Source organism: Cherax quadricarinatus, unplaced genomic scaffold, assembly GCF_038502225.1.
Source record: "Cherax quadricarinatus isolate ZL_2023a unplaced genomic scaffold, ASM3850222v1 Contig2345, whole genome shotgun sequence".
Classification (NCBI taxonomy): Eukaryota; Metazoa; Arthropoda; class Malacostraca; order Decapoda; family Parastacidae; genus Cherax; species Cherax quadricarinatus.
Genome location: NW_027197371.1, coordinates 1 through 62,962, shown reverse-complemented (window position 1 = coordinate 62,962; position 62,962 = coordinate 1). Strand labels below are relative to the sequence as shown.

Here is a 62,962-nt window from a genome sequence, read left to right as displayed (position 1 = left end):
ATTTTTTTAACATGGAGGGTTAACCACCTAAGATAACCCAAGAAAGTCAATGTGTCATGAAGGACTGTCCATCTTAATTCTATTGGGGTCCTTCAGTCTTGTCCCCCAGGATACGACCCACGCCAGTCAACTAACACTGGTACGTACATGTACATATTTACTTTGCCTGGGTTAACTATACAGTACCTAAAATCATTTATCAACTTCATTATGAAAGGCAGCTTCAATATTTTTAAAAAATATTAGTCTTCAACCTTGTACAGGAGAGCCTCACTTTATGGCAGTAGCCTGGAACCTAACCTGCCATATAAGTAGGATCCTCCTGTATTTATTATTATTTAATATTTCATCATTATCATTTATTAATATCTATACTGTTGTTTTTATCATCATTATTATTTTATATGTCTGTATTTGCTGTACATAATACAGTATAGTATGGAATTTTTGGGTATGACCATTAACCAAATTACAATTCTTCCAAAATGCAATAATATACATACTGTCAGGAAATAAATATTCACATATACTACAGTGGTAACCTAGGGATATGAACAGCTCAAAACGTGAACAATTATGTAAGTGTATTTATGTAAGTGCTCAGCGACTTTGCAGTGTATTTTCGTATGGTATTTATGTTGTATTCTAGTTTTCTTGGTCTCATTTTATAGAATGGAAGACATATTACAGAAATTGAGATGATTTTGACTGGTTTTACAATGAAAAGTGCCTTGAAATTGAGCTCAAAATAGCAGAAATGTTCGATTTTTACCAAAGTTCAAAAGTAAACAAATCGTGCTACATGCGTCCAATACACGTCAACTGGTGATTCTAATATTCCTTCACAAGTGCACTGATATTATTTATACCATTATTACACTAATGCAGTAGTCTGCATAACAGTAAATCTTCTAATTTTTGTGAGAATAAAAATTCAAGTGGAAAGCAAAAGAATGTAAGAGGGGCCTGGAGACGTGACTAATGAACAGAGGAGATGTTATTTTAGTGCCAGGAATGTCTTTCTTGTTTATTCTGGACCTTATTTGGAAATTGGCATCTTTTGAAATTTGTGTGAAATTGGCAAAATTGCTAAATTCTGACCACTTTATTGGATAGTTAAAATCAGTAAATGGGCTTTTTCTTTAACTTATTCGATAGAAAAAATGGAATTCTAGCGAAATAGTTACGATTTTTGTCAACTAGTACACTGGAATTGGCCGAAAATAGGCCTCTTCAAGGGGGGCTCCTTGGCGTGGTGAAGAGGCTCTTGGTCTGAGGAATTAGACCTGTCGGTCTTCTTCCTCAGACCGAACCTAATTACCCCCCCATCTCCCCTCCCCTATCCCATCCTCCCCATCCTTTTTTCCTTTCCTCCTCCTCCTCCCCACCCCTCCCTTTTGCCCTTCCTCTTTTTGGCCTTTGGGATTTCTCCCACAGGCGCGCTAGTTCCTAGGTAGGGGAAAGGATACCGGGGTCCATCCCATTCCGTTGAGGTTCTTGGCGGTGGCGTAGTTTGCCGTGGAATCTGGATCGCCTGGGGATGTCCCGATCCCTCTCCGGTATCCCGGAGTAGCTTTGGGTGTCTTTCGGGCGACGGGTGTATCTCTGGAAGCCACCTTTCGGATTCCGGGGGTGGTGGCCGAAGGAGGTATGCTTTGTGGCGGATATCCGGCCGCCCTCTCTTTTGTCCACCGAGGTAGCTCGGCAGATGTGAGGTTGCTATCCCGGATTGTTAGTTTACTAGCATGATGGGTAGGGTATGGCACGGGTTCCATGCTGCATCTGCGCTACTTGCGGTGCTGAGGTCCTCTTGGGCGCGGAGGGAGATTTCTGGCCCTTTCATTCCTCCTAGGAACTATCCCTCCCCGGTCCCCCCTTTTTTTATTCTTTTTTTTATTTTTATTTTCTTTTCTTCTTTCTTTTTTTTTCTTAAAAACAAAAAGAAAGAAGTAACCTAACCATGGCAGCCCTAGTCCATGAACCTGGTACCCCCGGGCCCCTTCTTGATACCGCACCCCGTTCTGACCCCGCCTCGTCTTTGGACCACTCTTCAGACACTCCTCATGCCTCTGTACCTATTGCCGGTGCTGTTTCCTCACCCGCTTCAGGTACTGAGGCCTCGACTGACTCCTTCGATTTATCGGACCTTCGCTCTCCTCTGACTATGCTTCCGGCCTCTCCCTCTACGGTGCGGCAATTTTCAAATCGCCGACCCGTTCCACGTCGGACCAACTCTGGTCCCACGCCTAAACGCCAACGACAATTACCTGCTGATGATACTTCTCCACCTTCTCGTTCTTCTCAGAAACGATCGACACGTCCTTCACTACCTTTCCACGCTCAGTTTCAGACTGAACAATGGACTAAATTCTTCACTTTACGACCGACTTCCTCTACTGCCTATCTTTCTGACCACAGTATTGGCAAGGCACTCCTACGCCATGTTGGTAAAGATATTTCTTTTCATGCTCTTAAGAGCGGTACGCGCATCATTACCGTACAGAATGCTACCCAGGCTCATGAGCTCTCTCGTCTTTCCCATATCGATACTGTTCCTGTCACTCTTGAAAAACATCATTCCCTCAATTCTTGTAGTGGTACCGTCATTCTGCCCCATACCATAGTTCAACAAAATTTCCAGACATGTGGCACTGACATTCTTGAACAGCTGGAACTCCAAGATCTCCCAATCCTCAAGGTAGACACTTACGTTCTTCCTGCCCGCGGGCGGAGACGATACCCTAGCAATGTGGCTCGTTTAACTTTTGACAGCCGAGAACTCCCATCCTCAGTTTATATAGCAGGACATCGGTTACAAGTTCGAAAGGTGATCCCTACACCACAACAGTGTAGAAATTGCTGGCGATTTGGCCATCCAGCGAAATATTGCAGATCTATCGCCGAATGCCCAGTCTGTGGTGCCGATGACCATTCTAATACGTCTTGCAATCGATCTCCCTCTTGCCTTAACTGTCATGAGGCTCACCCTTCGTACTCTCGCCGTTGTCAAGTCTATTTAAACGAGCGGGAAATCCGTTACCTCAAAGAGACAGAAGGTCTCCCTTATGCCATGGCAGTTTCTCATCTCCGCCTCCAAGGGAGACTCCCACGTGTTTCTTATTCCCGTGTTTCAAAACGTCCCCCCACTTCTGGTATCCCATCTTCTACACCCACCTCTGTGGTTACCTCTCCCATAGTCACTCCTGTATCTAATCCTTTTGCTGTCCTCGGCTCAGACGTCCCTACTTCAACGCCTCAGTCTGATCTCGCTTCTTCGAGTTCTCTCTCACAAGCCTCAGTATCGACGAGACCTCGTACGACACCTCCTCCCAATCGTCCCTCTACTTCTCAAAAGTCAAAAAAAGGTCCGTTAACACCTCCTACCCATCTTCCACCTCCTCATTTTACCCTCCCTGTCTCTGTCCCTGGTTCTTCCCCTCTCACTGGCTCAGTTACAAGTGTAGAGGTTCACCCTCCTCCTCGTACTGTACCTTCCTCCCCTGTTCCCTCCCAAGTTTCTTCCTCTTCTGCCACCTCCCAGGTTCCTGCCTCTTCTGTCCCCTGCCACGCTTCTCCAGTTCCCTCCACCCTTTCGCCCCCCCCCCTACCTTGGTACAGTCCAATACAGTTCCAATCTTTACTCATCCTCCCCCTACCATTTCCAATATTGTCTCCCATACGACGTCTCTGAATTCCGAAACACTTGAAGCAATCTCTGAATATATTGCAGAGACCAAACCATCAATGGACACTGATCCACCTTCCGCTCTTTCTCTCTCCTCTGCTCCATCTGCGCAACTCCTTTCTTCACAGCGCACCGTTCCTTCGCTGCTTGAACGTTTTCCACTGCCTCCGCATGTGGACTTTTCTAACCCCTCTAGTCCGTAGGAACCCTTACCTGCGGATTTCAAGTATCTTTATCATTGCCAATCATGGCCTATTTACAGTGGAATATACGCGGCCTCAGGGGTAATCGGGGTGAGCTTCAGATGTTACTCTCCCAGTTTGCCCCTGTTGGTGTTTGCTTACAGGAACCAAAATTACACTCTGCTGTTATTTCTCCCATCTCAGGCTATAATTTATTGTATTCTTCAGATCCTTTTCCTGATGGGACCTTTAATGAAAGTGCCCTTCTTCTACGCACTGATATTCCGTACCATCAGCTATTTGTTCATACTTCGCTGCATTACACAGCAGCCCGTATCCACTTACATAGGTGGTATACGCTCTGTTCTTTATATCTCTCTCCTTCTCGGGCATTATCTATTCCGGATATTGCCTTCCTTGTTTCGTCATTACCGCCACCGATTCTGTTACTTGGTGATTTTAATGCCCACCATTTCCTCTGGGGGGGGGGGGTCTCACTGTGATTCCCGTGGAATTCAGTTAGAGGCTTTTCTTGCCACCCACCCCCTCCATGTTTTAAATACAGGTACTCACACCCATTTTGATCCTCGGACTCATACTCTCTCTTGCATCGATCTCTCAGTCTGCTCTTCCTCCGCCGCATTAGACTTCACTTGGTCTGTTCTCCCGGACTTACATGACAGTGATCATTTCCCAATCATTCTTACTTCCCCTTCATATTCGCCACCTCTTCGCACCCCACGCTGGCAATTTAATCGGGCAAATTGGAACCTTTACTCACACCTAACTGTTTTTAAAGAGGTTCCTTCTTCGTCCTCCATCGATGAGCTTTTACACCTCTTCTCGTCCTCCGTTTTCACCGCAGCTTCTCATTCTATACCCCAAACTTCGGGCAGGCATTCTCAGAAATGCGTGCCTTGGTGGTCTCCTGCTTGTGCTCGTGCAGTACGTTTGAAACGCGCTGCATGGGGCAGGTACCGGTACAATAGAACCACAGAGAGACTCCTTGATTTTAAACAGAAGCGTGCGATCGCTCGCCGTGTCATCCGTGACGCTAAACGCACTTGCTGGCGAGATTATGTCTCCACCATCACCTCTGCTTCCTCTATGAGTGCAGTCTGGAAAAAAGTACGAAAACTGAGTGGTAAATATTCTCCTGACCCGGCTCCTGTTCTGCGGGTTGCCGGTGTTGATATAGCAAACCCACTAGATGTTGCCAATGAAATTGGCAATCATCTGGTCCGTATTTCTCAGGGACTCCATCTATGCCCCTCATTTCTTTCCTCAAAGTCTGCCAGAGAGTTAGCACCCTTGGACTTTTCTTCTCTCAGAGAAGAACAGTATAATGTGCCTTTTACACTTCAAGAACTGGAGGCAACACTCTCAGCTTGTCGATCATCGGCAGCTGGGCCCGACGACATTCATATTCGTATGCTACAACATTTACATCAGTCAGCCCTTGCAGTCCTATTACGCCTTTACAATCTTATTTGGTCACAAGGAGTTCTTCCACAGCTGTGGAAATCCGCCATTGTTCTCCCTTTCCGCAAACCAGGCACTACGGGACATGAAACCTCCCACTATCGTCCCATTGCTCTTACCAGTGCAGTTTGCAAAGTAATGGAACGCCTAGTAAATAGACGTTTAGTGTGGTATTTAGAGACACACAACAGTCTCTCCACTCGTCAATATGGCTTTCGTAAGGGACGTTCTACCATAGACCCCTTACTACGCTTGGATACGTATGTTCGTAATGCCTTTGCGAATAACCACTCAGTTATTGCCATATTTTTTGACCTTGAGAAGGCATATGACACAACTTGGAGGTATAATATTTTAGCCCAAGCCCACTCCTTAGGCCTTCGAGGCAATCTACCATCCTTCCTTAAGAACTTTTTAACTGACAGGCATTTCCGTGTTCGGGTTAATAATGTGCTCTCCCCGGACTTTATCCAAGCTGAAGGTGTCCCCCAGGGATGTGTTCTGAGCACAACACTTTTTCTCCTTGCTATTAATGATTTGGCCTCTAGTCTTCCATCAAATATTTGGTCATCACTCTATGTTGATGACTTCGCTATTGCCTGTGCAGGCGCTGACTGTCACCTCATTACAGTTTCTCTCCAACATGCAGTCGACCGTGTTTCCAATTGGGCCACCACACGTGGGTTTAAATTTTCCAGCACTAAAACCCACCAAATTACTTTCACTAGACGCTCTGTCATCTCCGATCATCCTTTGTACCTCTATGGCTCCCGTATCCCTGAACGTGATACAGTCAAGTTTCTGGGCCTCCTCTTTGATCGTAGGTTATCCTGGAAACCTCACATTACCTCTCTGAAGGCAACTTGTCACAGCCGGCTGAACCTTCTTAAAACCCTTGCTCATCTTTCATGGGGAGCTGATCGTCGAACCCTCCTTCGCCTACATTCCACCCTTATTTTATCGAAACTTGATTATGGTGACCAGATCTATTCAGCGGCATCTCCTGCTACTCTCTCTAGCCTTAACCCCATTCATCACCAAGGATTACGTTTATGCCTTGGTGCTTTTCGCTCTTCCCCTGTCGAGAGCCTCTATGCAGAAGCGAACGTTCCATCCTTATCCGATCGCCGTGATGCCCATTGCCTGCGCTACTATGTACGCTCTCATGATCTCCGCAATCCTTCCATTTATAGAATGGTCACTGATATTAGTAGACATTCTTTATTTGTTCGCCGCCCCTGTTTACTCCGTCCCTTCTCTCTTCGCCTTCATTCGCTCTTGTCTTCTCTTCAACTACCACCTTTCTATGTACATGTAGCATCTCACTTTTCCCTACCCCCCTGGGAAGTTCCAGCTGTTCGAGTCTGTTCTTTCTCCCTCCCTTGCTCGAAAGCCCAACTGTCTACGGTCGCTTCCCGCTCTCTTTTTCTTGACCACTTTCACTCTCATTCTCATGCCATTGCTGTGTACACAGATGGCTCTAAGTCTTCTGACGGCGTAGGATTCGCAGCAGTGTTTCCGGACAGCGTCGTACAAGGGCATTTACTATCTTCGGCTAGTATTTTTACTGCTGAATTATATGCCATCCTTACAGCACTTATCCGTATTGCATCTATGCCTGTGTCATCATTTGTGGTTGTCTCAGACTCCCTTAGTGCTTTACAGGCTATACAAAAATTTGATACACCTCACCCCTTAGTCCTCCGTATCCAACTTTGGCTACGCCGCATCTTTACCAAGCATAAAGATATTGTTTTTTGTTGGGTCCCTGGTCATGTTGACGTACAGGGCAATGAACAGGCAGACACTGCTGCGCGGTCAGCAGTACATGACCTACCAGTTTCTTATAGAGGTATTCCATTTACGGACTATTTTGCTGCAATATCTTCCCACCTTCACACCCGTTGGCAACAACGTTGGTCTACTATGCTCGGCAACAAACTTCAATCTATTAAACCGAGTATAGGTTACTGGCCGTCTTCTTATCACCAGTGTCGAGGTTGGGAGACTACTCTCTCCCGTCTTCGCATTGGCCATACTCGTCTTACTCATGGATATCTCATGGAGAGGCGTCTTGCTCCTCTCTGTGAGAATTGCCAAGCTCCATTATCAGTCAGCCACATTCTGTTGGACTGCCCACTTTATCAACGAGCACGCAGAATTTACCTCTGTCGTCGTCTTCGCTCCGCTGCTCTCTCTTTACCTTCCCTTCTCGCTGATGGACCCACCTTTCATCCGGACTCTCTCATTGACTTTTTGACAACAACTGACTTACTTCACAAATTCTGATACCTTCAGCCCTTTCTACTTCAATCTCTTGCTACCCTCTACCCCCGTACTATCCCCTGCCCCGCTGTTTTCTGTAACCTGCTGATCATCCCCCCTCCCTTCTGCCATCCAATACCCTCGCTTCCTTCCCTACCCTGCAGCGCTGTATAGCCCTTGTGGCTTAGCGCTTCTTTTTGATTATAATAATAATAATGATATTATTAATATTAAATAAATATTGTAAGATTATCATTGAACGGTAATGTTAATTAGATATTTGTGAGGGATGCTTGAACGTGAAGTAAGACGAAATTTATGTATGCCAAAGCCACTTATACAAAATGCTGAATAGTGCACTAAGGCATTACGGGCATAATTTAAAATTAACTTTTATTAACTAAGCAATGCTGCTCTTTTTTATTTATTTATTTATTTATTTTTTTATAATTTGAGCACACATACAGAGGTACAAAAAAAATACAGATAAGAGCAGCATGCCAAAGCCACTTATACTATGCATAGCATTACGGGCTGGCTTAAAATTAACTTAAGATTAACTAAGCAATGATGAAATCAGTGATAAAACATTAATGTAAACAGATAACTATAAAGCACAAATGAGTATTACAAAGACAGGTCATATGGTTGCATGCATTGCTGTACATTCAGTAGAATGGAGTATTCTGTTAGGTAGTGTATTTAAAAAATAACAAAGTTAGATTGGGTCCTAGGTTTAACATTTATGTGATATAATTGTGAGAAACATTTAAGATATACAATTTATAAGGTTCAGTTATTCAGTATTTATTTGGTTTTGGGTGAGTAAGTGATCTTTGAGAAGAGACTTGAATTTATAAACAGGTAGTGTTTCTTTTATATTTACAGGTAATGAATTCCAGATTTTAGGGCCTTTTATGTGCATTGAGTTTTTGCATAGCGTGAGATGGACACGAGGAACATCAAAGAGTGATCTGTGCCTTGTGTTATGGTCATGTGTTCTGTTGAGGTTGGCAAGGAGATGTTTGAGGGGAGGGTTAATATCAGAGTTAAGTGTTCTATGTATGTAATAGGTGCAGTAATAAGTATGGATGTTTTGTATGGTGAGTAGGTTTAGTGTTTTGAATATTGGTGGAGTGTGCTGCCTGTAGTGAGAATTTGTTATCATTCTAACTGCAGCCTTTTGTTGGGTAATTAGTGGTCTGAGATGGTTAATTGTTGTTGAGCCCCATGCACAAATTCCATAGGTGAGATAGGGGTAAATAAGAGAGTGATATAGGGCCAGGAGGGCTGACTGTGGAACATAGTACCGTATCTTCGATAGTATGCCTACAGTCTTGGAAATTTTCTTAGAAATTTGTTGTATATGTGTATGAAATTTGAGTCTATTATCAAGGTGGATTCCTAAGAATTTTCCCTCTGTTAGCTTTGTGATAGGTGATCCGTTTATCATTATGTTAAGAGGGACATCTGTAGCTCTGTTACCAAACTGAATGAAGTAGGTTTTGTCAATGTTTAGTGTAAGTTTGTTAGTCCTCATCCAGGTAGATATTTTCTGTTTTTTTTTATTATCACACTGGCCGATTCCCACCAAGGCAGGGTGGCCCGAAAAAGAAAAACTTTCACCATCATTCACTCCATCACTGTCTTGCCAGAAGGGTGCTTTACACTACAGTTTTTAAACTGCAACATTAACACCCCTCCTTCAGAGTGCAGGCACTGTACTTCCCATCTCCAGGACTCAAGTCCGGCCTGCCGGTTTCCCTGAACCCCTTCATAAATGTTACTTTGCTCACACTCCAACAGCACGTCAAGTATTAAAAACCATTTGTCTCCATTCACTCCTATCAAACACGCTCACGCATGCCTGCTGGAAGTCCAAGCCCCTCGCACACAAAACCTCCTTTACCCCCTCCCTCCAACCTTTCCTAGGCCGACCCCTACCCCGCCTTCCTTCCACTACAGACTGATACACTCTTGAAGTCATTCTGTTTCGCTCCATTCTCTCTACATGTCCGAACCACCTCAACAACCCTTCCTCAGCCCTCTGGACAACAGTTTTGGTAATCCCGCACCTCCTCCTAACTTCCAAACTACGAATTCTCTGCATTATATTCACACCACACATTGCCCTCAGACATGACATCTCCACTGCCTCCAGCCTTCTCCTCGCTGCAACATTCATCACCCATGCTTCACACCCATATAAGAGCGTTGGTAAAACTATACTCTCATACATTCCCCTCTTTGCCTCCAAGGACAAAGTTCTTTGTCTCCACAGACTCCTAAGTGCACCACTCACCCTTTTCCCCTCATCAATTCTATGATTCACCTCATCTTTCATAGACCCATCCGCTGACACGTCCACTCCCAAATATCTGAATACATTCACCTCCTCCATACTCTCTCCCTCCAATCTGATATCCAATCTTTCATCACCTAATCTTTTTGTTATCCTCATAACCTTACTCTTTCCTGTATTCACTTTTAATTTTCTTCTTTTGCACACCCTACCAAATTCATCCACCAATCTCTGCAACTTCTCTTCAGAATCTCCCAAGAGCACAGTGTCATCAGCAAAGAGCAACTGTGACAACTCCCACTTTATGTGTGATTCTTTATCTTTTAACTCCACGCCTCTTGCCAAGACCCTCGCATTTACTTCTCTTACAACCCCATCTATAAATATATTAAACAACCACGGTGACATCACACATCCTTGTCTAAGGCCTACTTTTACTGGGAAATAATTTCCCTCTTTCCTACATACTCTAACTTGAGCCTCACTATCCTCGTAAAAACTCTTCACTGCTTTCAGTAACCTACCTCCTACACCATACACCTGCAACATCTGCCACATTGCCCCCCTATCCACCCTGTCATATGCCTTTTCCAAATCCATAAATGCCACAAAGACCTCTTTAGCCTTATCTAAATACTGTTCACTTATATGTTTCACTGTAAACACCTGGTCCACACACCCCCTACCTTTCCTAAAGCCTCCTTGTTCATCTGCTATCCTATTCTCCGTCTTACTCTTAATTCTTTCAATAATAACTCTACCATACACTTTACCAGGTATACTCAACAGACTTATCCCCCTATAATTTTTGCACTCTCTTTTGTCCCCTTTGCCTTTATACAAAGGAACTATGCATGCTCTCTGCCAATCCCTAGGTACCTTACCCTCTTCCATACATTTATTAAATAATTGCACCAACCACTCCAAAACTATATCCCCACCTGCTTTTAACATTTCTATCTTTATCCCATCAATCCCGGCTGCCTTACCCCCTTTCATTTTACCTACTGCCTCACGAACTTCCCCCACACTCACAACTGGCTCTTCCTCACTCCTACAAGATGTTATTCCTCCTTGCCCTATACACGAAATCACAGCTTCCCTATCTTCATCAACATTTAACAATTCCTCAAAATATTCCCTCCATCTTCCCAATACCTCTAACTCTCCATTTAATAACTCTCCTCTCCTATTTTTAACTGACAAATCCATTTGTTCTCTAGGCTTCCTTAACTTGTTAATCTCACTCCAAAACTTTTTCTTATTTTCAACAAAATTTGTTGATAACATCTCACCCACTCTCTCATTTGCTCTCTTTTTACATTGCTTCACCACTCTCTTAACCTCTCTCTTTTTCTCCATATACTCTTCCCTCCTTGCATCACTTCTACTTTGTAAAAACTTCTCATATGCTAACTTTTTCTCCCTTACTACTCTCTTTACATCATCATTCCACCAATCGCTCCTCTTCCCTCCCGCACCCACTTTCCTGTAACCACAAACTTCTGCTGAACACTCTAACACTACATTTTTAAACCTACCCCATACCTCTTCGACCCCATTGCCTATGCTCTCATTAGCCCATCTATCCTCCAATAGCTGTTTATATCTTACCCTAACTGCCTCCTCTTTTAGTTTATAAACCTTCACCTCTCTCTTCCCTGATGCTTCTATTCTCCTTGTATCCCATCTACCTTTTACTCTCAGTGTAGCTACAACTAGAAAGTGATCTGATATATCTGTGGCCCCTCTATAAACATGTACATCCTGAAGTCTACTCAACAGTCTTTTATCTACCAATACATAATCCAACAAACTACTGTCATTTCGCCCTACATCATATCTTGTATACTTATTTATCCTCTTTTTCTTAAAATATGTATTACCTATAACTAAACCCCTTTCTATACAAAGTTCAATCAAAGGGCTCCCATTATCATTTACACCTGGCACCCCAAACTTACCTACCACACCCTCTCTAAAAGTTTCTCCTACTTTAGCATTCAGGTCCCCTACCACAATTACTCTCTCACTTGGTTCAAAGGCTCCTATACATTCACTTAACATCTCCCAAAATCTCTCTCTCTCCTCTGCATTCCTCTCTTCTCCAGGTGCATACACGCTTATTATGACCCACTTTTCGCATCCAACCTTTACTTTAATCCACATAATTCTTGAATTTACACATTCATATTCTCTTTTCTCCTTCCATAACTGATCCTTCAACATTACTGCTACCCCTTCCTTTGCTCTAACTCTCTCAGATACTCCAGATTTAATCCCATTTATTTCCCCCCACCGAAACTCCCCTACCCCCTATCAGCAATCATCTGTTTCTTGTCATCCGCACTACATCCACGCACATTCAAGCATCCCAGTTTTATAAAGTTTTTCTTCTTCTCTTTTTTAGTAAATGTCTACAGGAGAAGGGGTTACTAGCCCATTGCTCCCGGCATTTTAGTCGCCTCATACGACACGCATGGCTTACGGAGGAAAGATTCTTTTCCACTTCCCCATGGAAAACATAGGCAAAAACCAGGGAACAAACTCATTCTTATTTTATAACCTGCAAACACTATGGGTAAATGATATTCATATCTTATTTATAAACACTACAGTATTCATTATAAATGCTCTTTAGGTAACCAAGCATAATCAAGGTATAAAAATGCAAATTACTATACTGTACTAGTCTAATGAGTGTTTGAGGAAAAAAAAAAAAAAGAGGACTTTAAATGTTTTTACCACAATTTAATAGAAATGCTTATATTGTGCCCCTCTTCAAGGGGGGCTCCTTGGCGTGGTGAAGAGGCTCTTGGTCTGAGGAATTAGCCCTGTCGGTCTTCTTCCTCAGACCGAACCTAATTACCCCCCATTCTCCCCTCCCCTATCCCATCCTCCCCATCCTCCCCTTTTTCCATTCCTCCTCCTCCTCCTCACCCCTCCCTTTTGCCCTTCCTCTTTTTAGCCTTCGTGATTTCTCCCACAGGCGCGCTAGTTCCTAGGTAGGGGAAAGGACACCGGGGTCCATCCCATTCCGTTGAGGTTTCTTGGCGGTGGCGTAGTTTGCCGTGGAATCTGGATTGCCTAGGGATGTCCCGATCCCTCTCCGGTATCCCGGAGTGGCTTTGGGTGTCTTTTGGGTGACGGGTGTATCTCTGGAAGCCACCTTTCGGATTCCGGGGGTGGTGGCTGAAGGAGGTATGCTTTGTGGCGGATATCCGGCCGCCCTCTCTTTTGTCCACCGAGGTAGCTCGGCAGATGTGAGGTTGCTATCCCAGATTGCTGGTTTACTGGCATGAAGGGTAGGGTATGGCACGGGTTCCATGCTGCATCTGCGCTACTAGCGGTGTCGAGTCCTCTTGGGCGCGGAGGGGGATTTCCGGCCCTTTCATTCCTCCTGGGAACTATTCCTCCCCGCTCCCCCCTTTTTTTTATTCTTTTTTTTATTTTTATTTTCTTTTCTTCTTTCTTTTTTTTTCTTAAAAACAAAAAGCAAAGGAGTAACCTAACCATGGCAGCCCTAGTCCATGAAACCACTACCCCCGGGCCCCTTCTTGATACCGCACCCCATTCTGACCCTGCCTTGTGTTTAGACCACTCTTCGGACACTCCTGATGCCCCTGTACCTCTTGCTGGTGCTGTTTCCTCACCCGCTTCAGGTACCGGGGCTTCGACTGACTCCTTCGATTTGTCTGAACTCCGCTCTCCTTTGACTATGCTTCCGGCTTCTCCCTCTACGGTACGGCAATTTTCGAATCGCCCACCCATTTCACTGCCGGACCAACTCCGGTCCTTTTATTTATTTATGATAAATTTGTGCACACATACAGAGGTACAAAAAAATACAGATAAGAGCAGTATGCCAAAGCCACTTATACTATGCATAGCATTACGGGCTGGCTTAAAATTAACTTAAGATTAACTAAGCAATGATGAAATCAGTGATAAAACATTAATGTAAACAGATAACTATAAAGCACAAGTGAGTATTACAAAGACAGGTCATATGGTTGCATTCAGTCATATGGAGTATTCTGTTAGGTAGTGTATTTAAAAAATAATAAAGTTAGATTGGGTTTTAGGTTTAACATTTATGTGATATAATTGTGAGAAACATTTAAGATATACAATTTATAAGGTTCAGTTATTCAGTATTTATTTGGTTTTGGGTGAGTAAGTGATCTTTGAGAAGAGACTTGAATTTATAAACAGGTAGTGTTTCTTTTATATTTACAGGTAATGAATTCCAGATTTTAGGGCCTTTTATGTGCATTGAGTTTTTGCATAGTGTGAGATGGACACGAGGAACATCAAAGAGTGATCTGTGCCTTGTGTTATGGTCATGTGTTCTGTTGAGGTTGGCAAGGAGATGTTTGAGGGGAGGGTTAATATCAGAGTTAAGTGTTCTATGTATGTAATAGGTGCAGTAATAAGTATGGATGTTTTGTATGGTGAGTAGGTTTAGTGTATTGAATATTGGTGGAGTGTGCTGCCTGTAGTGAGAATTTGTTATCATTCTAACTGCAGCCTTTTGTTGGGTAATTAGTGGTCTGAGATGGTTAATTGTTGTTGAGCCCCATGCACAAATTCCATAGGTGAGATAGGGGTAAATAAGAGAGTGATATAGGGCCAGGAGGGCTGACTGTGGAACATAGTACCGTATCTTCGATAGTATGCCTACAGTCTTGGAAATTTTCTTAGAAATTTGTTGTATATGTGTATGAAATTTGAGTCTATTATCAAGGTGGATTCCTAAGAATTTTCCCTCTGTTAGCTTTGTGATAGGTGATCCGTTTATCATTATGTTAAGAGGGACATCTGTAGCTCTGTTACCAAACTGAATGAAGTAGGTTTTGTCAATGTTTAGTGTAAGTTTGTTAGTCCTCATCCAGGTAGATATTTTCTGTAATTCGGTATTTACAGTATTGGCTAGCGTGACTGGGCTCGGGTGAGAGAAGACGTATGTAGTGTCATCTGCAAATAGTGTGGGTTTGAGTAATTGCGAAGCATTTGGAAGGTCATTTATGTATAGGAGAAAGAGAAGAGGGCCAAGGACACTTCCCTGTGGGACACCAACTGTAATTGGTTGCGCAGAAGAGTTTGCCCCATTTGCGTACACATATTGGCTTCTGTTGCTGAGGTATGACTTGAGGTAGTTGAGGGAGTGCCCTCTTATACCATAGTGTGACAATTTTACGTGGAGCAAGTCATGGTCAACTGTATCAAAAGCTTTACGTAAGTCAATGAAGATCCCCAGTGGGACTTCTTTTTTCTCTATTGCAGTGTATATATGTTCTAGCATGTGTATAATAGCATCATTAGTATTTTTATTAGGCCTGAATCCAAATTGGCAGGGGTTGAGTATGTTTTGGGAGATAAGGTAGGAGTAGATTCGTTTATGAATTAATTTTTCGAAGATTTTTGAGAGAGGGTGTAAGTTGGATATTGGCCTATAGTTATTCAACTCTGTTTGGTCTCCTCCTTTGTGGATCGGGGTGACCCTTGCTATTTTGAGTACTGTAGGGAAGGTGGAGGATTCAATGGATTTGTTAAAGAGTGTTGCAATGATTGGTGATAGCACTTGTGACACTTTTTTGTATATAAAGGGTGGTAAGGTATTTAAATCTCCTGCCTTGTTTTTTAGTGCGTTGATAATAAGGGAGACTTCGTATGGGTTAGTCGGAGCTAGGAACAGTGTGTTCGGGTAGTTGCCGGTGAGGTAGTCATTTGGTGGGGTATCTGAGCTTGGGATTTTATTGGCAAGGTTTTGTCCTATAGTGGAGAAGAAATCATTGAGTCTGTTTGCTGTTTCTGTTGGTGGGAGTTGGGGTTCATCTGATTTTGCTAATTTTATTTCGCTATTTCGTGATATCTTTTTTGTTCCCAGAATTTCTGATAGGGTTTTCCAGGTCTTTTTTATATCACCTCGTAAGTTGGATAATCTGTTCTCATAATACAATTTTTTTGCCCTTCTTATCAGGCTGGTTAGGATTGACGAGTAACGTTTTGTTTGGTCTCTGGTTATGTGACCCATTCTGTACTGTTTTTCATATTGGTGTTTTGTATTTATGGATTTGAGAATGCTGGGTGTTAGCCAGGGACTGTTCAGTCTCTTTGCTGTCATCTGTTTAGTTTTTTTAGGGCAGTGCTTGTTATAGAGGTATTGGGTCTTTTTTAGAAAATTATTAATACATTCGTCAATATCTGTATAGATTTCTAGCTCAGTGTGCCAATCAATGTTTGCTACTGCTGTTGTGAAGTTATTAATGGCTGCCTCATTGTGAAGTCTGAAGGTGACTTTAGTAGTGTCTTGGGGTAGTTTACCAAGAGTTGTTATGAGGAAAGTAGGGTAGTGGTCTGTGGTATTATCTGTAATTATGCCTGATTTTAAAGGGGATATGGTGTTGGTCCAGATGTGGTCAAGTAGGGAAACACTAGTCTCTGTAACTCTTGTAGGTTTTGTTACTGTTGGTAGTAACATACAGTTACTCATTGTGTTTGTGAATTCAGTAACGTGTGGGTCCTGGTCTTGCAGGAGATTTATATTGAAGTCACCTGAGAGTAGTAAGTGATCTTTGTTCATGCGTGCATCAGTTATCATACTTCCTAGATTTTGACTAAATTGGCTAATGTTTGACTGTGGAACTCTGTAGATGTTTATCAATGTGAGAGGTTTTTGTAGGTATTTGGATTTGAATTTAGCTATTATATATTCCCCATGTTCATCCCTTGTGCAAGTATTAGTGATACATTCTAGTTGGTCTGAGTAGTATATGGCTGTGCCACCCCCTTGTTGGTCTGGCCTACAGTTGTGTATGGCTGTGTAACCAGGAATGGCATAGACATCTGTACTATCAGGCTTTAGCCAGGTTTCAGTTAGTGTAATGATGGACATATTGGCATGTAAGGAATTTAGTAATGCTATGAGGTCATCGTAATGCTTGCTTAAAGATCTGATATTGTAGTTAAAGATAGTTATGTTGTTGTTGGCACTGAGAAGTGCCTTTGATTGTTCTGCAGTGTAGTAATTACAGTAACTGTTTGATTCATTTAAGTCATTAAATAAGAGGTTGGTATCAGGATCAATGCTTGTAATCATAAGATTTGTAGTGAATCTATAGTTAGAATTAAGTATAAAACAAAGTAAATAGTCTTAAGCTAAAAAATAGCACCTGAATTATTTAACAAATGTAAAATAATGAGCTAAGGGACTAATACAAATAAAGTGATGATCATATAATAGAGCTTGGGAATATGATAGTAGGTAGTACTATAAAGGTAATTTTTTAAAGTTATAATTATAGTATAAAATTATAATATAAAAGGGACTAATATAGGTTGTGAATAAAGTGGTAATCAAATAAATGAGCTTTGGAATATAATGGCAAAATTGTGAGCTTATTCTACTTTAGCACCTGAGAATAGCACCTTGATTATTTTAACAATTGTGGATATATAAACTAGGATAGTTATATAAAGCTAAAATAAAGGAGAAAATATATAAGGGACTAAAATTAAGTAATGGTAAGCAAAGTTAAATGGACAGATGGTAGAATGGTAATGTCTTGGTTATAATATGATAGTAAGATGGTAGACAGGTACAGGTACAGGTATAATATAAAGGTTGGAGGGGTTGAATATACAAACTTGAAAATTTGGCAACAAAATGTTATGGGAAGTATAAAATAATGTTTAATGTACAAAAGTAAAATTGACTGGTAGTAAATATGGTGTTTAATAAAATTTTAGTAAGTAATAATGATTACAAAAAAAGTGAAAAAGTAATGTTTATTTCATTCAATATTGCACTGGTAGTTATACTTGAGGTTATATGGCAGTACAAGGTAATTAAGAGTACTCTAAGATAGTAAATGTGGTATTAAAACAGGTAAAGGTAATTAGACAAGTAATGGTTATTAAATGTCAAAAATGTTAAGAGTAAATTGAAATTATAGTAAGAATGATAATTATTAATTTTAGTAGGTAATATCAAGTGATAGTATTTAAAAAAATATGAGGTAGTAATATGGACAGAGAAAGTATCAATTCAGCTAATGTTTAAGCAAACAATAGTAAATAAGAAAATTACATAAGGTGACTTATGCTTACTAGAGGTAGTTGATTATTTAAATACTAAGAGATTGTACAATGAAATTTGAACAATAATGGAGCAAAACATACACTACACTTCGTAGGCTTTTAAGTTGGACATTGTTTAGTTATTCTCTGTAAGATTAGTATCCCTGAGAAATCGTGATAGATCATTCTCGTTCGTGATTGTGTACAGTTGACCTACATTTGTTTTCCTAACAAGAATTTTCCCATCCCGTGTGAAGCATTGGTGTATTGTGTGGTTATTCTCCCGTTTAAGTTTTCTGACTCTATACAGGAGGTTCTGACGTTTTTTGGTAAGACACTCGTTTATGTATACCTCTTTCTTTACTTTAATAGATGCAATAATTAAGTCTTTTTTCCTGTCATGTGAGTGGAATCTAAGCATAACACTTTTTCTACCATGGGATCCTAGTAACCTGGCTTCTTTTATTTCAGACTCTGGTACAATAACACTTGTTTGGTCCTTTATGATCTGCAGAGTAATTTCTTTACTGTTTGTTTGGTTCATATCACTGGGAAAAAGTGGACTGTTAACTATTACTGCGTCCGATAGTTTATCTTGTTCAGTTTTATCTTCTTGGAGAGCAAAGTAGTCACTGAACTGGTTATCTAAGTTGTTCTTCCATTCTTTTACTGCTTCTTCAACCTTTGTATTAAGAGATATTATTTGTTGGGTATGGCTATCTATGACTGTCTGGATGGTCTTGTCACAGTTAGTCATTCCTGGTGTTGATAACTTTTGTTCAAGACTGAGGATTTTGTTCTCGAGTTGTGTCATCCTGGTGTCTTGTTTTGTTAGTGTCTCTCGAAGATTCATATTTTCAATAGCTAAGTTGGAGATGCATGACTTTAGGGTATCTGGATCATTGGTCATACCTGAGAGACTACTTGGTAGGTTGAATCCGGGGAAGAGAGGGGAGGATGGGCTGGTGGCAGCCATGTTTGTTGTTATTGTTGTGGTGTCACCTTGAGTGGTGGTGAGTGGGGTGGTTGCTGGGCCGGCGTCCTCCTGACTACACTTGTTGAATAGTTGATTTTTTCGGCGTTTTCTTGCTGGCCTTGGTGCTGTTTCCTCTTAGATTGCGCCTCATAATACTACAGGAATTGATGTAGTTAAGAAGAAGTTGTAGTTATACAAAGTTTAGGGTTACGTTGTTCGGCTGGCAGCGGGGTGTTGCTTTCGGTTTGTGGGCAGTCTTCCTTTGATCTCTATTATGTTCGATTTGTAGGTTTCACTGTTGGTAATCTTTGGTCATTCTGGGTGCTACGTTGGGTAGTGCAGTTTTGCAAGTAACTAGGTCATCATAGGAGCATTGGTAGCTCTGATAGTTGGAGAAAAGTACGGAGCTTGGAGGTCGCTGCTGCTGCTGCCGCTTTAGGCAGAAAAGATCGACACGTCATGCACTCCCTTTCCACGCTCAGTTTCAGAATGCACAATGGACTAAATTCTTCACTTTATGACTGACTTCCTCTGTTGCCTATCTCTCCAACCATAGTATTGGCAAGGCACTCCTACGCCATGTTGGTAAAGATATTTCTTTTCATGCTCTTAAGAGCGGTACGCGCATCATCACTGTCCAGAATGCTATCCAAGCTCATGATCATTCTCTTCTTTCCCATATCGATACTGTTCCTGTCACTACTGAAAAACATCATTCCCTCAATTCTTGTAGTGGTACCATCATTCTGCCCCATACCATGGTTCAACAAAATTTCCAGACATGTGGCGATGACATTCTTGAACAGCTGGAACTCCAAGATCTCCCAATCCTCAAGGTAGACACTTATGTTCTTCCTGCCCGCGGGTGGAGATGATACCCTAGCAATGTGGCTCATTTAACTTTTGACAGCTGTGAACTCCCTTCCTCAGTTTATGTAGCTGGACATCGGTTACAAGTTTGAAAGGTGATCCCTACACCACAACAGTGTAGAAATTGCTGGCGATTTGGCCATCCAGATCTATAGCCAAATGCCCAGTCTGTGGTGCCAATGACCATTCTAATACATCTTGCAATCGACCTCCCTCTTGCCTTAATTGTCATGAGGCTCACCCTTCGTACTCTCGCCATTACCAAGTCTACTTAAATGAGTGGGAAATCCGTTACCTCAAAGAGGAAGAAGGTCTCCCTTATGCCATGGCAGTTTCTCATCTTCACCTCCAAGGGAGACTACCCCGTGTTTCTTATTCCTGTGTTTCAAAACATCCCCACACTTCTGGGGTCCCATCTTCTGCAGCCTCCTCTGTGGTTACCCCTCCCATAGTCACTCCTGTATCTAATTCTTTTGCTGTCCTGGGCTCAGACATCCCTACTTCAATGCCTCAGTCTGTTATCGCTTCTTCGTATTCGCCCTCACAAGCCTCGGTATCGATGAGATCTCGTATGACACCACCTCCCAATTGTCCCTCTACTTCTCAGAAGTCTATAAAAGGTCCTTTAACCCCTCCTTCCCTTCTTTCACCTCCTCATTTTACCTTCCCTGTCTCTGTACCTGGTTCTTCCCCTCTCACTGGCTCTGTTACAAGTGTAGAGGTTCACCCTCCTCCTCGTACTGTACCTTCCTCCCCTGTTCCCTCCCAAGTTTCTTCCTCTTCTGCCACATCCCAGGTTTCTGCCTCTTCTGTCCCCTTCCACGCTTCTTCTCCAGTCCCCTCCACCCTTTTGCCCCCCCTACCTTGGTACAGTCCATTTCAGTTCCAATCTTTACTCATCCTCCCCCTTCCATCTCCAATATTGTCTCCCATACGACGTCTTTGAATTCCGAAACACTGGAAGCAATCTCTGAATATTTTGCATAGACCAAACCATTAATGGACACTGATCCACCCTCTGTTCCATCTCTCTCCTCTCCTCTCCTCCATCTGCGCAACTCCTTTCTTCGCAGTGCACCATTCCTTCGCTGCTTGAAGGTTTTCCACTGCCACTGCATGTGGACTTTTCTAACCCCTCTAGTCTGTAGGAACCCTTACCTGCAGATTTCAGGTATCTTTATCTTTGCCAATCATGGCCTATTTACAGTGGAATATACGCAGCCTCAGCGGTAATCGGTGTGAGCTTCAGATGTTACTTTCCCAGTTTTCCCCTGTTGGTGTTTGCTTACAGGAACCAAAATTACACTCTGCTGTTATCTATCCCATCTCAGGCTATAATTTATTGTATTCTTCAGATCCTTTTCCTGATGGGACCTTTAATGAAAGTGCCCTTCTTCTATGCACTGATATTCCGTACCATCAGCTATTTGTTCGTACTTCGCTGCATTACACAGCAGCCCGTATCCACTTGCATAGGTGGCATGCGCTCTGTTCTTTATATCTCTCTCCTTCTCGGGCATTATCTATCCCGGATATTGCCTTTCTTGTTTCGTCATTACCGCCCCTCTGGGGGTCTCACTGTGATTCCCGTGGCATTCAGTTAGAGGCTTTTCTTGCTACCCACCCCCTCCATATTTTAAATGCAGGTACTCACACCTATTTTGATCCTCTTACTCACACTCTCTCTTGCATCGATCTCTCAGTCTGCTCTTCCTCCACCGCATTAGACTTCACCTGGTCTGTTCTCTCGGATTTACATGACAGCGATCATTTCCCAATCATTCTTACTTCCCCTTCATATTTACCACCTCTTCGTATCCGATGCTGGCAATTTGATCAGGCAAATTGGAACCTTTACTCACAACTAAGTGTTTTTAGCGAGGTTCCTTCTTCGTCCTCCATTGATGAGCTTTTACACCTCTTCTCATCCTCTGTTTTAACCGCAGCTTCTCATTCTATACCTCAAACTTCGGGCAAGCATTCTCAGAAATGCGTGCCTTGATGGTCTCCTGCTTGTGCTCGTGTAGTACGTTTGAAATGCGCTGCGTGGGGCAGGTACCGGTACAGTAGAACTACAAAGAGACTTCTTGATTTTAAGCAGAAGCGTGCGATTGCTCGCCATGTCATCCGTGATGCTAAATGCACTTGCTGGCGAGATTATGTCTACACTATCGCCTCTGTTTCCTCTAAGACTGCAGTCTGGAAAAAAGTACGAAAACTGAGTAGTAAATATTCTCCTGACCCGGCTCCTGTTCTGCGGGTTGCCGGTGTTGATATGGCAAACCCACTAGATGTTGCCAATTAAATTGGCATTCATCTGGTCCATATTTCTCAGGGGCTCCATCTATGCCCCTCATTTCTTTCCTCAAAGTCTGCCAGAGAGTTAGCACCCTTGGACTTTTCTTCTCTCAGAGAAGAACAGTATAATGTGCCTTTTACCCTTCAAGAACTGGAGGCAACACTCTCAGCTTGCCGATTATCGGCAGCTGGGCCCGACAACATTCATATTCGTATGCTACAACATTTACATCAGTCAGCCCTTGCAGTCCTATTATGCATTTTCAATCTTATTTGGTCACAAGGAGTTCTTCCACAGCTGTTGAAATCTGCCATTGTTCTTCATTTCTGCAAACCGGGTACTACGGGACATGAAGCCTCCCACTATCATCCCATTGCTCTTACCAGTGCAGTTTGCAAAATGATGGAACGCCTGGTTAATAGATGTTTAGTGTGGTATTTAGAGACACACAACAGTCTCTCCACTCGTCAGTATGGCTTTTGCAATGGCTGTTCTCTCATAGACCCCTTACTATGCTTGGATATGTATGTTCGTAATGCCTTTGTGAATAACCACTCAGTTATTGCCATATTTTTTGACCTTGAGAAGGCATATTACACAACTTGGAGGTATAATATTTTGGCCCAAGCCCACTCCTTAGGCCTCCGAGGCAATCTACCATCCTTCCTTAAGAACTTTTTAGCTGACAGACATTTCTCTGTTCAGGTTAATAATGTGCTCTCCCTGGACTTTATCCAAGCAGAAGGTGTCACCCAGGGATGTGTTCTGAGCACAGCACTTTTTCTCCTTGCTATAAATGATTTGGCCTCTAGTCTTCCATCCAATATTTGGTCATCACTCTATGTTGATGACTTTGCTATTGCATGTGCAGGCACTGACTGTCAACTCATTACAGTTTCTCTCCAGCATGTGGTCGACTGTGTTTCCAATTGGGCCATCACACATGGGTTTAAATTTTCCAGTACCAAAACTCACCAAGTTACTTTCACTAGACGCTCTGTCATCTCCGATCATCCTTTGTTCCTCTATGGCTCCCGTATCCCTGAACATGATACAGTCAGGTTTCTGGGCCTCCTCTTTGACCGTAGGTTATCCTGGAAACCTCACATTACCTCTCTGAAGGCAACTTGCAACAGCCAGCTGAACCTTCTTAAAACCCTTGCTCATCTTTCATGGGGAGCTGATCGTTGAAGTCTCCTTTGCCTACATTCCACCCTCATTTTATCGAAACTTGATTATGGTGACCAGATCTATTCAGCAGCCTCTCCTGCTACTCTCTCTAGCCTTAACCCCATTCATCACCAAGGATTACGTTTATGCCTTGGTGATTTTCACTCTTCCCCTTTTGAAAGCCTCTATGCAGAAGTGAACATTCCATCCTTATCCGATCACCGTGATGCCAATTGCCTTTGCTACTATGTTCGCTCTCATGATCTCTGCAATCCTTCCATTTATAGAATGGTCACCAATATTAGTAGACATTCTTTATTTGTCCACCGCCCCTGTTTACTCTGTCCCTTCTCTCTTCGCCTGCATTCGCTCTTGTCTTCTCTTCAATTACCACCTTTCTATGTTTATGTAGCATCTCACTTTTCCCTACCCCCCTGGGAAGTTTCAGCTGTTTGAGTCTGTTCTTTCTCTCTTCCTTGCTCGAAAACCCAACTGTCTATGGTAGCTTCCCGCTCTCTTTTTCTTGACCACTTCCACTCTGATTCTCATGCCATTGCAGTGTACACAGATGGCTCTAAGTCTTCTGATGGCATAGGATTCGCAGCAGTGTTTCCGGACAGCGTCGTACGAGGGCATTTACTATCTTCGGCTAGTATTTTTACTGCTGAATTATATGCCATTCTTGCAGCACTTATTGGTATTGTGTCTATGCCTGTGTCATCATTTGTGGTTGTCTCAGGCTCCCTTAGTGCTTTTCAGGCTATTAAGAAATTTGATACACCTCACCCCTTATTCCTCCATATCCAACTTTGGCTACGCCGCATCTTTACCAAGCATACAGAAATTGTTTTTTGTTGGGTCCCTGGTCATGTTGACGTACAGGGCAATGAACAGGCAGACACTGCTGCGTGGTCAGCGGTACATGACCTACCTGTTTCATATAGAGGTATTCTGTTTATGGACTATTTTGTTGCAATAGCTACCCACCTTCACACCCGTTGGCAACAACGTTGGTCTACTCTGCTCAGTAACAAACTTCAGTCTATTAAACCGAGTATAGGTTACTGGCCGTCTTCTTGTCACCTGTGTCGAGGTTGGGAGGCTACTCTCTCCCATCTTCGCATTGGCCATACTCGTCTTTCTCATGGATATCTTATGGAGATGCGCCGTGCTCCTCGCTATGAGAATTGTCAGGTTCCATTATTGGTCAGCCACATTCTGTTAGACTGCCCACTTTATCAACGAGCACACAGAATTTACCTCCGTCGTCGTCTTCGCTCCGCTGCTCTCTCTTTACCTTCCCTTCTTGCTGATGGACCCACCTTTTATCCGGACTCTCTCATTGACTTTTTGACGACAACTGACTTACTTCACAAACTCTGATAAGTTACAGTAGAATTTTACATAACAGAAGGTTATGGTTCCTGAAGTTGATGCTTATGTAATTTCACACTATGTAATGTGAATAATATATGGGCAAAATATTGTCAATAAAGGTTCCACATATACCTACCACTTTTCTGTTGTCAAAGGTTCTTTGCAACTCACATTTTTTAACTCTGGGAGCCATGTTCCAGCATATCTTCGGACTTTTTCAATTTTGTCAAGTATTTTTTTTATGCCAACACCACACTACTACAACAATAACTGTTTTGAATCACATTAACACATACAAGACCATGGCAATAACTCAAGGTACACTTGATCACACGTTTCTTTGATTTCAATTCATTACATAAAATGATTGCAATTCATTACATAAATTTATACAAATTACAAAACAGCATGTTACAAACTCCATCGAAATCTATTCACATTTGGTGGTTATACAGAAGAATTTTTAACTATGCATGCCTGATGGATATTTCTCAGCACTGTACTGAGCATTGTTTTATAGAGGCCATCTCTACAGTGATTATGTGTGAGTGAGGTGAAAGTGTTGAATGATGATGAAAATATTTTCTTTTTGGGGATTTTCTTTCTTTTTGGGTCATCCTGCCTGGGTGGGAGACGGCCGACTTGTTAAAAAAAAAAAATCTCTACAATTTGTAATTTTTCATCTAAAAGCTGTTTTGAAGTTTGCTATTATAGGATATGAGTTTCTTACAATGTGTGTGTGTTCATCTTTGCAAATATACAGGTTCTAAAGCAAGCAATGAACAACAAAATACTTTTCATCAGTGGGCTGCTCAAAGAGTGAAATGCAATGTTTGCGGCTTTCACAAAGACCCTCCATAAAGGATCACTCTGACAATGAAATACGGTTCTTAGGATATAACTTAAACAGATGCGACAGAGCGAACAGGCAAAAAGGGGGAGGCATTGGCATGTACATCACAGAGTCACTCCTATGCTCAGAACTGCTAAACACCTCGAATGATGTAGTCAGAGTTTTGGCAGTAAAGATCGAGAACCAAAACCTTGTCATTGTGAGTTGTATACAAGCCTCTGGATGCAACTTCCCAACAATTCCAGGAACAGCTTTTGAAAATCGACTATTGTCTGGAAAATCTTCCAGCTTCTGCCCCACACATCTTGCTGCTGAGGGATTTCAACTTAAGACACTTAAAATGGAGGACTGTAGCAAATAATGTTCTAGCTCAGATGAAAATTCACACACGAGCTATTAAATCTCTGCACCAAATTCACCTTAAACCAGCAAATAAAAGAGCCAATAACACTGAACCTTATCTTCACTAACAATGATGAATTGATATGAAATATAACTGTACAAAAGACAATACACTCAGATCACAACATAATGGAGGTACAGACATGTATGAGGAGGGCCCCAGACCAGCAAGATGTGATCGGTCATGAGGGTGCCTTCAAATTCAACTTCAATAATTAAAGCATACAGTGAGGTAGTCAACCATGTAATAAATGAAACAAGCTGGGAAGATATCCTAAACAACATGGACCCAAACCGCTGCCTAGAAAGAATTAACTCTGGCACTTGACATATGCTCAAGGCATATTCCTTTAAGAAAAAAAAAAGAGATGTAAACTAAAAAGATAGAGATGCTCCCTACACAGGCAAAGGAGAGGAATCAGAGCTGCTGAAAGGGGCAAGTATATCTGATATATGAAGAGAAGCAGTGGCCAGAGAAATAGCAAATATCGAACTTAAGCTTAGAGAATCTTACAAGAGACAAGAACTCAAGAACACAAAGCCATAAATGAAAGTGAAAGAAACTCAAAATATTTCTTTTCTTATGCCAAATCTTAGGCAAAAACAACATCCAGTATTGAACCCTTGCTTAGACGAGATGGGACTAACGGATGACAGAAAGGAAATGAGTGAATTACTAAAGTTCCAGTATGACTCAGTGTTCAGTGAGCCGCTAACCAGACTAAGAGTTGATGACATAAATGAATGGTTACTCAAACATCTCTAATATTATTCTAACACCACATGACTTCCAAAAGACAATAAATGACATGCCCGTGCACTAAGTCCCAGGCCCAGACTTGTGGAACTCTGTGTTCATCAAGAACTGCAAGAAGCCCCTATCACGTGCCTTTAGCATTCTATGGAGAGGGACCATGGACACAGGGGGTCATCCCACAGTCACTAAAAACAACTGACATAGCTCCATTCTACAAAGGGGGCAGTAAAGCAATAGCGAAGAATTACAGACTGATAGCACTAACGTCCCACACCATAAAAATCTTTGAGAGGGTTCTAAGAAGCAAGACTGCCACCCATGTAGATACCCATCAGTTACACAATCCATGGCAACATAGGTTCAGAGCAGGCCACTCCTTCCTGTCCCAACAACTGGACCACTATGACAAGGTCCTGGATACTTTATAGGACAGACAAAATGCAGATTAGTATACAAATACTTTGCGAAAGCCTTCGACAAGTGCAACCATGGTGTAATAGTGCACAAAATGCATGATAAAGAAATAAAAAGAAAAGTTAGCAGTTGGATCTATAACTTCCTACCAAAAGAACACAAAGAGTAATAGTAAACAGAGTAAAGTCTAAGGCAGTTACAGTGAAAAGCTCTGTTCCACAAGGCACAGTACTCGCCCCCATCCAGTTCCTTATCCTCATATCTGACACAGACAGAGATGTAAGCCACAGCACCATGCCTTCCTTTGCAGATGACACCCAAATTTGCATGAGTGTCCTCCATCAAAGACATGGCAAGACATCAACCAAATCTTTAAATGGGCCGCAGAAAACAATATGAAGTTCACTGAAGGGAAATTTCAATTAGTATCCAGATATGGAAAAACTTGAAGAAATTAAAAATATATCGGTGTATAAAATAAATTACAACCACACAACAGAGTGGAAAACTAATATGAAGGACCTAGGGCTGATAATGTTAGAGGATCTCACTTTCAAAGAGAAGGTACAGAGAACCTACAAGGTACACACAAGTACAATAAAACACCTAAATTACTGGGAATGGTTGAAGTTCCTTGGCTTATATTTCCTGGATGCAGGCGAGAGACAGATACTTGATAATATATACTTGGAAAATTCTAAAGGGATTAGTACCAAATTTGCACACGAAAATCACTCCCACTGAAAGCAAAAGGCTCAGCAGGCAATGCAACATCCTCCCAATGAAAAGCAGGAAAGCCACGAGTACACTAAGATAGACAAACACCAAAAGTGTCAGGGGACCAAGAATGTTGAACTGCCTCCTAGCATACATAAGGGGGATTACCAATAGACCCCTGGCTGTCTTCACGAAGACACTGGACAGGCACCTAAAGTCAGTACCTGACTAGCAGGGCTGTGGTTCATTCGTCTGTTTACGTGCAGCCAACAGTAACAGCCTGGTTGATCAGACCCTGGTGCACCACGAGGCCTGGTCACAGACTGGGGCACAGGGGCACTGACCCCCAAAACCCTCTCCAGGTATACTCTAGGTGTGTGTGTGTGTGGATGACCATATAACATCAATTACACCACATGAAGCTCTCACTCTCCATTTGTCTACTCACAAATTATTGGCATTCCTTGTAACTCAGGCAGCTGATATTCCATCTTCAGCAACAGGGGCTCACGTCCATCTATTTTATCTTCCTAGAAACAGAAAAAACGTATATATAATTCTTCCCATTTCAGCTGTAACTGCACATCATATATAAGGCCATCATATAACATGAGGATTTTTTTTAACACATAACTGCTGTCTTCGCAGAGGCACCTAGATACAACAGTTTAGATGTCACTCCAAACACCCAATATCCCAAACCACCCCTCCTTTAACCCTTTCAGGGTCCAAGGCCCAAATCTGGAGTCACGCACCAGTGTCCAAGAATTTAAAAAAAAAAAATTTTTATTTTTTCTTATGAAATCGTAGAGAATCTTTTTGTGAAGGTAATAAAACAAAAAGTACGAAATTTGGTGGAAAATTAACGAAATTATGCTCTCGCGAATTTTGATGTGTCAGCGATATTTACGAATCGGCGATTTTGCCGACTTTGACTCCCATTTTAGGCCAATTGCATTATTCCAATCAACCAAATTCTTAGCTATTTCACTAGTATTACTTCTATTCTATCGATTGAGCACAAGAAATCGTCAAGTCAACTGTTTCAACTACAAAATAAAGTGATCGGAAATTGTTAATTTGGCCAATTTAACACAAAGTTCAAAATATTCCAATTTCAAAATAGGGTCCAGAATGAACAATGTAGGCATTCCTGGCACTAAACTAACATTTCCTCTATTCATTAGTTATGTTTTGAGGCTTTACAAATAAATTCCATTTTGATTTTTTATTCACATAATGAATTTTTATTCACACCAAAAAATAGAAGATTTACTGTTATGCAATACTGTAATAATTGTATAAATATCATCACCATATTTGTGAATGTATATTAGACCCACCAGCTGACGTGTATTAGACGTGTGAGGTCGTTTGTTTACTCTTGAATATCGGCAAAAATTTAACATTTCTGCTACTTTGAGCTCAGTTTCAAGCCATTTCCAGTGCTAAAACCAATCAAAATCATCTCTATTTCTGTAATATGTCTTCCATTCTATCAAATGAGACCAAGAAATCGCAAATACAACTATAAAAAACATACGAAAAAACACTGCAAAGTTGCTATTTTAATCGAAAAATCATGATTTCATTTTTTTTCTCTCATTATACACAGTGTGCTGCAGGATCTGTTTTATGTGGTGCACACATACCACATAGATGTATTCTCTCATATCTAGGCCCAAATGTACCACTCACAGTTTATCAGAGTGAGCTGAGCTCATGGCGTAGATCTACGGTTTGGACCCTGAACGTAAAGCCGTAGATCTACGGGACGGACCCTGAAAGGGTTAAAGTCCAGGCATTGTACTCGCACCTCCAGGACTCATTTCCAGCTAACCAGTTTCCCTGAATTCCTTCACAAATTATTACCCTGCTCACACTCCACCAGACTGTCATGTCCCAAAAACCATGCATCTCCACTCACTCTTATCTAACACCTTTAGTGTTTATGATACTGTATATGGGTCAGTATGTATTTGTATGTCAGTCAAATGAAAGTTAAAGAAGACAAAAATAATATATAGTTGACCCCTGAATAACACTGGTTTGAACTGAGAGAGTCCACTTGTATGCAGATTTTTTTCACTAAATATACAATGGATCTTCAGTTTTCGTCGATCTCCGTTATCACTAATTTCGGTTTTGGCCGACATTTTTCATCGATTTTTTGGTTCCATTTTTGTTGATTACCTCCATTTTCCTTGACTGTACAGAACCTGTCCAGTGCCCAGCGTGCAGACAAAGCCGCCTCCCACATGCATTCTCAGCCAGCGTAGCATTGTTTCTCGGCAAGTGAGCATATCCTGCCAGGTCATATGAAACGTTTCGTAATAATCCATTGTTTTTGCCACTTGTTTGTATGTGACTGCTAAATAAGCGACCATGGCCCCAAAGAAAGCTCGTAGTACCAGTGCTTTGTTAAAGAAAGTGAGGAACACTGTAGAACTTAAAAAAGAAATCAATTGTGCAATCAACTGTGGCATTGGGGAATTCCATGTGAGTGGCGAGGATGTGGAAGAGTTGGTGGTGAATGACCACAATTAAGAGCTAACCACTGATGAGCTGAAAGAGCTTCATCTGCAACAGCAACAGATCACAGCACAGGAAATTGATGCAGAGGAGGAGGAAGAGAGATGGAAGCAGGTGCCTTCTTCAGAGATTAAGATTTGTGCAATATGGACTAGAGTGCAGTCATTTGTGGAGCAACATCACCCTGAGAAAGCTATTGCAATCCATGCTGGCGACTTTTACAATGACAATGCCATGTCCCATTTTAGGGAAATTTTAAAGAGATGCCAGAAACAGACCCATCTGGACAGATATTTTGTGCAACAGTGGTCCAGTGACTCTCAAGCTGGTCCTAGTGGCATTAAAAAACAAAGGAGGGCAGTGACCCTAGATAAGGACTAGGTACCTACAGCCCTTATAGAGGGGGATTCCCCTTCTAAAGCATAAACACACTTCCCTCTCCCATCTTCCCTGTCTTCCTTCCAGCAACAACAGCCTTCAATAAAGGTAAGTGTCATGTGTAATGTTCATTCTTTTGTGCAAGTAAATCTATCTTGAAGGTAAAAAAAAAAAAAATATTTGTAGATACTTCTGGGTGTCTGGAATTGATTAATTCCATTTACATTATTTCTTATGGGGAAAATGGTTTCGGCTTTAACTGATTTCAGTTTTGGCCGATTGTTCTGAAACGGATTAAACACAAAAACCAATGGTCCACTGTATTGGAAAATTTTTTGGAGATTTGCAACCAAAAAAGTTAAGAAAAAGTTAGGTGTTATGAATGCATATTGGCCCACTTCAGGCAAATCTTAAGAAGGTGCCAGAAACAAACCTCTCTGGACAGTTTTTTTGTGTGACAGGGGTCCAATGACTCTCAAGCTGGTCCTAGTACCATTAAAAGACAAAGAAGGGAAGTAACCCCAGAGAGGGACTTGATACTGGAAGTCATTATGAAGGGGGATTCCCCTTCTAAACAATAACCTTTCCTCCTCCCTCCCCCCTCCTCCCTGTCTTCCATATGCCAACAAGAGTCTTCAATACAGGTATGTAATAATAATTTAAATGTTAATTGTTTTGCATATGTTAAACTTTACAAAATTATTTTTTTTTATTATTTTTGGGTGTCTGGAACGGATTAATTGTATTTACATTAATTCTTAGGGGAAATATTGCTTCGAATTTAGGCCAACCTTCTGGAACGGATTATAGCCAATATTCAGGGTTCCACTGTATCTTTTAAATTTTGATGTCTAGTGTTAGTAATATGTATAACATCTACAATGTTTTACACATTATCTTTTAAATTTTGATGTTTAGTGTTAGTAATATGTATAACATGTATAATATGTTTTTTAATCATTTTTTTTTATTTTATTAACACATCGGCCAATTCCCACCAAGGCAGGGTGGCCCGAAAAAGAAAAACTTTTATCATCATTCACTCCATCACTGTCTTGCCAGAGGGGTGCTTTACTCTACAGTTATAAAACTGCAACATTAACAGCCCTCCTTCAGAGTGTAAATGCTGTACTTCCCATCTCCACTGGAACTGGAGTCCTGCAGCAAATGGTTAGTAGACAACAAACTATCATTACACCTCGGGAAAACTGAAGCCATTCTCTTTGGCACGAAACATAAACTGTGAAGGGTAAATAATTTTAATGTACAGTGTAATGGGGAGCCCATCACTTTGGTTTCATCAGTAAAATATCTGGGAATCCCCTTTGACCCATGCATGTCAGGAGAATCGATAGGGAACAGTGTAGTAAAGAAAGCGAATACCAGACTGAAGTTCCTGTATAGACAAGCACAGTGTCTACCCTCTGAGGCTCGCAGGACCCTATGTCTAGCCCTTATACAATGCCATATGGATTACACATGCTCTTCATGGTACTCTGCCTTGACAAAAAAAACTGAAAGATAGACTACAAATCACCCAGAACAAAATCGTAAGATTCATCCTGGGGCTGGGACCAAGAGAACATGTAGGCCAGGATGAATTACAGCAGTTGGATATGCTGAATGTTGAAGACAGAGTAAAACAACTGAAGCTAAATCATGTTTATAAAATTGCTCACAAACAGTGTCCAGAATATCTTGCTGTCAATTTTGTCAAGGTTGGAAACCAAAGCAATCATAGTACTAGGGGGAGAGAGCACAACTTTGTAGTACTCACAGTCATTGGCCAGGCATCAAACACCTTTTATTGTACAGCAATAAAGGAATGGAACAGACTACCCGCACATGTCAAAGCCAGTCATAGCATGAACCAGTTCAAGAAGAGTGCCAAAAGGTGTCTGATGAATGTAGCTACAGAAAGGGAGGGGAATGATTTTCTATTTTTTAGCTAACATACGTGTAAATTTTACCTTATTCCTAGTAATGACCCTCGTATTGTAGATAGTCTTAATGACCCTCTTGTAGAAGATAGTCTTTTTAGTATGATAATAAGATGTTATCTTCATTATAGAATAATAAGAAAATATTATAACCTTTATATTATAATACAGTAATAAGGTAAAAGGACCCCAATGGAAATAAGTCACTCAGTCTGACTTTTATGGGTTATCCTAGGTTCTCTACACATATGCTGCTATGTATGATAATTCTATGTAACTGTATTTGTGCATACGTGAATAAACTTACTTACTTACTTACTTACTCCAGGACTCAAGTCCGGCCTGCTGGTTTCCCTGAATCCCTTCATAAATGTTACTTTTCTCACACTCCATCATATAAGACAATAATGATATAGGTATTGGCAGACAATTCATCTTGTAAACAGACGATGCAAATCTATGGTATCAATAAATACAGAACAGTACTGTAAATGTATTTTCTCTTCCTTATGATTTTCTTAATATTTTCTTTTCTCTAGTTTGCTTTATTGTAAAAATATAGTATATAATACATATAACAAACAAAATATGTGTTAATCAACTGCTTATGTTATTGGTAAGGCTTCCAGTCAACAGTAGGCCCTTAGTAGTTGAGATGTTGGGGAGTGAAAAGTTATACATGGATTTTCAACTGCACAGGAGGGGGTTGGGGTGTAAACACCCCTAACCCCCATGTTGTCCAAGGGTCAACTGTATAGTACTTCTCAAAACAGTTGTAAATAGAACAGAATAAAGTATTTATTTATTATTATTTTTATTAATACATCAGCCGATTCCCACCAAGGCAGGGTGGCCAGAAAGAGAAAAACTTTCACCATCATTCACTCCATCACTGTCTTGCCAGAGGAGTGCTTTACACTAGTTATAAAACTGCAACATTAACACCCCTCCTTCAGAGTGCAGACACTGTACTTCCCATCTCCAGGACTCTAGTCTGGCCTGCCAGTTTTCCTGAATCCCTCTGTAAATGTTACTTTGCTCATACTCCAACAGCACATCAAGTATTAAAAACAATTTGTCTCCATTCACTCCTATCAAATATGCTCACACATGCTTGCTGGAAGTCCAAGCCCCTTGCACACAAAACCTTCTTTACCCCCCTCCCTCCAACCTTTCCTAGGCCGACCCCTGCCCCACCTTCCCTCCACAACAGATTTATACACTCTTGAAGTCATTCTGTTTTGTTCCATTCTCTCTACATGTCCGAACCACCTCAACAACCCCTGCTCAGCCCTCTGGATAATAGTTTTGGTAATCTCACACCTCCTCCTAATTTCCAAACTATGAATTCTCTGCATTATATTCACACCACACATTGCCCTGAGACCTGACATCTCCACTGCCTCCAGCCTTCTCCTCGTTGCAACATTCATCACCCATGCTTCACACCCATATAAAAGTGTTGGTATAATTATACTCTCATACATTCCCCTCTTTGCTTCCATGGACAAAATTTTTTGTCTCCACAGACTCCTAAGTATGCCACTCACCCTTTTCCCCTCATCAATTCTATGATTCACCTCATCCTTCATAGACCCATTTGCTGAAAAGTGTTCACCATTTGTTGAGGAATTAAAAACTTAAAATGGTCTGTTTATATTTAAACTTCTCCAGTCTTGTTGTAAAGGCAGACTGTCAACAATAATGAAGAAAAGGGAATAACTAGCTTCTTACAGTTACATTATTTTTCTCTATGTCAAGCTCTACATAGGTGTAAAATGTGGCCACAATAAATATTTTGCTCTACACCTATGTCATTTCTTGACTATGTTATTCAATTTGTTTCCTACAATGACACATACCTTGACTGTAACTGCATATTGTTTACACACAGCTTGTCCATAGGTGATGGAGCTATCAAACACTTGGGTATAGGCACTGGTATCTGTGAAGAAAGCTCGTGGAGGCAGAAATCCATAATCAAGAGATATGTTACCCTGGATAGCTGTAAATAAAAAAGTAATTTACATATATAAAAATGTATTCAATAAGTAAGTTTACTAATTAAAGTAAGTGCATTATCTACAAAATGTTTTAAAGTTTATTTAAACAGTAAAGCCTATACATACTGTATTTTAACCCGTAAACGGTCCAAACGTATTTATGTATACGTTCACTACCCCATTGCCCCGAATATTTTGAAAAATAAATTTTTTTTTTATTGAAAGAAAGAGCACATTTTTTCTAAGTGTTATAGGATAAAAAAAAAAATTTAGGGTCAGTACTTATCGAGATATGAGGCCTCAAAGTAGGCACTTGGAGATCACCTGGTGGCAACATGGAGCACTGCTGCTTGCAGAAGTGTTGCTAATATATCATTTTTTCCATTTTTTCATATTAAGGTTTAGGATAAACACTGTGTACAACACAAACACTTGTTTATTTCCAAGAAATTTGGCATAAAAAACACGGTCATAAGTCGAGTCGTCGTATGTCGAGCAGGTCGTAAGTCGGATGGTAGGTGTATATACAAAGTATTTATAGGTCCCAGCAATGTTTTGGATATGTGGAAGTAGATGATGATGACGACGACGACGAAAGAGGAGGAGGAAGTGAAGGAGGAGGAAGAGGAGGAAGAGGAGGAGGAAGAGGAGGAGGAGGAAGAGGAGGAGGAAGAGGAGGACAAGGAAGAGGAGGAGGAGGAAGAAGAGGAGGAAGAAGAGGAGGAAAAGGAGGAGGAGGAAGAGGAGGAGGAAGAGGAGGAGGAAGAGGAGGAGGAGGAGGAAGAGGAGGAGGAGGAGGAAGAGGAGGAGGAGGAAGAGGAGGAGGAGGAGGAGGAGGAGGAGGATGAGGAGGAGGAAGAGGAGGAGGAGGAAGAGGAAGAGGAGGAGGAAGAGGAAGAGGAGGAGGAAGAGGAAGAGGAGGAGGAAGAGGAGGAGGAGGAGGAGGAGAAGGAGAATAAGTAATAATAATAAAATAATAAGTTCCCTTGAAGCATGAAAAACAAAGTCCACCCCTATAGCAGATGAACAAGGAGGCTTTAGGAAAGGTAGGGGGTGTGTGGACCAGGTGTTTACAGTGAAACATATAAGTGAACAGTATTTAGATAAGGCTAAAGAGGTCTTTGTGGCATTTATGGATTTGGAAAAGGCGTATGACAGGGTGGATAGGGGGGCAATGTGGCAGATGTTGCAAGTGTATGGTGTAGGAGGTAGGTTACTGAAAGCAGTGAAGAGTTTTTACGAGGATAGTGAGGCTCAAGTTAGAGTATGTAGGAAAGAGGGAAATTATTTCCCAGTAAAAGTAGGCCTTAGACAAGGATGTGTGATGTCACCGTGGTTGTTTAATATATTTATAGATGGGGTTGTAAGAGAAGTAAATGCGAGGGTCTTGGCAAGAGGCGTGGAGTTAAAAGATAAAGAATCACACACAAAGTGGGAGTTGTCACAGCTGCTCTTTGCTGATGACACTGTGCTCTTGGGAGATTCTGAAGAGAAGTTGCAGAGATTGGTGGATGAATTTGGTAGGGTGTGCAAAAGAAGAAAATTAAAGTGAATACAGGAAAGAGTAAGGTTATGAGGATAACAAAAAGATTAGGTGATGAAAGATTGGATATCAGATTGGAGGGAGAGAGTATGGAGGAGGTGAATGTATTCAGATATTTGGGAGTGGACGTGTCAGCGGATGGGTCTATGAAAGATGAGGTGAATCATAGAATTGATGAGGGAAAAAGAGTGAGTGGTGCACTTAGGAGTCTGTGGAGACAAAGAACTTTGTCCTTGGAGGCAAAGAGGGGAATGTATGAGAGTATAGTTTTACCAACGCTCTTATATGGGTGTGAAGCGTGGGTGATGAATGTTGCAGCGAGGAGAAGGCTGGAGGCAGTGGAGATGTCATGTCTGAGGGCAATGTGTGGTGTGAATATAATGCAGAGAATTCGTAGTTTGGAAGTTAGGAGGAGGTGCGGGATTACCAAAACTGTTGTCCAGAGGGCTGAGGAAGGGTTGTTGAGGTGGTTCGGACATGTAGAGAGAATGGAGCGAAACAGAATGACTTCAAGAGTGTATCAGTCTGTAGTGGAAGGAAGGCGGGGTAGGGGTCGGCCTAGGAAAGGTTGGAGGGAGGGGGTAAAGGAGGTTTTGTGTGCGAGGGGCTTGGACTTCCAGCAGGCATGCGTGAGCGTGTTTGATAGGAGTGAATGGAGACAAATGGTTTTTAATACTTGACGTGCTGTTGGAGTGTGAGCAAAGTAACATTTATGAAGGGATTCAGGGAAACCGGCAGGCCGGACTTGAGTCCTGGAGATGGGAAGTACAGTGCCTGCACTCTGAAGGAGGGGTGTTAATGTTGCAGTTTAAAAACTGTAGTGTAAAGCACCCTTCTGGCAAGACAGTGATGGAGTGAATGATGGTGAAAGTTTTTCTTTTTCGGGCCACCCTGCCTTGGTGGGAATCGGCCGGTGTGATAATAAAAAAAAAAAAAAAAACATAGTTTCAGTATTGGAGTATCACAGGCCAACTTATGACTAGTTAAGATTCATTATTTTGAGATTGAGATTGATATTTCTGTTTATGGTCAAATGGGTGAGTGAGTGTAAGTGTGAACCACCAGGTGGTATTCGTATAATTAGTTGACAGGGTGTATCAGGGAGATAAGATGTTTTCTGATGGTAGTTTTGAAGGTGATGAATGTGTCTGCAGTTTTAGAATTTTCAGGTAGGGTGTTCCAGATTTTAGGGCCTTTGACATACATTGAATTTTTGTAAAGGTTTAGTCGGACACGGGGAATGTCATAGAGATGTTTGTGTCTGGTGTTGTGCCTGTGGGTTCTGTCACAACTATCAAGAAAGCATTTTAGGTCAAGGTTAATATTGGAATTTAAGGTCCTGTAGATGTAGATTGCACAGTAGTAAGTGTGGATGTACTGAACAGGGAGTAAGTTTAGATCTATGAAGAGTGGGGGGGGTGTGTTGCCAGGGATGGGATTTAGTGATTATTCTTACTGCGGCTTTTTGTTGGGTTATTATTGGCTTTAGGTGTGTTGCTGCAGTTGAACCCCAAGCACAGATAGCATAGGTGAGGTATGGATATATAAGTGAATGGTATAGTGTGAGAAGGGCAGTTTGCGGCACGTAGTATCGTATCTTGGAGAGGATCCCAACCGTTTTGGATACTTTTTTGGTTATGTGTTGGATATGGGTGCTGAAGTTCAGGTTGTTGTCGAGGTATAGGCCTAGGAATTTGCCCTCATTATGCCTGGCAATTAGAGTGTTGTCGATCTTAATGTTAATTTGCGCATCTCCTGCTCTGCTACCAAACATAATGTAGTAGGTTTTGTCAGCGTTAAGCGTAAGTTTATTGGCTGTCATCCAAGTCGATATTTTGATCAGCTCCTCATTAACAATGGTGTTGAGGGTGGCAAGATTAGGGTGAGAGATGACATAAGTCGTGTCGTCAGCAAAGAGAATGGGGTTCAGGTGTTGAGATACGTTTGGAAGATCATTGATGTATATGAGGAAGAGCAGGGGACCAAGGACACTTCCCTGCGGAACTCCAGTATCAAGTGGCTGTGTTGTTGATGCTGTGTCTTTAATGGTGACATACTGATACCTATTAGTAAGGTAAGATTTGAAATATGCAAGCGCATGGCCTCTTATACCATAATGGTCAAGTTTGTGGAGTAGGATGCCGTGGTCTACTGTGTCAAAAGCTTTTCTTAGGTCAATAAAAATTCCTAGTGGATATTCCTTATTTTCCAATGCTGTGTAAAGCAGATCTAGCATTTTTATGATTGCATCATTAGTGCTTTTATTTTTCCTGAATCCAAATTGGCAGGGGTTGAGTATGTTTTGTGCCGTTATAAATGAATATAGTCTCCTGTGCACGAGTTTCTCAAAGATTTTGGATAGCAATGGTAAGTTTGATATTGGCCTATAGTTGTTTAAATCTGTAGGGTCACCACCTTTATGTATTGGTGTAACCCTTGCCGTCTTGAGTAGTTTCGGGAAGGTGCTAGTTTCTAGTGACTTGTTAAAAAGTAATGAGATAGTATGCGAGAGGACATGGGCCGCTCTCTTGTACAATAATGGTGGGACATGAGACAGATTCCCTGAGTTATTTTTAAGTGACTTTATAATCTCGGTGACTTCCGTGGGCTCAGTTGGAGCAAGATAGAAGGAATTTGGGAAATTCCCATCTAGGTAGTCCCCGGCATGGGCATTGGTACGTGGGATTTTATTGGCGAGATTAGAACCTATGGTTGAGAAGAAGTCGTTTATCTTGTTAGCTGTGTCAGTGGGTTGCAGTGGTGTTTCATTAGGTTTAGTTAGGACAATATTCTTGTTTTTTTTCAGTTTGTGGGTCCCTAGAATCTGAGAGAGTGTTTTCCAGGTCTTTTTTATATCTCCTCTTGTGTCAGTGAATCTACTGGAGTAGTATAGTTGTTTGGCTTTCTTTATTACTTTGGTGAGGACTGATGAATAGTGTTTAAGAATATCTTTGTGTATTAAGCCCTGTCTATATTGCTTTTCATATTGGTGTTTCTTATCAATGGATTTCAGAATGGTGCTGGTTAGCCATGGGCAACCAAGCCGTTTGTTTGTGATCTGTTTCGTTTTTATAGGACAATGTTTGTTGTATAGTCTAAGTAGTTTGTTAAGAAAAATGTCTGTCCAGTCATCAATACCATTGGCCTTGGAGAATTCTGTAGGCCAGTCAACAGTCTCTAGGTCAGCTGTGAACTTCCTTATTGAGGCCTCATCATGGAGTCTAAATGAGACTTTGTTGTATTCAAGTGGTGGTTTACTAATGTTTGTCAAGAGGAAGGTAGGGTAGTGGTCTGTAGTGCTATCTGTGATTATCCCTGATTTAAGGGGGGCTAGTATATTGGTCCATATGTGGTCTATTATGGTTGCACTTGTTTCAGTGAGCCTGGTTGGTTTAGTTATTGTTGGTATGAGAAGTGTGTTGTTCATATTGTTGATGAAATCAGTTACAGGCTGATCATCTAGTAGGCCAAGGTTGATGTTGAAGTCTCCAGCTAAGAGAAGGTGGTGCTTATTCATTTGTCTGTTTGTTATTAGTGCCTTTAATTTCTCACTGAAATTTGGGATGTTTGTGTGGGGTATCCGGTAAATGGCACCGATTGTTATAGGCGTCTTAAGGTTTTTTACAGTAAAATTAGCAAAAATGTATTCTCCATATTCATCACTAAAGCAAGTGGTGCTAATACAAGATAATTGGTTAGAGTAATAGATTGCAATACCACCCCCAACTTGGTATGGTCTGCAGTTGTGGATTGCTGTGTATCCTGGTAGAGGGTAGATATCTATTGTGTCCTGCTTAAGCCAGGTCTCAGTAAGAATAATGCAGGAGAAGGGTGTCTTTAGTGATTCAAGGAGTGCCAGGAGGTCATCATAGTGTTTGCTTAAGGACCTGATGTTGTAGTTAAGTACTGATAGACTTTTAGCATTGTTTAGGATAGTGCTGGCTTGTGATGCTGTGTAGTAAAGGCAGTTACTTTCCAATAGGTTTTGATTGTGTGTCAGATTATGGAGGTTTAGATCAGGGTCAACGTGATCAATCATCTTCTAGGTTTAAATTATGGTTATTTATATCCTGAGTTGTGTGTTGAGTTTTAGTACTGATATCTGTAGTGGTGGGAAGTTTGGACAAGTATATAGCTATAGCATTTTGGTCATGTAGAGTATAGTCACTAATACACATAATGAAGTTGGTGTTGTCTATGTGTTGTGCTGGAATGAGCTAAAGTACAACTAGGTATAAACTAATAATATAAAAATACAAATTGAAAATAGCACAAGACTCTCACATGTAATTGCACTAAGTCTAATTAATGACTATGGTCTAATGTAATGAATTTGTACAACTAGTAATCTAATAATGAAATTAAAAATAGCACCAGGCTCTCACTAGTAATTGACTATGCTAGAATTTGAGTATTGAGCTAGAATGAGTATAGTACAACTGAGTTTAATCTAATGATATAAAAAAGGCACAAGACTCTCAGTTGTAATTGCACTAAGGTGTTATATAAGTTGTTTACAAGAATTAGAGTATAACTAGATTTAAATTGACAAGATAAAATATACAAGTTAAGGTAGCAAAAGAATAAAAAAAGTAGAAAAAAAAATATATGAGGTAGTTGGTACTAGTTAGCAAAAGATAGTTAAGGGCCTTGAACAATAATATAATTGAAATATACACTAATTGCACACACAATATAGTCACTAAGATATGAAAACAATCTTAGACTTATAATATAAACTTATAATATAAAAATACAAATTGAAATGGTACTTGCAATTGCACTTGAGTCTGGTATAGGTTGTTGACAAGATCAAGAGTATAACTAGATTTAAATTGACAAAATAAAATTCACAATTAAAGTACCAAAAGAATAATAGGGGTGTATCAGGGAGATAAGATGTTTTCTAACTGTAGTTTTGAAAGTGATTAATGTGTCTGCAGTTCTAGAGTTTTCAGGTAAGGTGTTCCAGATTTTAGGCCCTTTGACACACACTGAATTTTTGTAAAGGTTTCGACGGACACGGGGAATGTCAGAGATGTTTGTGTCTGGTGTTGTGCCTGTGGGTCCTGTCACAACTATCAAGAAAGCATTTGAGGTCAAGGTTAATATTGGAATTTAAGGTCCTATAGATGTAGATTGCACAGTAGTAAGTGTGGATGTTCTGAACAGGGAGTAAGTTTAGATCTATGAAGAGTGGGGGGGGGGGTGTTGCCAGGGATGGGATTTAGTGATTATTCTTATTGTGGCTTTTTGTTGGGTTATTATTGGCTTTAGATGTGTTGCTGCAGTTGATCCCCAAGCACAAATAGCATAGGTGAGGTATGGATAAATGAGTGAATGGTATAGTGTGAGAAGGGCAGTTTGCAGCACGTAATATCATATCTTGGACAGGATTCCCACAGTTTTGGATACTTATTTTGTTATGTGTTGGATATGGGTGCTGAAATTTACGTTGTTGTCGAGGTATAGACCTAGGAATTTGCCCTCATTATGTCTGGCAATTAGAGTGTTGTCGATCTTAATGTTAATTTGCGCATCTCCTACTCTGCTACCAAACATAATGTAGTAGGTTTTGTCAGTGTTAAGTGTAAGTTTATAGGCTGTCATCCAAGTCAGAATTTTGAGCAGCTCCTCATTGACAATGGTGTTGAGGGTGGGAAGATTAGGGTGGGAGATGACGTAAGTCGTGCCGTCAGCAAAAAGAATGGGTTTCAGGTGTTGGGATACGTTTGGAAGATCATTAATGTAAATGAGGAAGAGCAGGGGACCAAGGACACTTCCCTACGGAACTCCAGTATCAAGTGACCATGCTGATGAGGCTGTGTCTTTAATGGTGACATACTGATACCTATTAGTAAGGTAGAATTTGAAATACGCAAGCGCATGGCCTCTTATACCATAATGGTCAAGTCTGTGGAGTAGGATGCAGTGGTCTACTGTGTCAAATGCTTTTCTTAGGTCAATAAAAATTCCTAGCGGATATTCCTTATTTTCCAATGCTGTGTAAAGCAGATCTAGCATTTTTACAATTGCATCATTAGTGCTTTTATTTTTCCTGAATGCAAATTGGCAGGGGTTGAGTATGTTTTGTGCTGTTAAAAATGAATATAGTCTCCTGTGCACGAGTTTCTCGAAGATTTTGGATAGCAATGGTAAGTTTGATATTGACCTATAGTTGTTTACATCTGTAGGGTCACCACCTTTACGTATTGGTGTAGCCCTTGCTGTCTTGAGTAGTGTCGGGAAAGTGCTAGTTTCTAGTGACTTGTTAAAAAGTAATGTAATAGCATGTGAAAGGACATGGGCCTCTCGCTTGTACAATACAGTATTGGTGGGACGTGAGACAGATTCCCTGAGTTATTTTTGAGTGACTATAATCGCGGTGACTTCCGTGGGCTCACTTGGTACAAGATAGAGGGAATTTGGAAAATTCCCATCTAGGTAGTCCCCGGCACGGGTGTTGGTACATGGGATTTTACTGGCGAGATCAGATCCTATGTTTGAGAAGAAGTCGTTTATCTTGTTAGCTGTATCAGTGGGATGCAGTGGTGTTTCATTAGGTTTGGTTAGGACAATATTCTTGGTTTTATTTCAGTTTGTGGATCCCCAGAATCTGGGAAAGTGTTTTTCCAGGTCTTTTTTATATCTCCTCCTGTGTCAGTGAATCTGCTGTAGTAGTACAGTTGTTTGGCTTTCTTTATTAATTTGGTGAGCACTGATGAATATTGTTTAAGAATATCTTTGTGTATTAAGCCCTGTCTATATTGCTTTTCATATTGGTGTTTCATATCAATGGATTTCAGAATGCTGCTGGTTAGCCATGGGCAACCGAGCTGTTTATTCGTGATCTGTTTCATTTTTACAGGACAATGTTTGTTGTATAGTCTAAGTATTTTGTTAAGAAAAGTGTCTGTCCAATCGTCAATCGTCAATGTGTACCTGTGAGACAGAGATAGACAGGCAGATAGAAAGAGATAGACAGAGACAAACAGAGATAGACAGGGATAGACAGAGACAGATAGAGACAGAGATAGCCATAGATACAGACAGACAAATGGAGATAGAGCCAGGCTGCCAGCAGCCGGCCAGCCACACAGCTGGCTGCCATGCAGATGGCCAGCCAGCTAGCCAGCCAATCAGCCAGTCAGCCAGCCAGAATTGTTTCTCTTTACTTAGGGCATAGGTTATAAGACTTTCTGAAAGTGTTGCACAAATATTGCACATGGGTTATTATGGAGTTTTTTTTTTATATTTTCTCAGCCACTTTTGGCCACATCTACCTCAAAGTCACTAAACTCAGGGTCAAAATCACTTTCCTCTTAAAATGGGAGTGTTAATACTACATGACATCAGTGAATCCAAGGTGTTTGCTGCGCTGTTTGCTCTAGCTGGCACTCATTTGAACTGGTGCTCCCACAAGGTACTAAGGGGTCCCAGATTTTTTTAATACAACGCACACTGAGTGTTAGAACCCACTCTATGCTGACAAGGCATCTCAGGCCAATTGTGCCAAATTTGAAGGCAGGAAAAATAAAACGTATAAATATATACGTTTGGGGCACTAGCGGTAAAAACGCATATATATACGTTTACGGGTTAAGAATAATTCTGTATCCTAGCTACAGAAAAAGCATTAAGATAAAAGCTGAAAGAAAGGGAAAACAAGATAAAAACACTTGTGTGTAAAAACCACAGTCTTAACAGGTTGTATTAGACAACCTCAAGTCCTGGCTGTGGCAGACCACTGCAGGTATTGAGAGTGTATATCATACAGATTTTAACACTGTGGTAAACTATTACAGTTTTAAGTGTGTGTACTCGCCTAATTGTGGTTGCAGTGGTCAAGATTCAGTGGTATCTTGGGATATGAACTTAATTCATTCCGGAAGGCTGTTCGAGTGCTGATACCAAACGAATTTGTTCCCATAAGGAATAATGTAAATTCGATTAGTACCGAACGAATTTGTTCCCATAAGGAATAATGTAAATTCGATTAGTATGTTTCAGACCCCCAAAAATACACTTATAAAAGCACTTATACAAATACACTTGCATAATTGTTCGTGTTTTGAGCTGTTCATATCCCGAGGTACCACTGTATTTCTGTTTTTATCACCTTTGTATTTTATGGCTCATTAACAATAGGTATATTTACTGTCATTTTCTTTATTGCTTTTTCATTGACCTATTTGTTTTATTACTGAAAATCTTTATTTCTATAAAGTATAATATGACACTGATAAAGAAATAAGTAACATATTCAACAGACTTAATTGGAAAGCTTCTGGTTTTACATAGCATTTCTGAATAAACTTATACCATTATGAAGAGGCACATTACATGTATGACTTACAGAAATGCCTTGGAACTTTATAGCCTTTATATTCGATACATGCTGAGAGCTGGAAGGCCTTGTCTTTCAGGGATATAGTAGGTGGTGAGGCAGTCAGGTAGCCTGTGAGGGTTGCCACTGGACGAGTCTTTATCACAACGACGTGGCCAGATATAAAACTGCCAATCGCCAAATCTAGAATTTAAGAATAAAGGTGAATTTGCCAAATTATACAAGAATATAAAAAGACTACCCTTAGCTTTCTTCCTTTCTCTCTCTTTCCTCTCTCTCTCACTCTTGCTTTCTATCTCTCTCTCACTTCATCCTAACTTCCCCCCTCTCCTCCCTTTATTTTTCCCTTTCCTGTGTACCAGGAGGGGAGTAGACAAATCTTAGGTTTTTGTAATAACTATTGTTATCAAATCCTATACAGAAATACACTTCATACTAGAAAAATTATATATTTTCATTATATTCATTTATTAGTGTGATATTAGGGGAATCAGTTGGGAGAAATTACAGTATGTATAACTAATCACAGCAATTTGTTTTGATGTAAAGTAATTTTGCAATATTTCATGTTTTTAATATCTGTTATATAAGAATATCATAAAATTATAAATAATATACTGCATTTTTTACTGAGAATTACCATTTCAGATTTACAATAGTATATATTAAATCATTTTAGCCATAAAAAGCCAAATTATAATACTAACCTGGATAGTCATTGTTGTCAATGTCAATTCCTCGAGACAAAGCCATACCAAATCCTGAGAGCTGGTCTGGGAAAGTCTCTGGAGTAATTCTTTGTGAATACTTTTGCCTCAGCCCACCAGCAGAGCCCATGTAAACATACACTGCACCATCTCCCTCCCATGGTGCTCCCACTACCACATCTAGAAGGTCAACAATTTGTATAGTAAAATGATTTACGTATTAATAATATGGCAGTGGCCTACAGAATAATACCCAAGACTACCTCAATGATCATTTTCAAAAGGAAAACAGAAACATTATAAAAAAAATTATATGTAATTTTTAAATTTTCATTTTCATATCTGACAGAGATGTAAGCCACAGCACAATGTCCTCATTTGCTGACAATACCAGAATTTGCATGACTGTCATTCATTGAGGAAAATGCAAATCTCAAAGTGGACATTAACCAAGTGTTTAAATGGGCCTCAGAACACAATATGAAGTTTCAATAAATCCACTATAGAAAACCTGAGGAAATAAAAACTGGATCAGAGCATAAAACAAATTCCAACCACACGAGAGAGCGAAAAAATAATGTGAATGACCTGGGAGTGATAATGTCAGAGGATCTCACTTTCAAAGATCACAATGATGTAACTACCACATCTGCTAGGAAAATGAGAGGATGGATAATGAGAACCTTCAAAACTAGGGATGCCAAGCCCATGATGATTCTCTTCAAATAGTTTGTTCTCTCTAGGTTGGAATATTGCTGTACACTAATGGCCCCTTTCAAGGCAGGCAAAACTGCAGACCAGGTGAATACACAGAGAATATTTTCATGGTACATATAAGTACAATAAAGAACATAGATTACTGGGAATGGTTGAAATCCCTTGATCTGTACTCCCTGGAATGCTGGTGAGAAAGATACATGATAATAAACATCTGGAAAATCTTACAGGGACTAATCACAAATCTACACATGAAAATCACTCCTACAAAAGCAAAAGATTTGGCAGGAGATGCAACATCCCCTCAATGAAAAGCAGGGGTGCCATGAGTATGTTAAGAGACAACACAATAAGTGTCAGGGCCTGAAGACTGTTCAATTGCCTACCAGCATACATAAGGGGGATTACCAATAGACCCCTGGCCGTCTTCAAGTAGACACGGGAGAGGCACCAAAGTTAGTTCCTGACCAGCCAGGCTGTAGCTCATACGTCAGTTTATATGTGACCAGCAGTAACAGCCTGATTGATCAGGCCCTGATCCATCATGAAGCCTGGTCACGAACTGGCCCGCAAAGTCATTGATCTTGATACTCCCTCCAGGTAATCTACCTTTATAAAGCAGGGGATGCCATCCTGGATCATGAGTATGTTAAGACAGATAAGTAGCATGTGGTAGGATATTTTGTGGTGATGCTCAGGGCATAAGTTATACATATTGAAAACTCTATGCTGTATTATAGATAATTAAGTGTGTAAATGTCAAAAAGTACATATTAAGTATGATTGGATGTAGAGCACATGGCAAGCCTAAATTTACTCAATTTGATGAAGATTCTGTAAGGTAAAACTTTGAAAAAATTATTTACAATGTAGATGGTGTACATTTTAAAATTTTATTTTGTAATTTATTTACAATATAGATTTTTCTTTAAATTCTAGTTTATACATATTACTGGTGTAGAGTACTTATTGCTCGTGCTTCTTTAGTTATGTCTAAAAATAAAACATTTAATCCCAACACAAAACTAATAACACTGGTGAATGGCACAACTGAGCCAACATGGAGAAAATTAAATAGACAAGAGTGCCACAGTAGGCTAAAACATTTTGGGCGGGTTACCTTTCTAAAATCGGAACTACAGTAAAATCTCGATAAAAGAGAACTCAGTAAAGAGGATATGAGATAAAACGGACAAGAAATATGACGACAATGGTTCAATGTGTTTGCAATGCAGCAGATGAAATCTGCTATATTGCACAAATGTTTGGTCTAGTCATACCATCAATAAAGTTGACCAAGTTTGATTAATCACTAGTTTGTTCGATTAAGGCTTTGTTATAGACACATCAATTTTCATTGTTCCTGTGCAATGGGGCCAGTGATTCAGCTCACATCAGTTTGTTATTGTCTGAGTATGCACTTACTTTCTATCATTATTTCATTTCCATTTCCAATTTTTTCTTGATTTACAATGTTTTCTGTTATTGTATTCAAGTGCCATGTAGAGTGTTATTAACAATGGCCTCTAAAGCAAGTGATGGTGCCAAGAAACGTTTGACCTTAACTGTCAAGCAGATGGTGTGGTCTTCTATACCATCTGCAATGTTACTGCTACAGCTTTACACACAAGAAATTATTCTAGGTATGAATCACCACTAGATCACGAACTTTCAGATGCACAGTATTCCCATATAATTGCCGGAAAAGGTAAGAAAAATTACTCTACTCTACTCAAACTGTATTGTACTGTACTTTTAACTCTTTCCTTTTCAGGTACATGTACAGCTGTACTGTACAGTAATATTGTACTCTAGTCTTGGTATGTCCAGTAGTCTATCAGTATAGTGGACTAAGTTCAACTCACTGGGCTTCTGTTTATGTCCAGTAGTCGATTAAGCAGACTATGTCCACAATGTAAGTGGTAATGGTAACACAGTGCCTGGACACATGAAACGTGGCAGTCTACTAAATATTTAGTGGTAGATTATAATATGGGTTGACTGACAAATAGACTCAGCAATTATGATAAGGAAACACATCTTATAGAGAAGTCTTTATTCTGATAATGTTACATTCAGTGTCAAGCTTTATCATCATGCCTTGACAGGTTGACTTATGACTTGACTCATGACTTGGTAAAGCTCAACAGTGAAAATGCTCTCTATCTCTTAACCTTATTTGCTCCATGTGGGTTCATTTGTACCTAAATAAGTAACATTCAGTGACGATGAAAACACATTAAGTCACACAATTAAACCTTTAAGAAGAATGGCTTACCTTGGAAGCCATCAGCATTAAGGTCACCAGGAGAAGCCAGGGTGGTGCCAAACCTGGCATTGCGGGTTTGGGATCCAAAGTAGCCAATGTTTAATAACTCTGGTACTTGATTCTGTATTAAGATTAGTACAATTATAACAAAAGCTGGAATGGAATTTATTACATACCATTTTATATTTATGTAAACAAATATGAAAGATTTCTGTCTGTGGGCAGTTCCATGAACCACTTATTGCCTTAATTTATCATTCATTAAAGAACATTCAAGAACTGCATGCAGATGATGAAATTTATAGCATAATAAGAAGCTTACCCTACTGCTGAGATAGACCTGAATTTTACCCATATCAGGAATATCTGGTAGGGAGTACATTGGGGAGCCCACCACCAGATCACTAAGTCCATCACCATTTATGTCAGCAGCAGCAAGTGCTGCTCCAAAGTTCTCTCCTAGCTGTGTGCCCTGCCACTCTGCTATCACAAACAAGCTTTGAGATTCATGGTCAGGGAAAGCGAAGATAAGAACCTGGAACATAAAATTTCAAACAAATACAACAGTGAAGAAGAGTTAAACACACAAAAAACCATACAGAGTGTGGTTAGTGGGAGGCAACTGAGGTTGATCTGAGGAAGGGAAAGGTACATTCACTTCCATGTATCTAAAGCACTTTACCAGTGTCAAGACAAGAATCTTACAGAAAGAAATCTATTATATTATTTATTATCAGTACTGTATTTTATTACTAATTTCAGGTATTGTCAAATTATTGTACTTTTTTTTTTTTTAAACACGTCGGCCGTGACTCAAGTCCGGCTAACTGGTTTCCCTGAATCCCTTCACAAAATATTACCCAGCTCACACTCCAACAGCTCATCAGGTCCCAAAAACCATCAGTCTCCATTCACTCCTATCTAACATGCTCACGCACACTTGCAATACATAAAGGTGGTGACCCTACAGATGTAAACAACTATAGGCCAATATCAAACTTACCATTGCTATCCAAAATCTTCGAGAAACTCATGCACAGGAGACTGTATTCATTTATAATGGCACAAAACATACTCAACCCCTGCCAATTTGGATTCAGGAAAAATAAAAGCACTAATGATGCAATTGTAAAAATGCTAGATCTGCTATACACAGCATTGGAAAATAAGGAATATCCGCTAGGAATTTTTATTGACCAAAGAAAAGCTTTTGACACAGTAGACCACGGCATCCTACTCCACAAACTAGACCATTATGGCATAAGAGGCCATGCGCTTGCATATTTCAAATCCTACCTTACTAATAGGTAGCAGTATGTCACCATTAAAGACACAGCATCATCAACACTGCCACTTGATACTGGAGTTCCACAGGGAAGTGTCCTTGGACCCCTGCTCTTCCTCATTTACATCAATGATCTTCCAAATGTATCCCAACACCTGAAACCCATTCTCTTTGCTGACGACACGACTTATGTCATCTCCCACCCCAATCCTGCCACCCGCAACACCATTGTTAATGAGGAGCTGCTCAAAATATCAACTTGGATGATAGCCAATAAACTTACACTTAACACTAACAAAACCTACTATATTATGTTTGGTAGCAGAGCAGGTGCTGCTCAACTTAACATTAGGATTGACAACACTCTAATTGCCAGACATAATGAGGGCAAATTCCTAAGCCTATACCTCGACAACAACCTGAATTTCAGCACCCATATCCAACACATAACAAAAAAAGTATCCAAAACGGTGGGGATCCTCTCCAAGATACGATACTACGTGCCACAAAATGCCCTTCTCGCACTATACCATTCACTCATTTATCCATACGTCACCTATGCTATTTGTGCTTGGGGATCAACTGCAGCAACACACCTAAAGCCAATAATAACTCAACATAAAGCCGCAGCAAGAATAATCACTAAATCCCATCCCTGGCAACACACCCCCCCCACTCTTCATAGATCTAAACTTACTCCCTGTTCAGAATATCCACACTTACTACTGTGCAATCTACATATACAGGACCTTAAATTCCAATATTAACCTTGACCTCAAATGCTTTCTTGATAGTTGTGACAGGACCCACAGGCATAACACCAGACACAAACATCTCTACGACATTCCCCGTGTCCGACTAAACCTTTACAAAAATTCAATGTATGTCAAAGGCCCTAAAATCTGGAACACCCTACCTGAAAACTCTAGAACTGCAGACACATTCATCACCTTCAAAACTACCGTTAGAAAACCTTTTATCTCCCTGATACACCCTGTCGACTAACTACATGTAAACCACCTGGTGGTTCACACTTACACTCACTCACTCACCCATTTGACTATAAGCATAGAAATACGTATCTTAATCTTAAAATAATGATTCCTAACTAGTCATAAGTTTGCCTGTGATACTCCAATATAGAAACTATGTATTGTGCCAAAACAAAAGCATTCACATTGCTAAACTAACAAACCAGTATTTAGTCACTTAGTATTTAGTCAACTTACTCCACAATTTGTAATAATTTAGGGTTAAGAATTAATCTAAGTTTGCCTGAAATGCCTAGCCATGCTAGGTGTTCTTGTGGCCCCCCTCTGTAATTAGTATTTTATTACACGTAAACTACACAATAACCAAAATCTGTAAACCCCGCATTGTAATCCTTATAGAGAATAAACTTGCTGGAAGTCCAAGCCCCTCGCCTACAAAACCTCCTTTACCTCCTCCGTCCAACCTTTTCAGGACGACCCCTACCCTGCCTTTCTTCCCCTACAGATTTATACGCTCTCCAAGTCATTCTACTTTGCTCCATTCTCTCTAAATGACCAAATCACCTCAACAGCCCCTCTTCAGACCTCTGACTAATACTTTTAGTAACTCCACACCTCCTAATTTCCACACTACAAATTCTCTGCATAATATTTACACCACACATTGCCCTTAGACAGGACATCTCCACTGTCTCCAGCCACCTCCTCACTGCAGCATTTACAGCCCATGCTTCACACCCATATAAGAGTGTTGGCACTACTATACGTACTCTCGTACATTCCCTTCTTTGCCTTCATAGATAACGTTTTTTGTCTCCACACATACCCCAATGCACCAATCACCTTTTTTCCTTCATCAATTCTATGATTAATGTTATTGGGCTATAGGACCCAACATGTATTTATAAGTAACAGTTACTCTGGAATACCTAATTATATTGAATTGATGGGGACTTTGCTCTAAATGTCAGAAGGACTGATCACCCCAGGGTGACTAAAGTGTGTCAAAACACTGGTTAGCCCAGAGTTATGTCAGGAAGAGTGAAGGACAAGAGTTGTTGCAACACACCATGTGGAGCACAGGCATGGAGTGTGTAGATTTTGTTTTGAAAATGGAGGCTGTGATTGTATATTCTGTACATATCTATTGAGAATACAGTTATATTTTTATAGTAGTAGTTTACATAACCTGTGAAGAGGGCTGGTGAAAGGGTATCAGAGACACTCAAGATGATCAGCCATGATGTAAGTATTACCCCTAGACAAATAAGGCCATTAAGTAAAAGCTACCCCACACTAGAACATGTAGTGAGAACCTTACTATCAAAGTAATAAGGGACAAACCAACGTAACAGTTAACCTCATCCTTCATAAACCCATCCACTGACAAGTCAACTCCCAAGTATCTGAAAACATTCCTTTCTTCCATACACCCTCCCTCCAATGCAATATCAAATTTTTCTTTATCTAAATCATTTGATACGATCTGTTGGAGTGTGAGCAGGGTAATATTTAGTGAAGGGATTCAGGGAAACCGGTTATGTTCATATAGTCGGACTTGAGTCCTGGAAATGGGAAGTACAATGCCTGGACTTTAAAGGAGGGGTTTGGGATATTGGCAGTTTGGAGGGATATGTTGTGTATCTTTATACGTATATGCTTCTAAGCTGTTGTATTCTGAGCACCTCTGCAAAAGCAGTGATAATGTGTGAGTGTGGTGAAAGTGTTGAATGATGATGAAAGTATTTTCTTTTTGGGGATTTTCTTTCTTTTTTGGGTCACCCTGCCTCGGTGGGAGACGGCCGACTTGTTGAAAACAAAAAAAAAAAAAAAAAAAATTTGATACCCTCATCACCTTACTCTTATCTATGTTCACTGTCAACTTTCTACCTTTACACACCCTCCCAAACTCGTCCACTAACCTGTGCAACTTTTCTTTAGAATCCCCCAAAAGCACAGTATCATCAGCAAAATGTAACTGTGTCAACTCCCATTTTGTATTTGATTCATAACAATATAAGAATGGAGAAACACTGCACAAGGCCTACTGGCTCATACAAGGCAGGTCCTTATCAAAACCACCCCTACACTGAACTACCCAAGAATTTACTCCTGTACCCACAACACCAATCAAACCCAGCCCCTCCCACTTACGTATATATTTCTCCAATCTCTTTTTAAAGCTACCCAAGGTCCTAGCCTTGATCACCCTACTCGGAAGTCCATTCCACATATCCACAACTCTGTTTGAAAACCAGTACTTACCTATGTCCTTTCTAATTCTAAATTTATCTAACTTAAATCCATTATTTAAATCCATAATTTAATCCCACCCCTTTCCCCAATGCCTTAGCATTTACTTCTTTTTACAACCCCATCTATAAATATGTTAAACAAACATAGTGACATTACACAACCCTGCCTAGGACCTACTTTTACTGGGAAGTAATCTCCCTCTCTCCTACACACCCCAGCCTGAGCCTCACTATCCTCATAAAAACTCTTTACACCATTTAGTAACTTACTACCTATTTTATTCATTTGCAACATCTGCCACATTGCTCCCTTATCCACTATATCATATGCCTTTTCTAAATCCATATTATTATACATTATTATACATATTATTTTATTATTTTTTTTATATTAACACATCCGCCGATTCCCACCAGGGCAGGGTGGCCCGAAAAAGAAAAACTTTCATCTATAACCTTATACATACAATATTCTGAATGCATAAAAAGTAATTTGCATGAAAAATCAACAGTAAAGCTATTAACGTCTAGAGACTGTATTGCATATCGATTTTGTGCACAATGATACATTATAATCACATATTTAATGTTCATAGTTACAATAAAATTATGGAAGTATTCTGTGCCAACATTCATACCTTGCCATGAGAAAGAGCGCCACGCGGTGCTCCACCAGCGTAAAGTATAGTATCCTCGGATATGAACCTTCCTGATGTAACAGCATAACCCATGAGATCAAAATCTCCAATATGTGCAGTGAAGTAAGGGTTAGGCACAAACTGACTGGTGAACATCTGACTCTCGCTTATTAGAGCTTGGCGGCGGCGACGACGCTTGGAGATCTCTCCTGGGACTGGAGGCTCAACATCTTTGTAACGAATTACTGTACCTATGTGGTTATTAGAATAGAACAACAGATCATCACTGATTTATGAGAAAATATAATGCCCACAGTTTATGCATTTTTTATTCATTATGATCTTTATTCCAATTTGTATTTCCATTAGGGTGAAAAAGTGCAAGGGGGAAAAAAAAGTCAACTAACTTATCTAAAGGAATAGAAAACTACATGAATTTGTTAATGGATGCTGCAAAAAACTTGTGCCAAATATGCAATAAAAATTATTATAAATCTTTGAAGATGACTTTGGTAGGTATATTGAGGAAATGGAAAAATGCAATTTAATGCTGAATGTCATGTGATACAATTAAGTCAAACTACATAAAGTGCATGTATAGATGGGTGACAAAATTTTGTGATTATCATACAAAGAAACACTTAGAAGTTGTTTAAAAAAAATTGCCAGAGAACACATAAATGAAACAGTTAAAAAATGTATATGCTACACTGGTTAACAAGAAGGAAAGGTTAGGTAAGTATAGCTACCATAATTGTTGTATTAACCTTATAAAACATCACGTACCCAGTAGATTAGAGCAGGAAAACATAGTAGATTTAATGTTTAGTACATTAAACAGAAACAGCAAAAGTTTAAATTAATGTGCTTAGCGCTTCTTTTTGATTATAATAATAATAATAATAAATTAATGTGCACTAGTTTGATTTTAACTATACTGTACGTGCTACAAAAAACAAACTAGTGTAGCTTTTAAAATCCTTTAATTAGCACTGGTTGGATACCTTTCCAGTTAAAGACGCCTGGAGCTCCAATGATCATCTCTGTAGGATCGTCAGTAAAGTGCAATGACATTCCAGCTTCACCATGTGAGTAATAAAATAGGGCACGATCACCAATGTAGAATGTCTGTTTTGCTGTAGGGAAGATGAAACATATTAAAATTACAGGTAAAGTATATAACACAGTTATCATTTATGAGATTCTTATAGGTTCCCGAGACTCTTCAGGGTATTACCGTGACCCCTATAATAAAATTTGAAATGGTGAACTTTGTGAAAAGGTGAGGTAAAACAAAATGATAGGAAGATCATGGTTTACTGAAAATGCCACAGAACAAAAACCTTGAAAAATTCCACATAGCCTCTACAAATGCCAGACAATTGCAAATTCCACAGAATATTGAACATCATACAAAACCTACTTCTCATTCACTCAGTGGGATGGCTAAAATTCTTTTGCAGCTATTAGTCTATCAAAGCGAGGAGCAGTGCTTGACTGGCAACACCTCATGTCAGCATTGATCACAAGCCTATTGCATGCCTTCGTTTTCAGTGTTAGAATTGCTGAGAATCCAGCCTTGCAGCAATAGGTTGACGGGGACTGGATCAGCATGGTCAGTGCACACATCGAAAGAATGGGACAGTCGTCTTGCATTTCTGCCCAAAATGTCGGGAGCTCTTGTTCAGTAAATTCGACTTTCAGCTGAGAATCCTCATGTATATGAAGAAATTCTACCTTAGCAGCAACATCAGTATCACTGATGACACTGTCCTTGACTGAAAAGGGTCTGTAGATCCAAGCATCAGTAGCGGTCGTCCAGTCCTGTTAAGTAACTTTCGATGGCGTCATTCACTGCCAAAAGATGAGCTGAGATCTCACGGAAACTGCGTTCAGCATCTAGCATAGAATCCAGGAGAGTCATCATCTGAGTGACGAAAGTTGTGTCACCGTCCTCAACTCTTTTCTGGTAAAATTGAATCTTACACTTGAACGCTGCCACTTTGCCACGAGCTGTGTGCAGCATTGTAAGGTTTCCTTGGAGTAAAATATTCAGGGAATTCACCTCAGAGAAGAAATCTGCCAAGTAGGCTACCTTTGTTATAAAACAGTCATCCTGTATCTTTTCATGAATATTCTCCTTCGCCGTACGACCTCGTTCCAACAGCATTGTTATTTCCTCTCGAAGTTGTATCACGCGATTTAGAATCTTGCCATGTGAGAGCTAACGTACCTCTGTGTGAAACTGGAGAACAGAGAAGTCGGCACCCATTTCGTCACAAGGCACTTTAAAAATCCTCGAAGCCGTTGCGCACCCTCGGATATGATTCACATTATTTACAACGCCTGTGAGCACTTCTTGAAGTCGAGGTGTGAGTCTTCATCGCCAAAGCATGCCGATGAATCATATAGTGAGTGAAGGAGACATGCTGAGCGACGTTCTTCACGAAGGCTTTGAAGCCGGATTTGCAACCGGTCATAGAAGGAACCCCATCTGTACACCGGCAAGTGCGTCCCAGCCTAAATCGTGTTTAAGGAGAAAGGCTTCAAGGATTTTGAAAATATCTTCTCCACAAGTGGTTGTGGGTGTTGGTCCAGAGAACAAGTACTCCTCCTTCACAACTTCCCTGTCAAGGTAACGAACATAAACAAGAAGTTGAGAACATGAAGCAACATCCGTTGACTAGTCCAGTTGAAATGATTACACTGGACTGCTCACAGCAGCCACTGTCTGCCGCAGAATATCCTCATTCATGTCCGAGAGCCGACTTCTGACTGTATCATTCGAAAGGGCAATTGCCCTCAACTTGTTTGCCTGCTGTTCTCCAAGAACCACCTTCGTTGCTTCCAGAATGCAACGTTTAATCAGGTCTTCGCCAATGGTACGAGGCTTCTTGGTCTGCACAATTTTTAGAGCAATTCTGTATGAAGCCTCCAACTCTGCTTCATTCTGACGAGCGAAGTCACCAGTGGAATCGATACGACTTGCCTTCAGAGAAGCTTTTTTTCGCTTGAAAAAGTCCAAGCTTATGTCCATCAAATGGCTGTGGCAAAACTCAAAATGGACCATCAGTTTGCTTGGCGTCATACTCTCGTGACTCAAAACTTTGGTACAAACGACACATTACGGCTTGACCACAAGTTCTGAATGATGCTTGTGAAACCCATCTTGAGAAAGGCTTCATTGTACGTATACTTCTTGGCAGACAGTGCAAACAGGAAACCGCCTTGGGAGTCATGGGGTAAGAGCGACATACGGACATCCCCCACCGTAGCTATGAACTGAGTGACTGGTTATGGTTGATGCGTTTACTGTAGCAGACCACCGCACGTGTGATCAGTGTTGCCATTTACCAAACTGGTAAAAGCCCGACTGGTTAATTGGTTGTATACAAGCAAATTCCAATCAATTCCAAAAACAGCTTTTGAAAATTGATCACTATCTGGAAAATCTCCCAACTCCTGCCCAAAACACCTTGCTACTCAGGGATTTCAACTTGAGACACCTAAAATGGAGGAGTGTAGCAAATAATATTTTAGCAGAAATCACTCCAGGAGGCAGCTCAGATGAATATTCACACACACATGAGCTATTAAATCTCTGCACCAAATTCACCTTAAACCAGCAAATAATAGAGCCAACAAGACTAGAAAATACAGTGGACCTCATCTTCACCAACAACGATGATCCGATACTTAATACAGTACAGTGGACCCCCGCATAGCGAACGCCTTGCATAGCGAACAATCCGCATAGCGAACGCTTTGTTCGCCAAAATTTTGCCCCGCATAGTGGACAAAAACCCGCTCAGCGACCTTCGTCCGAGACGCGTCCATTGTTTACCAGCCAGCCTCCGCGGTAACATTCAAGCATACACTCGGAATATTTCGTATTATTACAGTGTTTTCGGTGCTGTTTCTGGAAAATAAGTGACCATGGGCCCCAAGAAAGCTTCTAGTGCCAACCCTGTGGTAAAAAGGGTGAGAATTAGTATGGAAATTAAGAAAGATTTTGAAGGGTTTGGGGCTAACCCTGAGAAGCCTATGCCAGTTGTGGAATCCATTGTGCCTACTTCAAAAATTAAGGAAATGTGTGCACAGTGGGTTGAACTGCAAACCTTTATGGATGAAAATCACCCTGACACAGCTGTTGCAAGCCGTGCTGGTGACTATTTCAATGACAATGTTATGGCCCATTTTAGACAAATCGTAAAGGAACGGGAGGTACAGAGCTCTATGGACAGATTTGTTGTGCGACAGAGGTCCAGTGACTCTGAAGCTGGTCCTAGTGGCATTAAAAGAAGAAGGGAAGTAACCCCGGAAAAGGACTTGCTACCTCAAGTCCTAATGGAAGGGGATTCCCCTTCTAAACACTAACACTCTCTCTCCCCTCCTCCCATCCCATCAATCATCACCAGATCTTCAATAAAAGTAAGTGTCATGTAATTGTGCATGCCTTTTTCAGTTTGTGTGTACTAAAATTAACATTTTTTTGTGGTAAAAAAAATTTTTTTTCATACTTTTGGGTGTCTTGCACGGATTAATTTTATTTCCATTATTTCTTATGGGGAAAATTAATTCGCATAGCGAACATTTCGCATAACGACCAGCCCTCTTGCACGGATTAAGTTCGCTATGCGGGGGTCCACTGTATAACTGTATCAAAGACAATATACTCAGGTCACAACATAATAGGTACAGTCATGTATGCACAGGGATCCTGACCAGCAAAATGTGGTCAGTTATGAGGGTTCTTTCACAAAATTCAACTTCATTAAAAAATACACACTGGAAACAAGTCAACCATGTGCTAAATGAAACAAGCTGGGAAGATATCCTAATCAGCACAGATATGAACCTTTGCCTAGAAAAAATTAACTCTGTGGCACCTGAGGTCTGCTCAAGGCACATTCCATTAAGAAAAAGGAAGAGAAAATGTAAACTAGAAAGTGTCTCACTCCCTATACAGGCAAAGGTGAAGAATCACAGAGTTGCTGAGAGGGGCCAGTATATCTGAAAACGAAGGAAGGCAGTGGTCAGAGAAATAGCAAGTATCAGACTTAGGCTTAAGGAATCTTACAGGAAACAAGAATCTCAGGAAGAACTTAAAGCCATCAATGAAATTGAAAGAAACCCAAAATACTTCATCTCTTATGCCAAATCTAAGACGAAAACAATATCCAGTATTGGACCCCTGCTTTGACAAGATGGGACCTACGCAGATGACAGCAAAGAAATGATGAGAAATTCAAGTCCCAATATGACTCAGTGTTCAGTGAGCCACAACATGTTCAACAGTGTTCAGTGAGATGCAACATTCCTTCAATGAGAAGCAGGTGGGCCATGAGTACACTAAGAGACAACACAATAAGTGTCAGGGCCCAAGACTGTTAAACTGCCTCCCAGTACATAAAAGGGGATTACAAATAGGCCCCTGTCTGTCTTCAAGGATTCACTGGACAGGAACTAAAGTCAGTACCTGATCAGCCTGGCTGTGGTTCGCATGTCGGTTCTTGTGCGGCCAACAGTAACAGCCTGGTTGATCAGGCCCTGATCCACCATGAGGCCTGGTCTCAAGTGTGGCCGCGGAGGTGTTGACCCCCAAAACCCTCTCCAGGAAAACTCCAGGAAATGATAATTTATGAACTCTTAATCACGTAAGAATATAGGCAGGCCCCGCTTTACAGAGATTTGCTTTAGTGTTTCGCTAATGCAGTGGTTTTCAATTATACCCATTCATTTATAAAGACTTCCTGTAATAAATATATTTACCACTCACTATAAGCTAAGGATGAAAATATTTTTTAGGTAAGTAATGTGTGTACTGTATATGCAATTTTTTGGCCTAGCTCTATTGCTCACTTAATATGATAGTGTAAACATATTATCAGGCTTTTATATGAATTTGAAAGTTAAAAAAGACTACGTTGCCCTTTATAGTGATTTTTGCTTTACAGCAGTAGTCCAGAACCTAACCTGCTGTATATGCAGTGGTCCTTCTGTACTGTGTATATACAACCTCTCCTCACTTAACGATGGGGTTCTGTTCTAAGACCACATCGATAAACTAATTCGTAGCTATGTGAGGAGCATACTATAAGGGTAATGGGTTTAAGATTAAGATGTTTATTTTGACAAATTACATGGATGTACAGAGGAATATAATAGTTGGGTGTACATGCCAAAAGCCCCTTTGTATGCAGAACATTTCGGGTAAACTTAAAGATTAACTTAAGATTAGGAAGGCAATAATACACAGTTTATATGGTCATTAGATGAGTTACAGTGAGTACAGATTTGAATATTCTATCAGGTAATGCTACATGGTTTTGATAAGTCTAGTAGAGACTTATTACACTATTGAATTAGTTGTAAAGATAACAGTATTACAATGTAACAATCTAAAACAATTTACTATTGTATCAATCGCATCTGCTAGAAAAATAACAGGATGGATAATGAGAACCTTCAAAACTAGGGAGGCCAAGCCCATGATGACACTCTTCAGGTCACTTGTTCTATCTAGGCTGGAATATTGCTGCACACTAACAGCACCTTTCAAGGCAGGTGAAATTGCCGACCTAGAAAATGTACAGAGAACCTTCACGGTGCGCATAACGGAGATAAAACACCTCAATTACTGGGAGCGCTTGAGGTTCCTAAACCTGTATTCCCTGGAACGCAGGCGGGAGAGATACATAATTATATACACCTGGAAAATCCTAGAGGGACTAGTACCGAACTTGCACACGAAAATCACTCACTACGAAAGCAAAAGACTTGGCAGACGATGCAACATCCCCCCAATGAAAAGCAGGGGTGTCACTAGCACGTTAAGAGACCATACAATAAGTGTCAGGGGCCCGAGACTGTTCAACTGCCTCCCAGCATACATAAGGGGGATTACCAACAGACCCCTGGCAGTCTTCAAGCTGGCACTGGACAAGCACCTAAAGTCGGTTCCTGACGAGCCGGGCTGTGGCTCGTACGTTGGTTTGCGTGCAGCCAGCAGCAACAGCCTGGTTGATCAGGCTCTGATCCACCAGGAGGCCTGGTCACAGACCGGGCTGCGGGGGCATTGACCCCCGGAACTCTCTCCAGGTAAACTCCAGGTAAACACGATGTATTACAGGTTAGTACTATTTAAAACAATGAAATTTGGTATTACAATGGAACAATTTACATTATGATGTACTGTATTACAATCTAGTACTATTTAAAACAATGAAAAACACACATCCTAATTTCGAAGTAGTAAGTGGTTGAGCATTCATCAGCACAATATGAGTAACTTTTGAGAAACTGGTAGTGATTAGGTACAGTTTGTCTGGTTAATTTTGGGTAATGAGGTGATTTCTTATTAGGGCCTTAAACTGATTTGCACACAGGGGTCCTTTAGTGTGTTCTGGCAATGAATTCCAGATCTTCGGGCCTTTTACGTGCGTAGCATTTTTGCATATGGAAAGATGAACACGAGGGATATCGAAGAGTGATCTGTATCTTGTATTACTGCTGTGTGTTCTGTTATAGTTATCAAGGAGAAGTTTGAGAGGAGGGTTTACATTAGAGTATAGTGTTCTGTGTATGTAGTAGGCATAATACAGTGGAACCTCAAAAATCGAACTTAATCTGTTCCAGGAGCTAGTTCTAAATTCAAAAAGTCTGAAATTCGAAGCAATATTTCCCATAAGAAATAATGGAAATACAATTAATCCGTTCCAGAAACCCAAAAATATTCACACAAAAAATACATTTTATAGAGATTAATTACAGTTTTACATACAATAAATACTATAGTTTTTAATTATGTATAGTAATACATATAAAATAACATTTTTACTTACCTTTATTGAAGATTGGTGATGGCATCTGGAAGATAGGGAGGAGGAGAGAGGGAGTTGGGGTTAGTGTTTGGAAGAAGAATCCCCCTCCATGAGGACTTCAGGTAAAGCCCTCTCTGGGGTTACTTCCCTTCTCTGTCTTTTAATACCACTAGGACCAGCTTGAGAGTCACGGGACCCCTGTCTCACAAAATAACTGTCCACAGTCCTCTGTTTCTGGCGCCTCTTTAACATTTCCCTAAAATGGGACATGGTTCTGTCACTGAACTTGTTGCAAAGATGGCTTGTTTCAGCTTGCTCAGGGTGGTACTTCTGCACAAACATTTGGACATCATTCCACTTGGCACAAATCTCCTTAATCTTTGAAGAAGGCACCTCATCCACTCCCTATATTAACACCTTTCGCAACATCGGCTTCCTTGATTTGCTCTTTCTTTGACAGGATAGAACCGACGGTCGACTTGTTTTTCCCATACATCCTGGCAAGCTCAACAAGTCTCACACCACTCTCATACTTCTGTATTATTTCCTTCTTCACATCTATGGTGTTTCTCACTTTCTTTACCACAGGGGTACCACTAGGAAGTTTCTTTGGGCCCATGGCAGCTTATTTCACAGTCCCACAAGCACTAAACACAACGAAATAATCATAAAATGCATGAATGAGAGTGCAGGTTAGTGTTCACTCAAGCATAAACAAAGCTAGACTGCTCACGGCACCTGCGCAGGGACGCGGACAGAGCGGGCGGCAGACAGGTCCCGTATCCAGTGGTCCGAAAATAAGGGCGCGTTCGATAATAGGGACACAGTTTGTCCGAAAAAATGGTCCTATTTTCGAAACGAAGGGAGGGGTGAGCCTTTTTCCAGTAAACAATATATTAAAATTGAAAAATTATGGAAAAAAATGTTTTCTTACTGAAAAATAGTGCAAAATTCTGGCAACATTTTGATGTAATCAGCTTGTTTCTATGATATTTCTAAGTATGTTTTTCAATAAATTTATTTCTTTTTGTTCTGCTGTCAGCAAAAATACATGTTGGCAATTAGCAGTTTTTTTTTCCTCCCAAAATTACGATTTTTATGTGCTGGCTAGTGTGAGGAGTGCATACAGTAAGCCCATCAGTAGCCGGCAGGCTGTAGAGAAGATAGGAGGGTGTAGTACACTGAACGGTGGCGCACGACTACCCTAGAGTTTCACACACACTAAAATAAAAAAATCTCAGTAATAAGTTATTGACATTGTAATCCATCTCCTGCGATAAATATTCATTGGATTGTCATGACTTTTTGCAGACATTATTGAGGAATGATGGATCTACAAACTCCCAGAGAGGATTTGCCATATTGTGAACAGCATCTTGTTAATGATTTTTTTCCTCCTCAAAAATAATAAAAAAAAAAACTAGCTTCAACATTTTTTCTACGGAATCTACTGACATTATCACTAAACTGCTCTGGGTCACTATTAATCTAGTCTTTATCTTTCATCTGATGTCAACTAGAGCATTGTACATCTTCCCAATTTAGTAGAAACTGGAAAGACATAGGACCCATAAAATTGAGCAAAAATATTTTTTCTATCTAACTTGAAGGCTAACAGTCAAAACAAACACAGCCTATATATTTTTAAGCTGCTTAATCCACTGTCACAATCCCATTGAAATCTCATCAAAAAAAAAAAA

The 62,962-nt window shown here is 40.6% G+C and overlaps 1 protein-coding gene across 1 annotated transcript; it reads right to left on the bottom strand.

The window, feature by feature from the left end:
* Positions 1–28,255: 28,255 nt before the first annotated feature.
* Positions 28,256–54,581, bottom strand: LOC138851834 (integrin alpha-9-like). Its single transcript, XM_070081328.1, has 8 exons — positions 54,444–54,581; positions 53,440–53,690; positions 48,592–48,804; positions 48,279–48,390; positions 45,284–45,463; positions 44,586–44,759; positions 34,546–34,688; positions 28,256–28,363 (listed from the first exon to the last, which is right to left on the bottom strand). The coding sequence occupies exons 1-8, from the start codon at positions 54,511–54,513 to the stop codon at positions 28,274–28,276; spliced, it is 1,233 nt and encodes a 410-aa protein (XP_069937429.1). The 5' UTR covers positions 54,514–54,581; the 3' UTR covers positions 28,256–28,273.
* Between the last annotated feature and the right edge of the window lie 8,381 nt (positions 54,582–62,962).

What these genes read in the sequence shown, in the direction of transcription:
- LOC138851834 (XM_070081328.1), bottom strand. Translation starts at nt 54,513, where the DNA reads ATGTCATTGCACTTTACTGACGATCCTACAGAGATGATCATTGGAGCT. An exon ending in GCGCTCTTTCTCATGGCAAG is followed by an intron (nt 48,805 to 53,439) that starts GTATGAATGTTG and finishes TTTATGTTCCAG; the next exon opens with GTTCTTATCTTCGCTTTCCC. An exon ending in TGACAACAATGACTATCCAG is followed by an intron (nt 44,760 to 45,283) that starts GTTAGTATTATA and finishes CTTAAATTCTAG; the next exon opens with ATTTGGCGATTGGCAGTTTT.